The sequence below is a fragment of the Giraffa tippelskirchi genome, chromosome 5, assembly GCF_054371585.1.
Source record: "Giraffa tippelskirchi isolate mGirTip1 chromosome 5, T2T-mGirTip1v1.2.pri, whole genome shotgun sequence".
In the NCBI taxonomy this organism is placed as follows: domain Eukaryota; kingdom Metazoa; phylum Chordata; class Mammalia; order Artiodactyla; family Giraffidae; genus Giraffa; species Giraffa tippelskirchi.
Genome location: NC_137279.1, coordinates 91463343 through 91535431, shown reverse-complemented (window position 1 = coordinate 91535431; position 72089 = coordinate 91463343). Strand labels below are relative to the sequence as shown.

The 72089-nt window shown below is 39.4% G+C and overlaps 1 protein-coding gene across 11 annotated transcripts; it reads right to left on the bottom strand.

The window, feature by feature from the left end:
* Nucleotides 1-20277: 20277 nt before the first annotated feature.
* FCRL3 (Fc receptor like 3) lies at nucleotides 20278-67607 on the bottom strand. 11 transcript variants are annotated; one of them, XM_081494050.1, is made up of 14 exons: nucleotides 67507-67579; nucleotides 56489-56655; nucleotides 55306-55548; nucleotides 54580-54828; nucleotides 54058-54342; nucleotides 52659-52946; nucleotides 51851-52126; nucleotides 39358-39636; nucleotides 38868-38987; nucleotides 27376-27403; nucleotides 25151-25248; nucleotides 24870-24938; nucleotides 20915-20946; nucleotides 20278-20824 (listed from the first exon to the last, which is right to left on the bottom strand). In XM_081494050.1, the coding sequence occupies exons 2-14, from the start codon at nucleotides 56556-56558 to the stop codon at nucleotides 20681-20683; spliced, it is 2181 nt and encodes a 726-aa protein (XP_081350176.1). In that variant the 5' UTR covers nucleotides 56559-56655; nucleotides 67507-67579; the 3' UTR covers nucleotides 20278-20680. The 11 variants fall into 11 exon arrangements, with proteins under 11 accessions (XP_081350176.1, XP_081350177.1, XP_081350178.1 ...); XM_081494051.1 differs by having other exon boundaries at nucleotides 56635-56655; XM_081494052.1 differs by having other exon boundaries at nucleotides 56489-56580.
* Nucleotides 67608-72089: the final 4482 nt, after the last annotated feature.

Sequence of the window (72089 nt, the reverse complement as noted above, 5' to 3'; positions counted from 1 at the left end):
TCAAAGGCTTTCTCTGCATCTATTGAAATAATCATTTGGTTTTTATTTTTTAATTTGTTAATGTGGTGTATTACATTGATTGATTTGCAGATATTGAAGAATCCTTGCATCCCTGGGATTAAAAGAAATGAGGACGCACCGGGAAATGCTCCAGTATTCTTCCCTGGAAAATTCCATGGACAGAGGAGCTCGGCAAGCTAGTCTCTAGGGTCACAAAGATTTTGACATGACTGAGTGAGTAAGCATACACAAGGGGCACATAAATTACTAGTGAACACTCAATAAACCTTAGCATTTCTATTGCCATCATTTTTATTTTGACATGCTGCTAAATTCTCATTTAAGAAGATAAGGACCCACATTCCAAGAAAAGCTCACCCAGTCCCTTCTAACTCTAGAGAATGTCTGAGTGCAAAGGCCGAGGGAAGTTTTTATGAGCATCTGAGCTGAGTGCTCTGAGGAGGCTGAGCAATCCATCCCATCCAGGTTCTGCTCTGTGGTGCCCACTCACCTAGAACCAGCAGCAAGAACCATAGCAGCATGGAGTCCTGTTCCAGGAGACTCCGAGGAAGTTTCTCTTGGAAATTGACAATTGTACTTGGATCTGAGGACAGAAGCTGTCCACGGTGGCACCAATAAGCATGGCCCAGAAGACTTTAAGAAGGGGAAGCCAAGGACACTGATATTTGCTAATTACCATTTCCTCTGCCATGGGTTCTGAGGAAGTGAAATTGTTCTCTTGTTTATAGCTTTGCTTAAATATAGATCAACAATGTAGCTAAAGTAGTCGAAAGTCATCCAGAAACGTGAGACTTGGTATCTCATTATAATAACATTATATAATATTATAATCTCCCTAGTTTCTGTCTTTTGGGGGGGTTCATTTCAACTACTGCTTATTTGGGTTTGCCAGGTGGTGCTAGTGGTAAAGAATCCACCTGCCAATGCGGGAGACATAAGACCTGTGGGTTCAGTCCCTGGGTTGGGAAGATCCCCTGGAGGAGGACATGGCAACCCGCTCCAGTACTCATGCCTGGAGAATCCCTGTGGACAGAGGAGCCTGGTGGGCCACAGTCCATAGTGTCTCAAAGAATTGAACTGAAACGACTTGGCATGCATTGCTTATGTACAGTCTCATGAACTGAGTTATATAGGTGAGTCATATCTTCCTGGCTGTGTTGTGTTGAACGAAGCTGACGTAAAGAATGGCATATCTTCTATTTTCATGGTAAGATCAAAAACTAACTTGATGTTTCTCAACAGAATGCTTCTCATCTATCACTTGCTTATGCTCCATGTGGTTCCTTATAGGTAGTTTCTACTCTGCCCACAGCCTGCAAACACACTCATATGTTCTAAGGCTTATTGCCTCTCACCTTGAGCAAAAATCTCAACTTCTCCACTAAATGTTGCTATGTAAAAACACTTAAATTAGTACTGACACATATATGAAATAAATGATTGAGAAGGGAATATCTGTCTGTCTGCCCCATACCCAGTGTGCACCAAATTGTTTCCATCCACCCCCAGAGTGTATGCATTACCAAATTAGGTTTGGTTCCTCACTGCTCAAAAAACAAAACCTCAAGAAAGAAAGATGTTGGTAAAAAGAGAAGTTGCTTTTCATCAAAATGCCAGCAATCTGGTAAGACAGGGGATTCAGTGTCCCCCAAAAACCATCTCCAACGACTCTGTTGGACCATGAAAGTTTTAAAGGAAAAAGGGGAAGGGATCTCAGTTAATCACTGAGATAGGGGATCAGAGTCGTCACCATCCCCCACTGTGTGCAGGCTCATTGACTTCTTGTGATCTTCCTCTAGATGCTAGTTTGGTCACATAGTTTGTTTGCAAGATTACTGAAGAGGAAGCTAGGGAAAAGATCTGGTTTTTCTATTAATTACTTAGTCTTCATTTCTACTTTTTGATCTAGGAAAGAATCAACAAAGTGTTGTGTGATCAAATGATTTGAAAGGTGTGCTAAGCCTGGAGATGAGTAGAGCCCTGGGTAGGGGGTGGAGTGGGAGGTGGGGCCTTGGCTTGAAATTTAGTTACAATGTAGCTTCGATAAAAATAACAAGAAAAAGCATTTCTTGCTGAGGGCAGTTTCCTGCAAAGAGTTGCTTTCACATGCACTCCAGCTCCTCCACCCCCGGGTTTTCTAGTGATTCCATAGGGCTTGCAAGTTTCATGCCATATGTCCTGTTCAAGTTCCACAGGTAAGTGGTGTTCAGTGCACTGAAGCCCATGGGTGACAATGATATCACTCATGTGGCAGGAGTGCTTCCTTGCAAAGAGTACCTCTAGGGTGGGTACTCTGTTTTAGCATCTTTCCATCACTGCTAGTGTCCATCACTGTCCATCTAGCAGTGTCCATCACTGCTGGACACTTTCAAGATGCCCCTCCCAGTAGTGGAGCCTATGGCTGATTGATCTTGGGATGTCCTGGGACACAGACAAAACCTGGAAGTAGTGTGAGAGAGATACTCAGGAGAGCCATCTGTTCATGAGCAGGTGACTACCTCTCTCCTTGACCCAAACCCTCCATTTCTTTTCCTTCTCCTATTCTCATTCCAGGTCTATCACTGCCTTTGCCTTGTCAACTAAAAAAATATAGTCACAGCCTAAAAGTAGAGAGTTATTTTATTTGGTAGGAATGTTTAGTTAGGACTCTGAGCCAGGGAGCCATCATCTCAGTAGCTCTGAGAAAACTGCTCCAAGGAGGGGGGAGTGGGAATCAGGCTATACACAAGTTTGCAACAAAGGAAGCAGTCTGAACATCCAAGATCAGCTAATAAGTTAAGGAATTCAGCATTCTATGTATGGGAAGATGCAAGCCTCTGGGCTCACTGGATTCATTCCTTTCATGTGCACCTCAGCTATCTGGGGCCAAATCCTGTTTCCTTATTCACCTTAAGGAGTGGCAGGTGTGGCTGCTTCTGGCCCTGCCCAACACCCCCCCCCCCCACTCCTCAGCAATCACCATGCGGGGTGAGGGTACAGTTTTGGGAGCCTTCATTTACTTTTGGAGGCCATAAATCACTGATGGTTGTGACATTTCTTGTTTTTTGTTTGTTGATATGGCAGGAGATATTTCCATTTCATGGCAAATAGATTCCATTTCATGGCAAACAGATGGGGAAACAATGAGAGACTTATTTTGGGGGGCTCCAGAATCACTACAGATGGTGATTACAGCCATGAAATTAAAAGGCGCTTGCTCCTTAGAAGAAAAGCTATGACCAACCTAGACAGCATGTTAAAAAGCAGAGACATTACTTTGCCAACAAGGGACCATCTAGTCAAAGCTATGGTTTTCCAGTAGTCATGTATGGATGTGAGAGTTGGACTATAAAGAAAGCTGAGTGCCGAAGAATTGATGCCTTTGAATTGTGATGTTGGAGAAGACTCTTGAGAGTCCCTTGGACTGCAAGGAGATCCAACCAGTCCATCCTAAAGGAGATCAGTCCTGAATATTCATTGGAAGGGCTGAAGCTGAAGCTGAAGCTCCAATACTTTGGCCACCTGATGCAAAGAACTGACTCATTTGAAAAGACCCTAATGCTGGGAAAGATTGAAGGTAAGAGGAGAAGGGGACGGCAGAGGATGAGATGGTTGGATGGCATTACCAACTCAATGGACATGAGTTTGAGTAAGCTCTGGGACTTGGTGATGGGCACGGAACCCTGGCGTGCTGTAGTCCGTGAGGTTGCAAAGAGTCGGACACGACTGAGCAACTGAACTGAACTGAATTGATTTCCATTTCACACCTTCTAAACTGAAACTATTCATTCCTTTTTTGAAAGTAACAAATTGAATTGTCTATTAGGAAAGCCTTAGCCCACAGAAACACATAAAGTCTTGTTTATTCTTTCTAGAATTATAGAGGGTTTGGTATTTAGGAACCCAAAGGCCTGTTGTCCTCCTGGGGGTGAAGGTGGCTGTCCCCCTGTCTGTCCCCACACCCCTGCCCTGCACACACATTCACTCAAATATACTCAGCAAGTATGGACCAAGGACATTTCTTCACTTCTTGTCAATTTCTTGCTAAAAAAAAAAAAAGTCTAGGACTTCGCTAGAATATAATACATATGAAATGATTTGAACATATAATGGCAGTTGTACTGTTGACCTGGTACAAATAGGCCACCAGATACTTCTCCAGCAAAGATGGGTTTATTTGGAATCAGGGAAGAATTACAGTTCAGGGTCTGCAACCATGGTGAGTCACATGTAAGTCCCCATACAGCAAGGGAAGGAGAATGCTTCTATATATGGAAAGGAAGCTGAGAGGGCTACAGTAAACAGAGTCCAAGACTTCATTAGCTGCTGAGTCTTGCCAGAAGAAAGACTTTCTCCTTCTCTTCCGGGTCCGGCTCCACTACCGTCACAGGGTGTGAGAGCTCCCCCTGCTGGTCTCCTAGCTCTAATTGCAATTCCTGTTCATTAACTTTACAGTGGAGATCTAAGCTGGCTTCTTGAATTTGATAGCTGCTTTTTACGAGATATGAATACAATTGTGACTACCTCAGAAGTGGTCTCTATTCCTTTCTGACTCTGTGTATTGCATTGTGCAGTGGTGAGTAGTGGGAAGAAGGAAATGTTTTAAAGGCTGAAAAGGCCTTCACTATGCAGTCTTGTTGAAATTTCAAATGTAGTAACAATAATAAACAGAATCATCATCACCCCCATCATCATAAGAGCTAATACTTATTAGGCCCCCATTCAATGCCACTCATTATGCCAAATAGCTCATGTTCTCCTCCCAAAGCTATAAATTAGATGATAACATCACACCCATTTCAGGACATCGCCAGAGTCAAAGCCAAATTATTGCAACTTGCACCCCCCCTTATCACCAAAGAAGAGGCAAAATATTTGGTACATTGTTGTTTTTATTTTGGAGGCACTGTCTTTCACGTTTAAGTATGCTCCTCTGACCCAGTCACTGAGTAGCCCAAATGACTGTCAGTTCTGAGGGAGGCCCGGGGCAAGAGGCCACTCTGCAATAAGTCCAAGTTGCCATGGAAGCTGCTCAACTGTGTGAGGGGTACGATCCAGAAGATCCGATGTTGCCTGAAGTGACTGTGGCAAATAAGGATGTTGCATGGGGCATCTGAGGAGCCAGGAAAGGAGAATTACAACACAGGATCCTAAGAGTTTAGAGCAACTCTATATACCTTCTTTTGGAGATAGCTCTTCAGGCAACTCTTCTTCTTTTGAGAAGTAGCATCAGAGCTGTTACGTGGTCTTACTGGAAATCAAATGCTTAACTGTGGGACATCAAGTGACCACACAATCTGAACTTCTCCTCATGAACTTAAAGTGAAACTGTTAGTCATTCAGTCGTGTCGGACTCTTTGTGACCCCATGGACTGTAGCCCGCCAGGCTCCTCTGCCCATGGAGTTTTCCAGGGAAGAATACTGGAGTGGGTTGCCATTTCCTACTCCAGGGGATCTTCCAGACCCAGGGATCAAACCTGGATCTCCGGCACTGCAGGTAGTTTCTTTACCATCTGAGCCACCTGATGTTGTATAATCATACTGTGTATCCTTAAGAGGAAAAAAAAAAAAAAAAGACTGGATTCAAGCAGACATAAGTAGGTTGTATGAGCAGGTAGCTCAGGTTGCTATGGCAGCAACTTTTGCCTCATTTTCTCCTCCCTCTCAGTCCACACCTACAGCTTCATGTTGAGTTCCTTATAACTAGTTAACTAAAGAAGAAAAACTAGTGCTTCTTTCATGATGACTTTGTATAAAATGCTGAAGTTAATTGGAAGTGAACCACTATAGCGTTACAACCCCAACTAGGATTGTTCTTGAAAGAAAATGATGAAGGGAATCCTTCCAAGGGGCAGAACTTCAAGCATTATATACGGTCGTCTTCTCAGTCAGTCTGACTTTAAACCAAATGAATTCTGATTAATTTATCCTTACAGTTGAGGCTCAAGGAGCTCCCCTTCATGGGGCAGGAAGTGCAGCATTTAGCTAGGGAGATAGAACCAGCCCTGGAGATGAGACATAGTTACAGTTTCCAGAGTACAAGTCTGGGTAAGAAGCAAGCTGAGAGTTCTCTGTCCCAGCAATCAGGCCACACAACAAGACTCCCATTGTCCTTGAGGTTGTAAAGAAACTTACATACTAGAAGAGAAGGCAGATGTTATACAAATAAATGATTATGTAAATAAGATAATTTCAGACTGTGGGACTTTCTATGAAAGAAAAAAATAGAAATCAAAATATGTGGGCAAACAGAATGAAACAAGCAACAACAATAGCAACAAAAATAGTTGCTATTTGAATGTTTAGTAAATTTCAGACATAGTTCCAAGCCCTTTAAATATGTAAACTCATTTAATCTTCACAAAATCTTATGAGAAAATAATTAATCTCATTTTAATATGAGGAAACTGAAGAATAATAAAGTTGAGTATCTTGTCCAAGGACACAGGTCACTGGTGGAGGCATCTGCCTGGTTTCAGAGGCAGATTAATGTCGAGGGTCCCACAGCATCCCAATTTTTGACACCAGTTTGTTTCTGACCTTCCTGTTTAGTTTTCTAAAAGCAATTGTTTTTTTAAATAATAATTCCCCATTTCTATGTAAGGTCACATAAGTTGGTCCATGCTCCCTGATACCAAAAGAGTGCTGTCAATATTTTATGAATAAAAGAGCAATTTCCACTTTCAGCAGATTGAAACCTGTGTGGAGAGCAAGGCTCTTCTCTTTATCATATTAGTGTTAGTGTTACGGGGCTTTCTTTCCATCATGTATTGAAGGACAAAAAATTGTAGGTAGAAATATTTAAGGCACCTGCTTAATAGGAAGCTGAAACTAAATGACAGGGCTGGATATTGAAAGCAGAGATTGATCACAAGAATACTATTTTATTCTGGACGTGGATCATGGATTTATCTGTAAGATTCCCTTTGCTTTCAAGTTCCATCTCAGTTGCCGAACCCCTGGGAGACTGATGGCACAGATGATGTTCCATCAATAGCCCCCTGTATAACCTGCCCTTCTCTTTGAAGAGCTCTTAGTCCTTCCTTATTAGCATTTCTCAGCAGATAAGGTTACCTTTTAGGGCAGACAGACCCTGATCTCACAGAATGACAAGAAGGCGATTGGAGTACAGATGGGTATAACCACAGCGCTCCCTTGGCCTCAAGTGATGGGAGCCACACTCTGTAGCATTAGAGAGAAGGGGCTTGGATAGATATCTTGGATAGATATTTATGACTCTTCTGGTTTACTGACAAAGAGAGCTAACCTTGCCTGGAAATCATAAAGCAAGAACAGAAGTTGTAGGATTTTTTTCTTCTTCTTCTTCCTGGAACTGTCAAAGAAAAGAAACCAGACAGTTGCACAGAATTGCTCACTTTCCAATCTTTTCAATTTGCAAGCTTTTGAGAACTTTCTCAGCAACCTACTAACCACTACTTCTTCCTTTTGTGCTTACTTCCCTCTGTTCCTTTTTTACCCCTCACACCATATGTAAAGCAGTCCTGTCCTAGTTGAAGAGCTGAAGAAATAGCAGTTAAACATTAATTATTCATCAGTAGAGAAGAGGTAACTTCCTTCAATCCAAGGGAGAGAGAGAGAAGAATTTACAATTGTCAGGGAGGGTAATTTGCAAATATGATTTCATCTATTAAAAGGACAGTACAGGGAGGAAACTAAGATGCCAAAGGGATCTGTGACAGGCTATTGCATTGTAAGTTATAATCCTTGATATAAATGTGTTTTTATTCATGAACAAGTCACTGCTTTTGGTTTGCGTATTAAGAGTATGTCCCCCTGTAAGTGCATAGCACAGGCGAAAGTGGATGCTTTAATATATATTCCTCCACACTTGCTTTTGGAAAAATGAAACTGTTCTCTAGATGGAATAACCCAAGGATTATGGTTCTTTTAGGGCTTCCCAGGTGGTGTTAGTGGTAAAGAACCCACCTGCCAACGCAGGAGACATAAGAACTGTGGGTTTTATCCCTCAGTCAGGAAGATCTCCTGGAGGAGGGCATGGCAACCCACTCCAGTATTTTTGCCTGGAGAATCCCATGGACAGAAGAGCCTGGTGGGCTACAGTCCATAGGTTCACAAAGAGTCGGATATGATTGAAGCAACTTAGCATGCTTATGGTTCTTTTAAAGAGTAACCCTTAGTCCATGATTCTGAAATTGTCCCTTACTGTTAGGTTGTTTGCAGGAATCCATGGCTTTAATTATTTCTGTCTGGCATCTAATTTTCAGATTTTTGAGCATCATGACACTACTCTGCTTGAAGAATGCAACTCAAGAAGTGGTTTGTATTCTGTATTACGCATGGGTATTTCTTCTCCTCAGGCCAGGTTTTGGTTTCACGTTTAGAGAATTTAGAGAAGCTTCAGCAGATGTCCTGTCTCTTTACACATGGCTAGAAGAGGCATTTGTATAAATGAACATATCTTTATATTCTACTAGATAACTTTGGCATATTAAAATACCATGGGCAAAAGTATAAGGCAAAAGACACATCATGAATATCTACATCATACATAATAAAGGATTACTATCTATCATGAGTTCATGGGGCCTCCCAGGTGGCTCTAGTGGTAAATAACCCACCTGAAAGTAATCACATAGTTCACTAGAAAAAGAAGATTTCAATTTCTAGAAAGAAATATAAAAATATTATCACAAACTGACTACTGGTTTAAAAAAAATAGAATACCCCAAACACATGAAATGATATTCAACTTTACTAATTACTAAATAAACTGTAAGCAATCAAATATAACTTCTACTTTCATATATGTAAAAAAAAAAAAAATACACCACCCAAAGTTGGAACTCATGTACATTTCTGGAAAAATAAAATACAAATTTGTATTGGATTAAGAACTTTAATCTTTATACTCCTTTTCTTATATACTCCTTTTCTTAATCAGAATTTGTTGTGAAAAAATAATCAGAGATACAGACAGAAGTTATTACATTTGAAAATTTTTACAAAAGTAGAAAAAAATCAAATATTCCAAAATGGAAGAATGGTCATTAAAGTATATCTATATGGTGCAATACTATATAACTATTAAACTCATGTTTTAGAAGAGCATTTAAGAGCATAAAAATTGTTGAAATATGTTAAGTACTGAAGGAAAATGATATCAGAGGGAAACTTGGATCTTCAGGAAAAGTTAATAATATTGAAGCAGCAAATATCTGTAGAAAAATAGATTACAATTTTCTACCTATTTAAAATATGTGTGGCTTCTTAAAACATAAATTACAACCATTACTTCTGTGATTTTTTTACATGTATGTAAATACAGTACCTGTGACAAATATACTATAAAGAATTCAAAAGCCAAGGATATAAAGATATCTATATGGTTTCAAACTTTCTACATTTTCTATGGAGAAGTAGAAAACTAATTTCAAGTAGATCAGGAAAGATTAAGAATGTGTATTGTAATCTCTAGATCAGCCTCCAAAAATAATGCAGATATATAGCTAAAAAGATGATAAAATTACCATATTTAACATACTAAAATAAGATACTAAAAATATGCAAATAATTCAAAAGAGGGAAAGGGGGAAATAAAGGAACAAAAACAGTAGAGAAAAATTAGAAACAAAAATAAAATTAATAAATCCAACTATATCAATAATTGTATGAAATATTAGTGGTCTAAACACTAATAAAAGGAAAGAGATTATCTGAATAATTTAAAAAACAAGGCCCAACTATACATTGCTTACAAGAAACACACTTGGAATATAAATACAATAGATCAAAAGTATACAGGTAGAAAAACATATTATTCAATCAGCATAAGAGAACTGGAACGGTTACACTAATATTGGGTAAAATAGACTTCAAGACAGATTATTATTAGAGATAAAATAGAATTTCATAATGATAAACATGTTGCCAAAAATTGATGGTAAACATGGAAAAATTGGTAATTCCACAATAGTAGTAGGAAATTTTAGTATTCTTTTCTCAACTCTTGAAAGAGCGTTAGACAAAAACTCAATAAAGATGCAGAAAATTTGAATACCACTCTGAACTTCCTCAACTTAATTGATATTTATAGGAGACTTCAAAGTTGCAGAATATATATTATTTTCAAGTGTACATGGTATATTCATCTAGATAGACTATCTATCTACTGGGTCATAAAACAAGTTCCAATAGGTCTGAAATGATTGAAATTCTAGAATGTTCTCCAATAACAATGCAATTAAATTAGAAATCAGTATTGAAACCATGTACAAACCACTGTGTCCTTGTCTTTTAAAGTAAAAGGCTGACTCAAGAGTTAATGACCAGGGAATGGGAAACTGGTAAAAATTAGACTATAAATCCACCAAATAGCAGAATCACTGAACTCCCAGTTCCCTGAAAGATATAGATAAAGGCCTGACAGGCATTTTTAAGTTGTTTTTACAGGAAGCAGATACCATTCAGATGAAAACTGCTGACCACAAGAACATAGACTGATTGAAACCAGAGGGTTGACGATGCTTGAAACTTCACCTTTATGCCAACCAATCCAAGAATGGTCCATGAGCTGATCATGCCCTGCTCCTCAAACACTGTAAGACTCCTCACTAACTCCTTCTTACTAACCACTATAGGGTAGCTCCCACAACCTTGACGGCATTAGCCCACTGTGGCCCTTTTTGCCTCTCAAAGCAATAAAAGCTACCCTTTTCTACTTCACCCAAAACTCAGTCTCTGTATTTCTGTTTGGCACCAGTGAACAGGGGCCAAGTTTCAGCAACACTAGGACTAGTCAGGCGTGAAGAAAGAAACAAGACAATTGGCCAAAGGGAAACAAAGACTCAGAAGAACTGTCCTATATAAAGTGATTTAAATCACCTCTTTACTTCACTCTTCATTCAGGATGCCCACACACCTCTTCAAGTGTGTGTTTCTGCCTAGCTTCTGACTTAACTGCTTCTCTGAGTGCTCTCCCATGCATTGTGCTGTGTCTCTAATGATAAACTTTGTACCTGTTTTTACAGTTTTCACCTCCTTGAAACAATCTTGCTTTCAAGCGGGGGAAAAGAATCAGAACCACTTTGTTCCTAGGCTCTAGCCCCTGGAGGTCTAGTGGTTAGATTAGTGGTTTTCATCCAGACTACCTCGATTCAATTCCTGGGGAGGGAACTAAGATCTCTCTTCAGGACCACTCACTGTTCTCCCTCCAAGATCACTACTGCACACAAAATAAGCAGAGGAATGAAATAATAATGAAAGAATGAGTCAACACTATAGAAGGCAGAAAAAATAGTCAATAAAGAGAAAATCCGATTCTTTGAAAAGGTCAACAAAATTTAGAAACTTCTTGCTAAACAGATCAAGAAAAAAAGAAAACAGATACACCAACAATATTAGTAATGAGAGGTTAGCACTACAAATACTTCAGACAGTAAAAAGATAATAAAATGTTATATAAAATGGTATGCTAGCAAATTTGACAGTCAAATGAAATGGGCAAATTCCTTGAAAAATACGCATTGCCTAAATAGACACCAAAAGAAAAAAAAATGTGAATACTCCTTTGCGTATTAAGAACTTAAATTTCTTATATAAAAAAAAGTTTTTTCACAAAGAAAAATCCAGATTCAAGCAGCTTCTTCTGATGTATTCTATTAAATATTGTTAAGGAAAAATAATCAGTCTCACGCAAACTCTTTCAGATAGGTAGATATATAATAACAATGAAACAAAGTAGTGCAGAAGTAGACCCGTATTTACATGGTCAATTAATTGTTGACAGAGTTGACAAGGTGATCCAATGAGAAAAAGGTAGATCTTTTTCCTTCAGGAAATGATGGTGAAACAATTGTATATCTGTGTGGGAAGAAAAAGTGATATCAACTTTCACTTAATTATGCATACAAAAGTTAACCTGAAATGCATCATATTTCTAAACACAAGAGCTAAAACTATTAAATTTCTAAAAAACAATATAGAAGAAAATTTTCATAACATCCAGTTAGGCAAATTGTTTTAAAACATGATACACAAAATATGAATCATAAGGGAAAAAACTGATAAATAATTTTTATCAAATTTAAGATGATTGCTCTTTGGAAGATAGAGTTAAGAAACTGTAAAGGCAAGTCTCATATCAGGAGAAAATATTTGCTAAGCATGTATCTGACAAAAGTGTACGTATCCCAGATAAGTAAAGTAAAGAATTCAGTACCTCAGTAATAAGAAGACAAAGAACTCAAATTATAAAGAGGCAAAAGAAAGCTTATTCAGCGAATAGTCCTGGAACAACTGGATATTCACAGGAAGAAACTGAACATTTTTTCCTCATACTATACACACAAAAATTTTACTCAAAATGGCTCCTAGGCTTATATGTAAGAATTAAAACTATAACATTTCTAGAAAAAGAAATAGGAAGGAATCTTTTGATTTCAGGGAATATGTTCTTATATAAAAGAACAAAGCTTGCCAATAAAATGACAAAGTTGATAAACTGAAATTTATCAAAACAAAAAAAAATCTTCTCTTCAACAGACACCATTAAGAAAATGAAGGGCAGGCTATTGACATGGAGAAAACATTTGCAACACATAAATTAGACTGGGAAATTTAAAAAAAAAATTCTTTGAACTCAATAATAAGAAAATCCAATAAAGACAAGGTAAAATGTATGAATAGACACTTTACAAAAGAAAATCTACAAAGTATTAATAGGAAATTGAGAAGATAGTCAATATCATTGATTATTGGGGAAATCAAATCACGGTGAAATGATGCTATACAACACTACACATTGTTTCAGTTCAGTTTAGTTCAATCGCTCAGTCGTGTCTGACATTTTGTGACCCCATGGACTGCAGCATGCCAGGCCTTATGGTCCATCACCAACTCATACTCATGTCCATTGAGTCAGTGATGCCATCCAACCATCTGAATCTGTCATCCTCTTCTCCTCCCGTTCTCAATCTTTCCCAGCATCAGGGTCTTTTCAAATGAGTCAGTTCTTTGCATCAGGTGGCCCAAGTATTGGAGTTTCAGCTTCAACATCAGGCCTTCCAATGAACACTCAGGACTGCTTTGCTTAAGGATGGACTAGTTGTATCTCCTTGCAGTCCAAGGGACTTTCAAGAGTCTTCTCCAACACCACAGTTCAAAAGTATCACTTCTTCAGCACTCAGCTTTCCTTATAGTCCAACTCTCACGTCCACACATGACTACTGGAAAAACCATGGCCTTGACTAGACAGACCTTTGTTGGCAAAGTAATGTCTCTGCTTTTTAATGTGCTGTCTAGGTTGGTCATAACTTTTCTTCCAAGGAGTAAGTGTCTTTCAATTTCATGGTTGCAGTCACCATCTACAGTGATTTTGGAGCCCCCCCAAAATAAAGTCTCTCACTGTTTCCACTGTCTCCCCATCTATTTGCCATGAAGTGATGGGACCAGATGCCATGATCTTAGTTTTCTGAATGTTGAGCTTTAAGTCAACATTTTCACTCTCCTCTTTCACTTTCATTAAGGGCCTCTTCAGTTCTTCGTTTTCTGCCATAAGGGTGGTGTCATCTGCATATCTGAGGTTATTGATATTTCTCCTGGCAATCTTGATTCCAGCTTGTGCTTCATCCAGCCCAGCGTTTCTCATGATGTATTCTGCATCTAAGTTAAATAAGCAGGGTGGCAATATACAGCCTTGATGTACTCCTTTTCCTATTTGGAACCAGTCTGCCGTTCCATGCCCAGTTCTAACTGTTGCTTCCTGATCTGCATACAGATTTCTCAAGAGGCAGGTCAGGTGGTCTTGTATTCCAATCTCTTTAAGAATTTTCCACAGTTTCTCATGATCCACACAGTCAAAGGCTTTGGTGTAGTCAATAAAGCAGAAGTAGATGTTTTTTGGTGCTCTTTTGCCTTTTATGATCCAGCAGATGTTGGCAATTAGATCTCTGGTTCTTCTGCCTTTTCTAAAACCAGCTTGAACATCTGGAAGTTCATGGTTCACATATTGCTGAAGCCTGGCTTGGAGAATTTTGAGCATTACTTTACTAGCATGTGAAATGAGTGCAATTGTGCAGTAGTTTGAACATTCTTTGGCATTGCCTTTCTTTGGGATTGGAGTGAAAACTGACCTTTTACAGTCCTGTGGCCACTGCTGAGTTTTCCAAATTTGCTGGCATATTGAGTGCAGCACTTTAGCAGCAGCATCTTTTAGGATTTGAAATAGCTCAGCTAGAATTCCATCACCTACACTAGCTTTGTTTGTAGTGATGCTTCCTAAGGCCCACTTGACTTCAGTTTCCAGGATGTCTGACTCTAGGTGAGTAATCACACCATCGTGATTATCTAGGTGGTGAAGATCTTTTTTGCATAGTTCTTCTGTGTATTCTTGTTACCTCTTCTTAATATCTTCTGCTTCTGTTAAGACCATATCATTTCTGTCCTTTATTGAGCCCATCTTTGCATGAAATGTTCCCTTGGTATCTCTAATTTTCTTGAAGAGATCTCTAGTCTTTCCCATTCTATTGTTTCCCTCTATTTCTTCACACTGATCACTGAGGAAGGCTTTCTTCTCTCCTTGCTATTTTTTGGAAGTCTGCATTCAAATGGGTATATCTTTCCTTTTCTCCTTTGCTTCTCTTCTTTTCATAGCTATTTTTAAGGCCTCTCTGACTTTTTTTCATTTTTTCCATTTCATTTCTTTTTCTTGGGGATGGTGTTGATCCCTGTCTCCTGTTAATGTCACATACCTCTTTCCATATTTCATCAGGCACTTTGTCTATCAGATCTAATCCCTTAAATCTATTTCTCACTTCTACTGTATAATTGTAAGGGATTTGTTTTAGGTCATACCTGAATGGTCTAGTGGTTTTCCCTACTTTCATCAATTTAAGTCTGAATTTGGCAATAAGGAGTTCATGATCTGAGCCACAGTCAGCTCCCGGTCTTGTTTTTGCTGACTGCATAGAGCTTCTCCATTTTTGGCTGCAAAGAATATAATCAATCTGATTTTGGTGTTGACCATCTGGTGATGTCCATGAGTAGAGTCGTCTCTTGTGTTGTTGGAAGAGGGTGTTTGCTATGACTGGTGCGTTCTCTTGGCAAAACTCTATTAGCCTTTGCCCTCCTTCATTCTGTACTCCAAGGCCAAATTTGCCTGTTACTTCAGGTGTTTCTTGACTTCCTACTTTTGCATTCTAGCCCCCTATAATGAAGAGGACATCTTTTTTGAGTGTTAATTCTAGAAGGTCTTGTAGGTCTTCATAGAACCATTCAACTTCAGCTTCTTCAGCATTACTGGTCGGGGCATAGACTTGGATTATCGTGATATTGAATGATTTGCCTTGGAAATGAACAGAGATCATTCTGTTGCTTTTGAGATTGCATCCAAGTACTGCATTTTGGACTGTTTCATTGACTATAAGGGCTACTCCATTTCTTCTAAGGGATTCGTGCCCAAAGTAGTAGATATAATGGTCATCTGAGTTAAATTCACCCTTTCCAGTCCATTTAGTTCGCTGATTCCTAAAATGTCGATGTTCGCTCTTGCCATCTCCTGTTTGACCACTTCCAATTTACCTTGATTCATGGACCTAACATTCCAGGTTCCTATGCAATATTGTTCTTTACAGCATCAGACCTTGCTTCCATCACTGGTCACATCCACAAATGGGTGTTGTTTTTGCTTTGGCTCCTTCTCTTCATTCTTTCTGGAGTTATTTCTCTGCTGATGTTGGGCATGTTGGGTGCCTACCGACCTGGGGAGTTCATCTTTCAGTGTCTTATCTTTTTACCTTTTCATACTGTTCATGGGGTTCTCAAGGCAAGAATACTGAAGTGGTTTGCCATTCCCTTCTCCAGTGGATCACATTTTGTGAAAACTCTCCACCATGATCTTTCTGTCTTGGGTGGCCCTACACGGCATGGCTCATAGTTTCATTGAATTAGACAAGTCTGTGGTCCATGTGATTAGATTGGTTAGTTTTCTGTGATTGTGGTTTTCAGTCTGTCTGCCCTCTGATGGAGAAGGATAAAAGGCTTACGGAAGCTTCCTGATGGGAGAGACTGACTGAGGGGGAGACTGGGTCTTGTTCTGATGGGTGGGGCCATGCTCAGTAAATCTTTAATTCAATTTTCTGTTTATGGGTGGAGCTGTGTTCCCTCCCTGCTATTTACCTGGGGCCAAACTATGGTGGAGGTAATGAAGATAATGGTGACCTCCTTCAAAAGATTCCAGGCAAGTACTTCTATACTCAGTGCCCCCAACACTGCAGCAGGCCACCATGTACCCGCACCTCCACTGGAGACTCCTGGACACTCACAAGCAAGTCTGGGTCAATCTTGTGGGGTCACTGCTCCTTTCTCCTGGGTCCTGGTGCAACAAGGTTCTGTTTGTGCCCTCCAAGAGTCTATTTCCCAGTCCTGTGTAAGTTCTGGCAGCTCTATGGTGGGTTAATGGTGACCTCCTCCAAGAGGGCTTATGCCATACCCAAGTCTGCTGCACCCAGAGCCCCCATCCCTGTGGCAGTCCGCTGCTGACCCATACCTTCACAGGAGATGCTCAAACACAGTTCTGTCTCAGTCTCTGTGGTGTCCTTAGAGCACACTCCTTAGAGCAACCAAATCTGTGAGATCCTTAGAGCTCACTCCTTAGAGCAACCAAAATTAAAGATGAAAAATGCCAAGTATTGGCAAGGATGTCAAGCAACTGTAACTATCAAGCACTGCTTATGGGGGTGTAAAATGGTACAGCCAGTTTGGAAAAGAAAGTTGCACCCTCCTAAAATGTTAAGCATCAATCTACTATGTGACCCAGCAATTACACTCCAAAGGTTTACGAAGTAGCAGTGGAAACATATGTCCATACAAAGAACTGTACATGAATTTTCATAGCAAATGAAACAATCCCAATGTCCATTAAGAGGTAAATGGATAATCAAAAGTGGTATATCTGGATAATGGAATATTTACTTAGCAATAAAATATATACACTATGAATACGTGAAACAATGTGAATGAATCTCACAATCTTTCTGCTTGGTAAAGGAAGCCAGACACAAAAGAGTATGTACTCTATGATTCTATCTGTGAAAACCTTAGAGAGTACACTGAAATCTACAGTGACAGAAAGCATATCAGTGATTATATAAGATAAAGGTGGAGGGAAAGAACTATTGCTTAGGAGATAAGGAAACTCTGGAGGTGATGGAGATATTTGGGATCTTGATTGTGGTAGTGATTTCACCAATGCATATATTTATCAAAATTCATCAAATTGTATGCTTTAAATAGGTGCAACTTACTGTGCATAAATTATTCAATTATTTATAAACAAATTAAATATAAAGCAAGAAATTATAATAACGTCTTTAATCCTAATGCCTCAACTGTTACCTTTTGACCGAAAGTGAAAGTGTTAGTTACTCAGTGGTGTCCTACTCTTTGTAACCCCATAGATTGTAGCCCTCCAGGCCCCTCTGTCCATGGGATTCTCTGGGCAAGAATACTGGAGTGGATAGCCATTCCCTTCTCCAGAAGACCTTCCCAACCCAAGGATTGAAATTGGGTCTCCTGCATTGCAAGTAGATTCTTTACTGACTAGTTGGAAACAAAATTTCCCATGAATCTTCTCCCAAATATTCTTTAGACTCTCCCTGACTACTCACAGATACTCTATTTGCCCTCCATTTGAAGACTTGTACAAGGGGAGGAAGGTCTTCCATACACTTGGAACTATTCTGTGGGCTTAGATCCCCTCTGGTGTCCCTCTTTCTTGTTGGCATTTCCTGATTCTCTTCATCTTAGATATTGCTGTCCCTGATGCTGTTTGCACTTCTGGCTTGCACTCCTGGAGAATGACTCTCACTATCTATGGGAAGCTACTTCAACCATGTCTTTCTCCCTCATGGATTTTTTTCCCTATTAAGTCAATAGAGAAAATCTGCCTTTTGTCACCACTCTTAAATGGCCTTCCACAGCTGGATCTAGTGGCGTGTTCCCTTTTCCCTCTATACTTTTATTCATTCTGGAACTCAGAGTGGGGAGACATTTGGAGCAAAATTTAGGCTCAGACACAGACCTGGATTCCCTGCTCTTGTGATCCACACAGTCAAAGGCTTTGGCATAGTCAATAAAGCAGAAATAGATGTTTTTTCTGGAACTCTCTTGCTTTTGTGATGATCCAACAGATGTTGGCAATTTGAGCTCTGGCTCCTCTGCCTTGTCTAAATCCAGCTTGAACATCTGGAAGTTCACGGTTCACGTACTGCAGAAACCTGGCTTGGAGAATTTTGAGCATTAGTTTACCAGCATGTGAGAGGAGAGCAATTGTGTGGTAGTTTGACCATTCTTTGGTATTGTCTTTCTTTGGGACTGGAATGAAAATTGATCTTTTCCAGTCCTGTGGCCACTGGTGGGTTTCCCAAATTCGCTGACATATTGAGTGCACCACTTTAGCAGCATCATCTTTTAGGATTTGAAATAGCTCAACTGGAATTCCATCACCTCCACTACCTTTGTTCTTAGTGATGCTTCCTAAGGCCCTCTTGACTTCTCATTCCAGGATGAATACGAAGATCCCCTTCTCCAGGGGCTCTTCCCAAGAGATTGAACCCAGCTCTCCTGCATTACAGGAGGATTCTTTACCAGCTGAGCCACAAGCCAATGATCTTGCTAGCTGAATTCATTAGTTGAGGATAAAAGCCTCAAGTCAGATTGTATTTTGATATATCTTATACTTTCTGATGTCTAAGCTTCTGAAACCCAGGGGGAAAAATATAAAATTTGAAATACACAATACTTTTATGCTTGAGCTGTTTTCAAGTTTACAAAGTGTAGTTGTATTATTTATTTACAGTTATCAACAATGGCTGGTGTAAAATCAACAATGCCCATAAATTACGTCAGTTGAGGTGCATCAATCCTCAATGACCTTCTAGCTTCTTTCCTTAAGTTCTGATTTTTTGTTTTCAGAGATAAAAAAATTTCAGTATAACACTAGGTAATATAGACTAACAATTTCATTTATCCCTTTTCTGCCTCAGCAGGACTCATGAATAAAAGTGCTTCTGCCATTTTTTTCTGACATACTTAAAAAGATGTTTTATTCTTCATTGGTAGACACCCAAAGCCTGTCAGTCAATTGAAGAATTGATTAGGAGTCACTGAGCAATGCAAAGGCTGTCCTCCTTTGAGCCTGCTAATTACCTTCCATCTCTACATACACTGCCAGCTCAGCTCAAGAGGGCTTCTGAGTGACACCAAGCTTTTTCATCTGAGTCATGTGAATCACTGGCTCTAATGACTGCAAGATTGGCGTTGATGCTTCTGTAGCCATCAAATAGTGGATGTTGAATAATTAAACAGTAAAATTGAGCTTCTACTGGTAGGAGGAATACTTGGTCTTATGAGAGAGGAAGTATCTTGAAGAATACAAATTCTGTGTGGACTAGGATGTACAAACACTGTCGCACACCGGCATCTATCTTATCTATGTATCTAACCAGCTATTATCTATCTATCATGATTATCATCCTCAATCATTTATCATCTATCTATGTATAAATTTGTGCTAGTCTGCTCTGGTTGTCACAACAAAATACCACAGACTTGGTGGCTTAAACATCAAAAATCTATTTTATCATAGTTCTAGAAGCCTAAGATCAAGGTACTGGCAAACTTGGCTTCTGCTGATATCTCTGTTCCTGCCACCTCTGGCTTTATAAGTGCCTGTCTTCTTGTTTGTCTCTGCAAGGTCTTTCCTCTGTGTGCAAGAAGAAAGACAGAGAGAGCTCTGTTGTCTCTTCTTCTTGCAAAGACACCTGTCCACTTTGATTAGGGGCCACCCTTAAAGTCCCATTTAACTGTAGTTACCTCCTAAAAGGTCCTATCTCCAAGAATGGTCACACTGAACTTTGAGAGAATACAATTGGTCCATAATACTGTTTAGTCAGACAATTTGGAAGCCCTTGTCCATCAAACTGGAGAAGGAAATGGCAACCTACTCCAGTATTTTTGCCTGGAGAATCCCAGGGACAGAGGAGCCTGGTGGGCTGTCGTCTATGGGGTTGCACAGAGTCGGACAGGACTGAAGTGACTTAGCAGCAGCAGCAGCAGCCCATTAAACAGAATGGGTTGTTTTTGAAAATCTTAATGCTGATGTATATTTCATGAAGAAATAGTATATCTGTGGACAGAATGAAGCTTTTTGGTCATTTTCAGTGGGTAGCTGGAACAAAACATGTGCACCAGAACATCATTAATGACACTATCAACAAAAATGAAAAGGGAAACAAGATGTTTAGAACAAACAAACTGTTTATGTAGAGATAGTACCCTAAAAGCTTTTGATCCCTCTCAGATCAACTTTCAATGATTGCATCCTTGTGATCCTGGCTAGACTGCTTTTCCCTTCTCTTTAACAGGCCCAGGAGCTGAAGGCCTACCTGCTTTGCCTTCACAAGTATCCCCACTGTGAAAAGATTGCATAATTTACTCAAATGCTGTTCACTATGTTTCTAGAGAACACACAGACTTGGGCACAGAGGAAATTGGCAGAACTTTCACACAGTCTCACATCCCCCATTGTCCAGCCTTTTGGGATGCTGAGAACTGGAGGGAAAGAAGAAGTATGGCTGGAGATAACCGAGAGAATGACACAGGCTGCTTCACAGGGTCTCTGTGAGCCACTGTGGGTACAGAGCTAACGGTCTATGGCTGATGATATGCATGGAACATTCTCATAGTTTTCTTCAGCATCTTCAAGGTCACTGTCTCCAATGCTGGCCTGCCCTGCGGAGTCATCTGGATATGCCTTCTTCAAATCTGAATAGATGACTGTGGGCTCCTAGTGGGAAGGGAAAAAGCACAAACAGTTAGTACCAAAATATAAGTAAGGAAGAGCAGAGGGGAAAGAAAGCCAGGAAATGTGACTCACCTTATCTTCCCAATGTTTCCTTGGTGAATTTGCTGTTGAATTGGAAGAGGAAAGAAAAGTAATATATTGTAATATATTGTAACTTACAACATACTCACAATGCATTCTAAGCCAATCTTTCCTCTGCTGACTCATTTCCTGTCTCCTCTGATGAATTCTTTCAAGCCCCCACAGACCAAGTATCCTAACCTCACACACACAGAATAAAGCCTTTCCTCTGCCCTTAAAATGTCCAGAATGACTTTCCTGAAATATCTTTCTTTCTCTACTGCTCATCACAACCACAGCAGAGAAGTCCTGCTATTTCCACCTGCCCACCTCTATTCAGTGCCTCTATGGCTTCCAATAACACAAGAGATGACTCTACACACGGACATCACCAGATGGTCATTATGGAAGTCAGACTGATTATATTCTTTTCAGCTGAAGATGGAAAGCACTATACGGTCTTCAAAAATAAGACCTGGGGCTGACTGTGGCTCATATCATCAGCTGCTTACTGCAAAATTCAGGCTCAAATTGAAGGAAGTAGGGAAAACCACTAGGCCATTCATGTATGACCTAAATCAAATCCCTGTGATTACACAGTGAAGGTGAATAGACTCAAGGGACTAGATCTGGTAGACAGAGTTCCTGAAAAACTATGGAAGGAGGTTCGTAACACTGTACTGGAGGCAGTAACCAAAACCATACCCAAGAAAAAGAAATGCAAGAGGCAAGGTGATTGTCTGAGGAGGCCTTACAAATAGTTGAGAAGAGAAGAGAAATGAAAGCAAAGGAGAAAGGGACAGATATACTCAACTGAATGCAGAGTTTCAGAGAATAGCAAGGAGAGATAAGAAAGCCTTCTAAAGTGAACAATGCAAAGAAATAGAGGGAAATAAGAGAATGGAGAAGACTAGCAATCTCTTTAAGAAAATTGGAGGTATCAAGGGAACATTTTGTGCAAAGACAGGCACAATAAAGGACAAAAAATGGCGAAGACTTAACAGAAGCAGAAGAGATTAAGAAGAGGAGGCACTACAGAATACACAGAAGAACTGTACAAAAAAGCTCTTAATGCCCCAGATAACCACGATAGTATGGTCACTCACCTAGAGCCAGATATTCTGGAGTGCAAAGCCAAGTGGGCATTAGGAAAGATTACTACAAACAAAGCTAGTGGAGGTGATGAAATTCCAGCTGAGCTATTTCAAATCCTAAAAGATGATGCTGTTAAAGCACTGCACTCGATATACCAGCAAATTTGGAAAACTCAGCAGTGGCCACAGGACTGAAAAAAGTGAGTTTTCATTCCATTTCAAAGAAAGACAATGTCAAAGAATGTTCAAATTACTGTACAACTGCACTCATTTCACATGCTAGCAATATTTTGCTCAAAATCCTTCAAGCTAGACTTCAGCAGTAAGTGAACCAAGAACTTCCAGATGTACAAAACTGGATTTAGAAAAGGCAGAGGAACCAGAAATCAAATTGCCAACATACACTGGATCATAGAAAAAGCAATGGAACTTCAACAAAACATCTACTTCTGTTTCATAGACTATGCTAAAGCCTTTGACTGTGTGGATCACAACAAAGTGTGGAATATTCTTAAAGAGATGGGAATACCAGACCATATTACTTGTCTCCTGAGAGACCTGTATGCAGGACAAGAAACAACGGTTAGAACTGTACATGGAACAGTGGACTGGTTCAAAATTGGAAAAGGAATACATGAAGTTTGTATATTGTCAGTCTTCTTATTTAACTTACATGCAGAGTACATCATACAAAATGCTGGGCTGGATGACTCACAAGCTGGAATCAAGATTGCTGGGAGAAATATCAACAACCTTAGATATCCAGGTGATACCATTTAGTGGCAGAAAGTGAAAAGGAACTAATAGCCTCTTGATGGAGGTGAAAGAAGAGAGTGAAAAGGCTGGCTTAAAACTCAGCATTCAAAAATTGAAGAGCATGGCAACTGGTCCATTCACTTCATGGCAAATAGAAAGGGGAAAAGTGGAAGCAGTGACAGATTTCATTTTCTTGGGCTCCAAAATCACAGGGGATGGTGACTGCAGCTATGAAATTAAAAAATATTTGCTTCCTGGAAGAAAAGCTGTGACAAACCTAGATAAGTGTATTAAAAAGCAAAGACATCACTTTGTCAACAAAGGTCCATTTAGTCAAAGCTATGATTTTTTTCAGTAGTCATGTATAGACGTGAGAGTTGGACCATAAAGCAATTCTTCTCTGGACACTGAAGAATTGATGCTTTCAAACTGTGGTGCTGGAGAAGACTCTTGAGAGGCCTTGGACAGCAAGATCAAATCAGTCAATCCTAAAGGAAATCAACCTTGAATATTCATTGGAAGGACTGATGCTGAAGATGAAACTGAAAAACTTTGGCCACCTGATGAGAAGAGCTGACTCGTTGGAAAAGACCCCAATGCTGGGAAAGATTGAGGACAGGAGGAGAAGGGGGCGACCAAGGATGAGATGGTTGGATGGCATCACCAACTCAATGGACATGATTTTGAGCAAACTCAGGGAGATAGTGAAAGGCAGGGAAATCTGGTCTGCCTCAGTCCATGGGGTCGCAAAGAGTCGGACACAACTTAGCAACTAAGCAACAACAACAATGTCTATATTGGTCATCTGGGAGAAGGAAGTAAATATGATTCACTTCACTTTGCACAGAGAAATTGGAGGAGACTTCTCCAATGGCAGCTTGGGATTCTAAGATCACAAAGAAAATTCCCAGTAAGCCAAAGATCTGCAGAGTTAACATTGAGAAAAATCAGTGTGTGTATTTCTCTTATCCTTCCAAGAGATTATTTGGATTTCTTTCATTTACTTAACCACCCAGTAAGCATTCAGTGAATAATGACCTCCTATTAAGCATTAGTAATCTATAAGGAGGCAAAAATGACACAAACTCAGTGCATATGATCAGGAATCTTACCATTAAAGAGAAAAATAGAGATGAAAACAAATTCAACAAGTATTATAAGCACTAAGATAAAAATGCATATTAAACTATGCTGCTGCCCCAAAGAGTAATCAATCCCTCTCAGGTTTGGAGATAGGGAGGGCTGGTGGGAATCATTGTCAGTTTCAGAGTGAAAACTGAATTATGCCTTGAAATGTGACTAAGGGTTATAGGCCAACTAGAGGCAAGAACATTACAAGACAGATAAGAAGCACAAAATAGCTCAGTTTGATCAAGGAAATGCTGAGAGTTTAACATGGCTAAAGCAAGGACATAAGGCAGAGCTTAGAGGAAGGACAAAAGCATGGAGGGAGGCAAAGGTCCTACTTTAAAATGAAGAATCATTGAGGGCAGTTAATCTAGACAATGATGTGATCAGTTGTGCATCTCAGAGGGATCATGCTGGAAACATGTTGTTAGAAGCTTGGAAAGTTAAAGAGGCTCTGTTGTGTCCAACTCTTTGCAACCCCATGGACTATACATTCCATGAAATTCTCCAGGCCAGAATACTGTAGTGGGTAGCCCTTCCCTTCTCCAGGGGATCTTCCCAACCCAGGAACCCAGGGATCAAACCCAAGGTTGGAAGGAGAACAATATTGGAAATAAAGAGACCAGTTAAAAGAATTACAATTGTTTACTCATTAGATAATAAAACGCTTAATTTAGTAATAATGTTCATTCATTCACTAAAAAAAAATATTTGAGGGGGTCTATAGTTTTCTAAGCATAACACTAGATGCTATTGACATATATTACCAAAGAAATACAGTATCTGTCCTTAAAGAATTTATAGGGTAATGACAGCAGTGTAGACAAGTAAGAAGGAATAGATATGATTATAGGATTTGTAATATAAGAAGAATAGTTAATGCCTTTCATGTAGGATTCATATTTGAGATGACTCTCTTATCAAAACTCCCTTGCTGGATTTGATAAAACACTGCCACCTTACCTCTACTTATTTCAAGTTTGTCTTACCTGAATTTTCTTTTGTATGTTGGGCGCTCCAGATCTGGGAATAAACCAGTTCACCATCTTCAGGATTCACTGTGAAAGAATAGATTACAGTTGGCTGTAGTCAAGACCTCACACTACCGACTCTTCTTCCGGTCACCAAGTTTATAACCACCTTCTATCCCTGACATGGGGCCAGAAATGACATTTTAAAATTGAATACGACTGAACCATGGACTAGTGCTCAATCTCTCTTCCCTCCCTGATTCATTCCTGGAGCTCTCTGTCCCTTAGGAAGTCCTCACCATTGTTGTACACTGGCTGCAGTTCCACTGGGTCTGGTAGCTCTTGGGGATGTGTGTTGGAGGTTCTGGAAGGTTCCTTAAACTCCCTGGGGCTGTAACTGCGACAAGGGGATGAGAGAAAAAAAGAGAAATGTATTTGTGGATTATATAGAATTTCAGGAAAATCAACACGCAGGAAGAGCCCAGCATGGTTATGTAAAATATCATGGCTGCCTACTCTAAGAGTCTGCATGGCTCTTTTGAGAAAATGTCAGAAGTATGGTGCAAGATATAGCCAGGGCAACATTACAGAGAACACCAACTGAGGCAAGGTCAGAGGGCAAAGGCTACACAGTTCAAGATCCCTTTGATAGAGTAGACACTTGTATTTTCCCATTTTTACAATTGTTTTCAAAAGTTGAAATGCTTCAGCATCAATTAACAGAGGCTTCTACATTCCCTCAGAAATTGGCCTTTGTCTTTTTTTAAGGTCCCTTTCAGTTTTCTACCTCATATTATAATGATCTACCTTTCCTGTAAAATACTGTGAAAGCTCTTCAGGAAGAAGTATTTTTTTCCAATTTCATTTCATTCCACAGTTAACATTGTGCATTGAACACTGCCAGCATTCAATCATAGTCTCCTGAATAAGTGTTATGAGTGGGAAAATGAATGATAAGGGAATAAATAAATATAGCCTTAAGAAAGGTGATGTCATTAAGTGGTCAGTTCTCTGCTGGAGCACACTTAAGGAAGAAGATATATTAAGATGGATGGATAGTAAATAACATTAATTCCATGTATAAGTATTTTGTTGTTCAGTTGCTCAGTCACGTCTGACTCTTTACAACCCCATGGACTGCAGCATGCCAGGCTTCCCCACCCTTCACTATCTACCAGAATTTGCTCAAACTCATGTCTATTGAGTCGGTGATGCCATTCAACCATCTCATCCTCTGTCGTCCCCTTCCCTCCTGCCTTCAGTCTTTCTCAGCATCAGGTCTTTTCTAACGAAACAGCTCTTCACATCAGGTGGCCAAAGTATTGGAGCTTCAGCTTCAGCACCAGTCCTTCCAATGAATATTTAGGGTTGATTTCCTTTAGGATGGACTGGTTGGATCTCTTTGCAGTCCAAGGGACTCTCAAGAGTCTTCTCCAATACCATAGTTCAACAGCATCAATTCTTTGGCACTTAGTCTTCTTTATAGTCCAAGTATAAGTATGCTCATTCATAACTATGATTGAAAGTAGCCTTCCTAACCACATTTCAGTTCAGTTCAGTTCATTTCAGTCACTCAGTCATGTCTGACTCTTTGCAACGTCATGGACTGCAGCACGCCAGGCCTCCCTGTCCATAACCAACTCCCGGAGTTTACCCAAACTCATGTCCATTGAGTCGGTGATGCCATCCAACCATCTCATCCTCTGTCATCCCTTCTCCTCCTGCCCTCAATCTTTCCCAGCGTCAGGGTCTTTTCTAATGAGTCAGCTCTTTGCATCAAGTGGCCAAAGTATTGGAGTTTCAGCTTCAACATCAGGCATTCTAATGAACACTCAGGACTGATCTCCTTTAGGATGGACTGGTTGGATCTCCTTGCAGTCCAAGGGACTCTCAAGAGTCTTCTCCAACACCACAGTTCAAAAGCATCAATTCTTCGGCGCTCAGCTTTCTTTATAGTCCAACTCTTGCATCCATACATGACTACTGGAAAAACCATAGCCTTGACTAGATGGACCTTTGTTGGCAAAGTAATGTCTTTGCTTTTTAATATGCTGTCTAGGTTGGTCATAACTTTCCTTCCAAGGAGTAAGCATCTTTTAATTTCATGGCTGCAGTCACCATCTGCAGTACCACATTTATGTCATAAGAATTTGAAACTAAAAAAAAAAAATTATTGGGGTATAATCTGCAATGTTGTGTTAGTTTCAGGTGTACAGCAAAGTGAATCTGTTATAATATATACATATATTTACCCTTTTTTAGCTTCTTTTTCCATGTAGGCCATTACAGAATATTGAGTAGAGTTCCTTGTGCTATACAGTAGGTCCTTATTAGTTATCTGTCTTATTGATATATATTGTAATGTGTGTGTCAATCCTGTTCTAATTTATCCCTCCCCACCAAGCATTTGAAAATTTTAATAGGACATCCAGTAAAATACTTTTAAATGTACATATTTTCGTGTTCTATCCTGGAAACATAAATAAAATGAAAAGGCTGGCAGCACCAGAAGCAGAAACCTTACCTAGGTGATCCAGTGGTGGAAGGTCTTTCTGAAAAACAACAAAGGAACATTGATGATAAGTGATCTGTGTGGACAATGTGCTATATGTTAGAATGTCCTTTCCTAGAAATCAAATTCATTCTAGATTTCAGCTATGGCAAATCTTTGAGAAATCTGGCTCCACCCCTTAGGTCATGTTATAGAGAAGGAAGGTGGGATCTGAAGAGATGTTTGCACAGAACCACAATTGTTCTCAGTCATTCAATCAATAGAATGAACTCTACATAGTTTGTAACTGAGTAGCAGTAGAGAGACAACTTAATGTTTAACTCTAGGCCAAGTGCTAGCCCTACTCCCACTTCTCTATTCTGACTGCAGCCCCATGAGTTGGAGACAAGGAGACTGTGGCCTAGAGAGGGGTTAAAATTAATACTGAATTGTTACACAAATATGATTCAATGGGACTACAAGACTCTTGTAGTCAGACCTTCCTTTATCTATGACCTTGCAAGTCCATTTCAACAGCATTTGGTGCATATTGTTTTCTCCATATCCCTTTTTTCCTTCTCTTTCACCTAATTCCAATTTATCCTTCCTCCTCCAGAGCTTCCCCTGATGCACATAGAACCCTGCTATATTAAAATTACCATATTGCATTGTAATTATCAATTTCTGTGTTTGCCTCTAACTGCTTCAAGTGTGTTACTTGAGGGTACAAAACTCGTCTTAATTATTTTTGTATTTCCTGTGCTTAGAAGTTTGAGAATATTTAGTAAAGATTTGTTAAACAACTGAACAAATTAAACTATGTACTACAAGGACTAAAAAACAACAAGTTGACAATTACCTGAAGTGAAGTCAAGTCACTCAGTTGTGTCCAACTCTTTGCAACCCCATGGACTGTAGAACGCCAGGCTCCTCAGTCCATGGGATTTTCCAGGCAAGAACAATGGAGTGGGTTGCCATTTCCTTCTCCAGGAGATCTTCCTGACCCAGGGATTGAACCCAGGTCTCCCACATTGTAGGCAGACGCTTTACCGTCTGAGCCACCAGGGAAGACAATTACCTAATCGGTGATTAAATGTAAACATAATCTGGAAGCCTACTCCATCAGCCTTAAAAATATATCATATTTCCATCAACACTGCAATATTGAATTCTTTCTGGCCTATCCAATACAACCCTCCTCCTAAGCTTCCCATCTCTGCCCTTTGCCTTTTATCTATGACTCTATATCTGTCTTGGGCTTCCCTGTTGGCTCAGTGGGTAAAGAATCTGCCTGCAAGGCAGTAAACTTGGGTTTGATTACTGAATTGGGAAGATCTTCTGGAGGAGGAAATGGCAACTTGCCTGAAAAATCCCATGTACAAAGGAACCTGTCAGTGAGGCTCTATAACCGTTACATAGTCAATCCATAAAGGTTGCAGAGTTAGGCACGACTGGGCAATTAAGCATGCATGCACACTGTATCTATCTCACTGGGCTTAGAGGACACAGGTTATTGCCCAAAGTAGACATATTCAGGCTTGTGTGTGTGCTCAGTCACTCAGTCATGCCCAACTTTTTGAGACTCCATGGACTGTAGCCCACCAGGCTCCTCTGTCCACGGGATTTCCCAGGCAAGAATACTGGAGTGGGTTGCCACTTCCTTCTCCAGGGGATCTTCTCAACCCAGGGACCGAACCCATGTTTCCTGTGTCTCCTGCATTGGCAGGTGGATTCTTTACCACTGAACCACCTTTACATACCACAAAAAATGACTGATTAATGCCTTCAAACTCTGTTTTCGGGAACCAGGTGTCCTGAGTTAAACTAAAGGCATGTAAGTGTGATCCTGACCTGTATCTCTCTCCTCTGGAATTTTAACCTCATCAATCAACAACCAATATTCTTTCTTGTAGACAGGTTAACTAAGTTTAGGGTGCATCTGAGAGTCAGACTATCTATTCATTTGCCTGAAGGAAAACAGCCAAAACGAGGCTATTTATGATATAAGCTAATATTCACTGAAGATATTTCGGCAAGGCACTGTGCTAAGCAGTTTACATCGATTGTCTCATCGTGCCTATAATGTAGATACTATTATCATGACCATCACAGAGCTAAGGAGACTGGGGTTTGGAGGGCGTTACATTACCAGAATGCTAACCCAAGCAGTTATAGAGCTAATAAATATACCACTTCTTTTGGTAAATTGGAGGAAACAATCAGGCTTAAGGAGCAGAATTCTTCATTTTTAGAAGAATTTGGAAGGCCTGAGCTCTTCCCTGAGAAGACTGGTCAGTAATGAGAAGGAAGACTTTGCTTGGAGGGAAGTACAGTAGGCAAGATTTTGAGTTGTGATAGGCAGAGACCCTCTGATTGGTAGCCTGTCAGAATTTCTTAGTCGTGTTTGATATTTAAAACAACAATTTCCCCTAAATATGGAGGACAGAACCTCCTGGGCCTCTGCCCTCATGGACCACATAAAACAATGACTGGTAATCTTTCCTTCTCTTGTGTTATTTGGTGTTGTACAGACAGCAATCTGTTTTTCTTTTTTAGTATTATCAACTGCAATACTGAAGTTCTCGTGTCTGCATGTCTAGTATATTACTGATTAATAAATGAAATCCAGACAAGCAATGATATAGAAAAGTAACTTTTTAAAGTAGGAGGTACAACCAGCATTTCACAAGTCACCAAGATGTAATGGGGGCTTCCCTCATAGCTCAGATGGTAACGAATCTGCCTGCAATGCAGGAGATCCCAGTTCGATTCCTGGGTTGGGAAGATCCCCTGGAGAAGGGATAGGCTACCCACTCCAGTATTCTTGGGCTTCCCTTGTGGCTCAGCTGGTAAAGAATCCGCTTGCAATGCAGGAAACCTGGGTTCAATCTCTGGGTTGGGAAGATCCCCTGGGGAAGGGAAAGGCTACCCACTCGAGTATTCTGGCCTGGAGAATACCATGGACTGTACAGTCCATGGGGTGTCAGAGAGTCAGACACAACTGAGTGACTTAAAAAAAAGAAAAAAGATGTAATGGAGAGAATATGGAGTTAAGTGCTATGGAGATCCTAGTTATGCCCTAACTCTGACTCATACTAGATATACATGAAATACATGAATCTGGAAAGGTTGCTAACTTCCCAAATTCTTCATTTCTTCATCTTTAACATAGTTATAACAATAGTGGTTGAATTGCAGTCAAATGTACACTAAACTGGACACATTTAAAAAAATCACATATAATAGACTCCATACACAAAAATAAACTCAAAATAGATTAAAGATCTAAACGTAAGACCAGAAACTATAAAACTCCTAGAGGAAAACATAAGCAAAACACTCTCCGACATGAAACACAGCAGGATCCTCTATGACCCACCTCCCAGAATATTGGAAATAAAAGCAAAAGTAAACAAATGGGACCTAATTAAACTTAAAAGCTTTTGCACAACAAAGGAAACTATAAACAAGGTGAAAAGACAGCCCTCGGAATGGAAGAAAACAATAGCAAATGAAGCAACGGACAAACAATTAATCTCAAAAATATACAAGCAACTCCTGCAGCTCAATTCCAGAAAAGTAAATGACCCAGTCAAAAAGTGGGCCAAAGAACTAAACAGACATTTCTCCAAAGAAGACATACAGATGGCTAACAAACACATGAAAAGATGCTCAACATCACTCATTATCAGAGAAATGCAAATCAAAACACAAGGAGGTGCCCGTCAGAATGGCTGCTATCCAAAAGACTACAAGCAATAAATGCTGAAGAGGGTGTGGAGAAAAGGGAACCCTCTTGCACTGTTGGTGGGAATGCAAATTAGTACAGCCACTATGGAGAACAGTGTGGAGATTCCTCAAAAAACTGGGAATAGAACTGCCATATGACCCAGCAATCCCACTGTTGGGCATACACACTGAGGAAACCAGAATTGAAAGAGACACGTGTACCCCAATGTTCATCGCAGCATTGTTTATAATAGCCAGGACATGGAAGCAGCCTAGATGCCCATCAGCAGATGAATGGATAAGGAAGCTGTGGTACATATACACAATGGAATATTACTCAGCCATTAAAAAGAATACATTTGAATCAATTCTAATGAGGTGGATGAAACTAGAGCCTATTATACAGAGTGAAGTAAGCCAGAAGGAAAAACACCAATACAGTATACGAACACATATATATGGTATTTAGTCAATCGGTAAAGATAACCCTGTATGCGAGACATCAAAAGATTCCAAATGAATGGTAGATTTTATGATGAGTACTATCAGGGTTTGACTCCTTGCATTGGTCATAGTAAATGCCCTCTTCCAACAACCAAGAGAAGATTCTACACACATACATCACCAAATGGTCAATACCGAAATCAAATTGATTATATTCTTTGCAGCTGAAGATGGAGAAGCTCTATACAGTCAGCAAAAACAAGACTGGGAGTTGACTGTGGCTCAGATAAACAACTCTTTATTGAAAAATTCAGACTTAAATTGAAGAAAGTGGGGAAAATCACTAGACCATTCAGTTCAGTTCAGCCGCTCAGTCGTGTCTCACTCTTTGCGACCCCATGAATTGCAGCACGCCAGGCCTCCCTGTCCATCACCAACTCCCAGAGTCTACCCAAACCCATGTCCATCGAGTCGGTGATGCCATCCAACCATCTCATCCTCTGTCGTCCCCTTCTCCTCCTGCCCCCAATCCTTCCCAGCATCAGGGTCTTTTCCAATGAGTCGGCTCTTCGCATCAGGTGGCCAAAGTATTGGAGTTTCAGCTTCAACATCAGTCCTTCCAATGAACACCCAGGACTGATCTACTCTAGGATGGACTGGATGGATCTTCTTGCAGTCCAAGGGACTCTCAAGAGTCTTCTCCAACACCACAGTTCAAAAGCATCAATACTTCAGCGCTCAGCTTTCTTCACCGTCCAACTCTCACATCCATACATGACTACAGGAAAAACCATAGCCTTGACTAGACAGACTTTGTTGGTAAAGTAATGTCTCTGCTTTTAAATATGCTGTCTAGGTTGGTCATAACTTTCCTTCCAAGGAGTAAGCGTCTTTTAATTTCATTGCTGCAATCACCATCTGCAGTGATTTTGGAGCTCAAAAAAATAAAGTCTGACACTGTTTCCACTGTTTCCCCATCTATTCGCCATGAAATGATGGGACCAGATGCCATGATCTTATGTTTCTGAATGATGAGCTTTAAGCTAACTTTTTCACTCTCCTCTTTCACTTTCATCAAGAGGCTCTTTAGTTCTTCTTCACTTTCTGCCATAAAGGTGGTGTCATCTGCATATCTGAGGTTATTGATATTTCTCAAAGCAATCTTGATTCCAGCTTGTGTTTCTTCCAGCCCAGGGTTTCTCATGATGTTCTCTGCATATAAGTTAAATAGGTAGGGTGACAATATACAGCCTTGACGTACTCTTTTTCCTATTTGGAACCAGTCTGTTGTTCCATGTCCAGTTCTAACTGTTGCTTCCTGACCTGCATACAGGTTTCTCAAGAGACAGGTCAGATGGTCTGATATTCCCATTTCTTTCAGAATTTTCCACAGTTTATTGTGATCCACACAGTCAAAGGCTTTGGCATAGTCAATAAAGCAGAAATAGATGTTTTTCTTGAACTCTCTTTCTTTTTTGATGATACAACAGATGTTGGCAATTTGAGCTCTGGTTCCTCTACCTTTTCTAAAATCATCTTGAACATCTGGAATTTCATAGTTCACGTATTGTTGAAGCCTGGCTTGGAGAATTTTGAGCATTACTTTACTAGCGCGTGAGATGAGTGCAATTGTGCGGTAGTTCGAGCATTCCTTGGCATTGTCTTTCTTTGGGATCGGAATGAAAACTGACATTTTCCAGTCCTGTGGCCACTACTGAGCTTTCCAAATTTGCTGGCATATTCAGTGCAGCACTTTCACGGCATTATCTAAAACAAATCCCTTACAATTATACAGTGGAAATGACAAATAGATTCAAGGGATTAGATCTGATAGACGGAGTGCCTGAAGAACTATGGACGTGGAGGTTTGTGATATGGTACAGGAGGCAGTGGTCAAGACCATCCCCAAGAAAAAGAAATGCAAAAAGGCAAAACGGTTGTCTAAGGAGGCCTTACAAATAGCTGAGAAAAGAAGAGAAGTGAAAGGTAAAGGAGAAAAGGAAGGATACACCCATTTGAATGCAGGCTTCCAAAGAATAGCAAGGAGAGATAAGAAAAGCCTTCCTCAGTGATCAGTGCAAGAAAATAGAGGAAAACAATAGAATGGGAAAGACTAGAGATCTCTTCAAGAAAATTAGAGATACCAAGGGAAGATTTCATGCAAAGATGGGCACAATAAAGAACAGAAATTGTATGGACCTAACAGAAGCAGAAGATACTAAGAAGAACTGGCAAGAATACACAGAAGGACTATACAAAAAAGATCTTATTGATCCAGATAATCACGATGGTGTGATCACTGGACTAGCTCCAGACATCCTGGAATGTGAATTCAAGTGGGCCTTAGGAAGCATCACTATGAACAAAGCTAGTGGAGGTGATAGAATTCCAGCTGAGCTATTTCAAATCCTAAAAGATGCTGCTGCTAAAGTGCTGCACTCAATATGCCAGCAAATCTGGAAAATTCAGCAGTGGCCACAGGACTGGAGACTGTCAGTTTTCATTCCAATCCCAAAGAAGGGCAATGCCAAAGAATGTTCAAACTATCACACAATTGCACTCATCTCACAGGCTAGCAAAGTAATGTGCAAAATTCTCCAAGCCAGGCTTCAACAGTATGTGAACCGGGAACTTCAGATATTCAAGCTGGATTTAGAAAAGGCAGGGGAACCAGAGCTCAAATTGCCAACATCTGTTGGATCATCAAAAAAGCAAAAGAGTTCCAGAAAAACATCTACTTCTACTTTATTGACTATGCCAAAGCCTTTGACTGAGTGGGTCACAACAAACTGTGGAAAATTCTGAAAGAGATGGGAATACCAGACCTGAGAAATCAGTATGCAGGTCAAGAAGCAACAGTAAGAACTGGACATGGAACAGCAGACTGGTTCCAAATTGGGAGAGGAGTACGCCAAGGCTGTATATTGTCACCCTGCTTACTTAACTTATATGCAGAGTACATCATGTGAAATGCTGAGCTGGATGAAGCACAAGCTGGAATCAAGACTGCCAGGAGAAATAGCAATAACCTCAGATACACAGATGATAGAACCCTTATGGCAGAAAGTGAAGAAGAACTGAAGAACCTCCTGATGAAAGTGAAAAGGGAGAGTGAAAAAGTTGGCTTAAAGCTCAACATTCAGAAAACTAAGATCATGGCATCCGGTCCCATCACTTCATGGTGAATAGATGGGGAAAAAGTGGAAACAGTGAGATGCTCTACTTTTTTGAGCTCCAAAATCACTGCAGATGGTGACTGCAGCCATGAAATTAAAAGACGCTTGCTCCTTGGAAGAAAAGCTATAATCTAGACATCATATTAAAAAGCAGAGACATTACTTTGCCAACAAAGGTCCATCTAGTCAAAGCTATGGTTTTTCCAGTAATCATGTATGGATGTGAGAGATAGACTATAAAGAAAGCTGAACACCAAAGAATTGATACTTTTGAATTGTGTGTTGGAGAAGACTCTTGAGAGTCCCTTGGACTGCAAGATCAAACCAGTCCATCCTAAAGGAAATCAGTTCTGAATATTCATTGGAAGGACTGATGCTGAAGCTGAAACTCCAATAATTTGGCCACCTGATGCAGAGAACTGACTCATTTGTATAGACCCTGATGCTAGGAAAGATTGAGGGCAGGAGGAGAAGGGGATGACAGAGGATGAGATGGTTGGATGGCATCATCGACTCAATGGACATGAGTTTGAGTAAGTTCTGGAGTTGGTGATGGACAGGGAAGCCTGGCATGCTGCAATCCATGGGGTCACAGAGTCAGACATGACTGAGCAACTGAATTGAACTGAACTGATCAGGGTTAGTGCTACACAAAAGTTGTATACATAATATTATTTGAAAAAAATGTTAATTAGCTGTAAATATCTGTCACAAAATGATGTGAAATGATGGTATTTTTCATGCAAAGAAGCAGAAGGATGAAGGACCATTGATTGACCTGAAAGTAGAAGTAAGAAGAAATGCTTAACCACCATCATTAAGATGGTTTTCATTAAATTGAGATCCAATTATTTGTTTATTTGCTTGATTTTCAGTATGAGCCCTAAAAAAAGGAAAACAGAATCATTTGGCCTGATAGAAAAGGAGAGTTTGTGTTACGTCACAAAGAAAGACAGAAAGTAAAGGATTAGTAGTTTCAAATACAAAGTCTTGAAACCTTATAAGCACCCAAAGCACTGAATAAAACAGTCCATACATTCCAAGATTTCTGATCCACGAAAAGCATTCAGAGAGAAAAATTAAAGCAATCACATAAGAACAAAGTCAAGGATGATGGCAGATTTCCTGTCAGAAATCATGCATACAGGAAGACAGTACAGCAACATCTTTTAAATATTGAAAGAAAAAATTTTTTTTCAACTTAGGATTCTATGACAGTAAAATTATTTCTCACAAGTGAATGCAAAACAAAGACTTTTATAGTCATACAGAAGCTGAGATAATTAATCACTAGCAGACCCATCCTACAAGAAGTCTTTTAAGCAGAAAAAAAATCATATCAGATGAAAATGTGGATACACATAAAGGAATGAAGAACATTGATGTGTTAACTATATGAGTAAATGTATAATATTTTTAAATTATATGTAAGCTTCTTTAAAAAATAACTGATTGTTTACAAAAGTAGTAACAATGTACCAGGGAGGGGAGAAATGGAGTACACAATGATAGTATTCTTATACTATACATGCAGTGATACAGTGTCACTTGTAAGTAGACTGATAAGTTAAATATGTATACCATATACCTTAAAATAACCACTAAAATAACAAAGCAAAGAGTTATATAGCTAATAAACCAACAAAGGAAATAAAACTGAATCATAAAAATACCCCAAAGAGGGTAGACAAAAAAAGGAAATGGAAAACAAAGAACAGATAAGACAAGTAGAGAGCAAATAGGAAAATAATAGACATAGGAACTTAATTGTATCAACAATTATAGTAATGTAAATGGCCAAAGTTTTTTTAAGTTAGAAAGTAGAAAGAGACTGCCATATTAGATAAAAAAAACAGAATTAACTATATGCTATCTATAAAAATATGCTTTAAATATAGAAGCACAAATATGTTAAAATTTTAAAGAGTGGAAAAAAGAAATATCAAGCTAACATTAATTATATGCATATGTGCTCAGTTGTGTCCAACTCTTTGTGACCTCATGGACTGTAGCCCTCCAGACTCCTCTGTTCATGGGATTCTCCAGGCAACAATACTGGAGCAAGTTGCCATTTCCTTCTCCAGGGGACCTTCCCAACACAGGGATCAAACCCACATCTCTTACATCTCCTGTTTTGGCAGGCAGATTCTTTACCACTGAGCCACCTAGGAAGCCCAACATTAATTATATAACTTTTTATTCCTGGTAGTATGATTTACCTTGAAATATTATTTGATATCAATCTATTAATATAGGCTCCTCTTTCCATGGGGTTCTATAGGCCAGAATACTGGAGTGGATAGCCATTCCTTTCTCCAGGGAGTCTTCCCAACCCGGGGATCAAACCTGGGTCTCTTGCATTACAGGCATATTCTTTACTATCTGAGCCACCAGGGAAGCCCTATAGTTAATACATTATTAATTAATTTTTTATTAATATCAAATAATGTTTCAGGGTTAAATGATACAACCAGGAATAAAAAGGTCATAAAGTCATAAAGGATAATGTGGTCATTTCATCAAAAACACATAACAGTGATAAACATTTGTGCACCTAATAATAGAGTTTCAAGATACACGAAGCAAATCTGATAGAATTGCAAGAAGAAATGAAAAAAACCCACAATTATTGTTGAAGATTTTAATATCCTTCTCTCAATAATCAATAAAGTAAGAGAAAAATCAGTACAGATATCGAAGACTTCAGCAACACTATCAATCAAATTCACCAACAAACTCATACTACAAGAAATATTAAAAAGAAATCCTTTAGACAGAGAGAAAATGATACCATGTGGATGTATATATATACAAAGAGGAATGAAGGATTCTGGAGCTCGTAACTAAACAGATATTACCTTGACATCCAGCCAGAAAAAGAAATGATAAGAAAAAAAGCTACCAAACCAATATCCCTTATGATAGGTGTAAACATTCTTAACAAAATTTTAGCAAATCAAATTCAAAAATTATAACCAAGTGAGGTTAACCCCAGAAATGCAAAGCTGTTTCAACATTCAACATTCAAATTACAAAATCTGTATCAGTAGACTAGAAAATAAAATCATGATTTTCTCAATGTAGAAAAAGCATCTGTCATTGTTCTATAAAAACTGTCAGTAAATTACAATTAGTAGGGATTTCTTCAGCCTAATAAACAGTAGCCACAAGAAATCTACAGCTAAGATTATCATATGTAAAAGGTGAAAGTTCGAATACTTTCCCCTCCCTAAGCTCAAGAACAAGACAAAGACGTCTGTTCTCTTAACACTTCTGTTCAACATTGTACAGGAAGTTCTAGCCAGTACATTAAGGAAAAAGAAATAAAAGGAATCCAGATTGGAAAGGAAGGCATAAAATTATCTTTATTCACAGATGACTTGATCATCTATGTAGAAAATCTTCTGAAATTGACAAAATTAATACTAGAACTAATAAGTGTGTTTAGCAAAGTTGTAGGATATGAGACCAATATACAAAAATCAATTGAATTTCTATATAACTAGCAACAAGGGGCTTTCTTGATGGCTCAGATGGTAAAGAATCTGCCTGCAATGTGGGAGACCCGTTCAATCCCTGAGATGGGAAGATACCCTGGAGAAGGAACTGGTAATCCATTCTAGTATTCTTGCCTGGAGAATCCCATGGACAGAGGAGCCTGGTGGGCTAGAGTCCATAGAGTTGCAGAGTTGGACTTGGCTGAGCAACTAACACACACATACTAGCATCAAACAATCAGAAACTGAAATTTTAATTTCATTCTCAGAATATCTTAATTTTATCTAAATATCACTGTATTTAAATGGTATTTAAATATATATGAGTTTATGGATTGTACCTATGGCTATTGTTTATTTCTGTTGTTGTTACACATGAAGGACTTTCTCTTTCATTCTTTTCATTTTCAGTAAGCTTTGGACTGAAGTTGAAACAGTAAATATCTAACTTTTTAATTTTTAATGGAAACAAAACTCTACTCTCTGATTTAAAACTCAAATGAAACACATGGAATAACAACTTCATTAAGAAATTTGTTCTGCCTTTTTATCTCTGCCAATCTGTGTGATCAGTACTTGGAAAAGAATAATCAACCTTTGTAGGATGCACTACATAAGTTGAAATAATAATAACAATGGCAAAAGTCACAACATCAAAGAGTAAGATATAGCCACTTACCTGAATTACTTTGGGTCCTGAAGTGACGCACCAGAGCAGCAGTAGCAGCAAGGCCAAGGATGCTCAGTAGCCCTGCGGTGACTCCCTCAGTGATAAGGATTATTTTGTTACTGGGTGGTCCTAAGTGAAGAGACCTGTACTTGAGTTCAGTGCCAAAAATGTTTCATCCAGACAAAAACTGTGTAGGTGGGGGACTAGCTATATATTAGGACAGGTTTTTGCCAGGTTCTGATTTCTCAATTGGAATCATTTCCAGTATAATTTGTAATTTTCAGAATAATAGCACAAAGAGAGTGATTGCCAGAATCTAACATTAAAATTTATTTCTTTTCCCTCCCCTGTCCCCACGAAGTCAGTACCAATCTCCAGAAGCCCCAAGCCTTGGTTTCACGTTAATAACTCTTTGACATTGGGAGGATTTGTACAGTCTATTTGAGAAATATTTTAATGACTATAAAAGTAACCTGTAGCCCAGGTACCACCAACCTACCTATGATGCTGAATATCACCATTTCACTGTGCTGTACCCCTAGGCCATTGTCAGCCCCACAAGAGAAGTTTCCGGAATGCTCTGCCATCAGAGTGAGGTTGAAGGATGCTCCTCCTCCAAAGGGGGCCTCTCTGCTCCCCAGCGTGACATTCTTGTAATAAAACCAGTACAGGATCGGGGGAGAGCCTCTTTGGGCCTCACAGTGAAGTTCTAACACATCTCCCACCACAGCCTGGGCCCCAGCAGAATTGAAGGTTAAGACAGGATGAGACACTGGAACTGAAAGAGGCAACATAGCTTATGAGCAGTCTTGGTTAAGTATGTACAAAATAATTTAATAAAGGAAATATCCAGCATAGTTCAGTAGTAGGAGTATGGGCTTGGAATTCAGGAAAACCTGAATTTAAATCCCATTTCTGCTCTTTATTAATGGCAGAGACAGGATTTAAACTCAGGTTCCTGGGTGGCTCAGAAGGCAAAAAATCTGCCAGCAGTGCAGGAGACCCAGGTTCAATTCCTGGGTCTGGAGAAGGGAATGGTTACCCACTTCAGTATTCTTATCTGGAGAATTCCATGGACAGAGGAACCTGGCAGGCTAGAGTCCATGGGTCTGTTTTTCCTGGCTTCCCTATTTCTATAATCACAAATTAAAAAGTCTGATAAAGGGTTGGATACAGCTGAGTGAATAACACTTTCACTGCCCTTTATTAGCCCTTTGATCTTGATGTTTTAAAACATTTTACTTTCTTCAAGTCTCAGTTTATTCCTTTGTAAAGTGGAGGGAGTAATAAGAATCGTGTATGTAAAGCACTCAATAAATGCTAGTTACTGTTGCTGATAGGAATAATTACTAAAAGCAAAGTTTGTTGCTCCATATTATTAATTCCTGAGACTAAGCTTTAAACCTAGACATCCACACCTATTTGAAGTATCCTCTACTCAGTACCTTGCTTTATATTTCTACTTAGCATTAGCACTAACATCTATCAATCTGTTATCTATGTATCTGTCTATTTATCATTGCTATATATCTGATTCCCCGAATAGAATGTAACTTTCATAAGAATGAGGACTTAACTCTTTGTTCATTTCTATATTCCCAACTGCTAGAATTTTGCCTTGACATGTAATAGTTTATCAATAATTGGTGAATAAGTGGATAAGTAAAATTTACCTATATTTGGCCCCAAAATATCCAGATACAGCAATAGCAACAAAGATTTCCATTTTAATTTGTGATTATAGAAATAAAGAAGCCAGGAAAAACAGAAAATCATTATGTTTTAAATTAATATATGGCTAAGATGGCAGAGGAATAGGACAGGGAGACCACTCTCTCCCCCACAAATTCTTCAAAAGAACATCTGAACGCTGAGCAAACTCCACAAAACAACTTCTGAACGTTGGCGGAGGACATCAGGCACCCAGAAAAGCAGCCCATTGTCTTCAAAAGAAGGTAGGACAAAATAGAAAAGATAAAAAGAGAGACAAAAGAGTTAGAGATGGAGGTGCGTCCTGAGAAGGGAGTCTTAATAGAGGAGAAGTTTCCAAACACCAGGAAACCCTCTCACCGGAGGGTCTGGGGGAAGTTTTCAAATCTCAGAGGGCAACATAACCGGGAGGAAAAATAAATAAATAAAACCCACAGATCACGTGCCTAAAGGCAACTCCCAGCACAGAAGTACCCCAGACGCTTGCATCTGCCACCAGCAAGTAGGGGCTGAAAGGAGAGGAGCAGGTGGCATTGCTTAGGGTAAGGACCGGGCCTGAATGCCCTGAGGGCAGTCTGAGGAAGCTAACATGAGATACCAATCTAAACTGTGGGATAGCCAGAGAGAGAGGGGGCAAAAAGAGAGAGAGAGAGAACTATCCTGTGAAATGCTCTAACCTAAGGTACTGCAGGCCCACTCACAGAACAAAGGACTGAGCCAATACCAGAGAAGATCGAGCCAGCTACGGACTGGCCCATCCCCCGCCGGATGTAGCCAGCAGGCGGGCGCCAGCCAGAGTCGGAAAGGGGCAAACTCGGCACCAGAGAGGGCATCCCCTACCAAACTGTGAACAGGGTTCCAGTTGCTAACCAGAGACTTCCTGAGATTCTGGATGGTTGACATCCACCAGGAGGATTGCAGCCAGAGATCAGCTCCCCAGAAGAGACACACGGCACATGGGAGACGGGCCCGGAAACCTGAGTGGCTGGGACTGGGGAGGTGATAAGATGCACTGCACCTGAGAAGAGTGCGCTTGCCAAGCATCTGGTTGCCTGAGATGGTCAGACTGGGGAACGGCACAAAACGCAGGCCCAACTGAGTCTGAGCCTTTGTGGAGCACACAAGAACCTGAACCTGAGTGGCTTAGACCTGGGAAGTGCACACAACCCAGGTCTGTTCCCTGCAGAGCAACCTGAAGTCTGAGCAGTGTAGACTGGGAAAGCAGACACGCCGTGAGCAGGGGCAAACCCAATGTGGCTGAGACACTGAGAGTATTCCCCACACCCGCCAGTGATATTTGTTGGCAATGTTCCTCCTCCCCCACAGCAAGACTGAACAAGTAAGCCTAAATAAGAGACCACCTTCGCCCCCTTGTGTCAGGTCAGAAATTAGACACTGAAGACACCTGCAAACAGAAGAAGCCAAATAAACAGAGGCAATCGCGTTGGAAGTGACAGGTGCAACAGACTAAAATCCGTGTAGTTAACACCGAGTACATTAGAAGGGACCTATAGTTCCTGAGAAGTATAAGCTGGAACAAGGAACTATCTGAAACTGAACTAACCCCACACTGCCCACAAAAGCTCTAGAGAAATTCCTAGATATAATTTTCCTATTATAATTTTTTTTAATTTTTTTAATTTTTTCTTTTTTAAAGTCCTCTATTACTCCTTTAATTTTCATTTTTATAAACTACTATTATCTTGCAAAAAAACAAAAGACCATATTTTTAAAGCAAATTTCATATGTATTCTTATACCTTTTGTGATTTTTTTTTAATATTGTATTTTTGACACTCTAACCTCTACTCTAGATTTTTAATCTCTGCTTTATAGTGTTTGTTATCAATTTTGAACATTTAAGAATCCAATCTTCAGTACCAATTTTTACTTAGGAGTGTGATTACTGGCTTGATTACTCTTCCCCTCTTTTGACTCTCCTTTTTCTCCCCCAGGTCACCTCTATCTCCTCCCTCCCCCTTCTCTTCTCAACCCAACTCTGTGACTCTTTGTGGGTGTTGCAGGCTGTGGAGAACATTTAAGGGACAGAGCACTGCCTAGATCTATCTCTCTCCATTTGATTCCCCCTTTTCTCCTCCTGGTCACCTCTATCTCCTTCTTCCCTCTTCTCTTCTCTATATAACTCTGTGAACCTCTCTGAGGGTTCCAGACTGTGGAGAGCACATAGGGAATTGTTTACTGGCTAAATTGCTCTCTCCCCTTTTGATTCCCCTTCTTCTCCTCCTGGTCACCTCTATCTCCCTCTCCCTCTTCTTTTCTCCATGTAACTCTGTAAACCTCTCTGGGTGTCCCTCACTGTGGAAAATCTTTTCACCATTTACCTAGAAGTTTTATTATCAGTGCTGTATGGATGGAGAAGTCTTGAGGCTACTGCAAGAATAACACTGAAAACCAGAGGCAGGAGGCTTAAGCCCAAAACCTGAGAACACCAGAGAACTCCTGACTCCAGGGAACATTAATTAATAAGAGAACATCCAAAAGCCTCCATACATACACTGAAACCAAGCACCACCGAAGAGCCAACAAGTTCCAGAGGAAGGCATACCACACAAATTCTCCAGCAACGCAGGTACATATCTCTGAGCTTCAATATACAGGCTGCTCAAAGTCACACCAAACCCATAGACATCTCAAAACTCAACTGGACACTTCATTGCACTCCAGAGAGAAGAAATCCAGCTAGACCCACCAGGACACCGAAACAAGCTTCCCTAACCAGGAAACCTTGACAAGCCAATCATCCAATCCTACCCACAGGGAGGAACATCTACAATAAAGAGGAACCACAAACTGCCAGGATACAGAAAGGCCACCCCAAACACAGCAATCTAAAGAAGATGAAAAGGCAGAGAAATACTCAGCAGGTAAAGGAACATGATAAATGCCCACCAAACCAAAAAAAAGAGGAAGAGATAGGGAGTCTACCTGAAAAAGAATTTAGAATAATGATAATCAAAATGATCTAAAATATTGAAAACAAAATGGCATTACAGATAAATAGCCTGGAGACAAGGATTGAGAAGATGTAAGGAATGTTTAACAAGGACTTAGAAGAAATAAAAAAGAGGCAATTAATAATGAATAATGCAATAAGTGAGAATAAAAATACTCTGGAGGGAATCAACAGTAGAATAAAAGAGACAGAAGACAGGATAAGTGAAGTAGAAGATAGAAAGGTAGAAATAAATGAAGCAGAGAGGAAAAAAGAAAAACGAATTAAAACAAATGAGGAAAACCTCAGGGACCTCTGGGACAATGTGAAACGCACAAACATTCGAATCATAAGAGTCCCAGAAGAAGAAGACAAAAGGAAAGGCCATGAGAAAATACTCAAGGAGATAATAGTTGAAAACTTCCCTAAAATGGGGAAGGAAATAGTCACACAAGTCCAAGAAACCCAGAGAGTCCCAAACAGGATAAACCCCAGGTGAAACACCCCAAGACAAATGTCAATCAAATTGACAAAGATCAAACACAAAGAACAAATATTAAAAGCAACAAGGGAAAAACAACAAATAACACACAAGGGGATTCCCATGAGGATAACAGCTGATCTTTCAACAGAAACTCTTCAGGCCACAAAGGAATGGCAGGACATACTTAAAGTGATGAAAGAAAAAAACCTACAACCCAGATTACTGTACCCAGCAAGGATCTCATTCAGATATGAAGGAGAATTCAAAAGCTTTACAGACAAGCGAAAGCTGAGAGAATTCAGCACCACCAAACCAGCTCTTCAACAAATGCTAAAGGATCATCTCTAGACAGGAAACACAAAAAGGGTGTAGAAACATGAACTGAAAACAACAAAGTAAATGGCAACGGGACCATACTTATCAATAATTACCTTAAATGTAAATGGGTTGAATACCCCAACCAAAAGACAAAGACTGGCTGAATGGATACAAAAACAAGACCTCTATATATGCTATCTACAAGAGACCCACCAAAACACAAGGGACACATACAGACTGAAAGTGAAGGGCTGGAAAAAAATATTTCACGCAAACGGAGACCAAAAGAAAGCAGCAGTTGCAATAATCATTTCAGATAAAATAGGCTTTAAAATAAAGGCTGTGAAAAGAGATAAAGACGGACATTACATAATGATCAAAGGATCAATCCAAGAAGAAGATATAACAATTATAAATATATATGCACCCAACATAGGAGCACCGCAATATGTAAAGCAAATGCTAACAAGTATGAAAGGGAAAATTAACAATAACACAATAATAGTGGGAGACTTTAATACCCCACTCACACCTACGGATAGATCAACTAAACAGAAAATTAACAAGGAAACACAAACTTTAAATGATACAATAGACCATCTAGATTTAACTGATATTTACAGGACATTTCACCCCAAAACAATGAATTTCATCTTTTTCTCAAGCGCACACAGAACCTTCTCCAGGATAGATCACATCCTGGGCCATAAATCTAGCCTTGGTAAATTAAAAAAATTGAAATCATTCCAAGCATCTTCTCTGACCACAATGCAGTAATATTAGACTTCAATTACAGGGGAAAAAAATATTAAAAATTGCAACATATGGAGGCTAAACAACACGCTTCTGAATAACCAAAAAATCACAGAAGAAATCAAAAAAGAAATCAAAATATGCATACAAATGAATAAAAATGAAAACACAACAACCCAAAACCTATGGGACAATGTAAAAGCAGTGCTAAGGGGAAGATTCATAGCAATACAGGCTCACATCAAGAAACAAGAAAAAAGGCAAATAAATAACCTAACTCTACACCTAAAGCAACCAGAGAAGGAAGAAATGAAGAACCCCAGGGTTAGTAGAAGGAAAGAAATCTTAACAATTAGGGCAGAAATAAATGCAAAAGAGACAAAAGAGACCATAGCAAAAATCAGCAAAACTAAAAGCTGGTTTTTCGAGAAGATAAACAAAATTGACAAGCCATTAGCCAGACTTATCAAGAAACAAAGGGAGAAGAATCAAATCAACAAAATTAGAAAGGAAAATGGAGAGATCACAACAGACTCCACAGAAATACAAAGGATCATAAGAGACTTTTATCAGCAACTATATGCAAATAAAATGGACAACTTGGAAGAAATGGATAAATTCTTAGAAAAGTACAACTTTCCAAAACTGAACCAGGAAGAAATAGAAAATCTCAACAGACCCATCACAAGCACAGAAATTGAAACTGTAATCAGAAATCTTCCAACAAAAGAAAGCCCAGGACGAGATGGCTCCACAGCTGAATTCTACCAAAAATTTAGAGGAAAGCTAACACCTATCCTACTCAAACTCTTCCAGAAAATTGCAGAGGAAGGTAAACTTCCAAACTCATTCTACGAGGCCACCATCACCCTAATACCAAAACCTGACAAAGATGCCACACAAAAAGAAAACTACAGGCCAATATCACTGATGAACATAGATGCAAAAATCTTTAACAAAATCCTAGCAATCAGAATCCAACAACATATTAAAAAGATAATACAACATGACCAAGTGGGCTTTATCCCAGGGATGCAAGGATTCTTCAATATTCGCAAATCAAACAATGTGATACACCACATTAACAAACTGAAAAATAAAAACCATATGATTATTTCAATAGATGCAGAGAAAGCCTTTGACAAAACTCAACATCCATTCATGATAAAAACCCTCCAAAAAGCAGGAATAGAAGGAACATACCTCAACATAATAAAAGCTATATATGACAAACCCACAGCAAACACTATCCTAAATGGTGAAAAATTGAAAGTATTTTCCCTAAAATCAGAAACAAGACAAGGGTGCCCACTCTCACCACTACTATGCAACATAGTTTTGGAAGTTTTGGCCACAGCAATCAGAGCAGAAAAAGAAATAAGAAGAATCCAGATTGGAAAAGAAGAAGCAAAACTCTCACTGTTTGCAGATGACATGATCCTCTACATAGAAAACCCTAAAGACTCCACCAGAAAATTACTAGAGCTAATCAATGAATATAGTAAAGCTGCAGGATATAAAATTAACACACAGAAATCCCTTGCACTCCTATACACTAACAACGAGAAAACAGAAAGAGAAATTAAGGAAACCATTCCATTCACCATCGCAATGAAAAGAATAAAATACTTAGGAATATATCTACCTAAGAAACAAAAGACCTATATATAGAAAACTATAAAACACTGGTGAAAGAAATCAAAGAGGACACAACTAGATGGAGAAATATACCGTGTTCATGGATCGGAAGAATCAATATAGTGAAAATGAGTATACTGCCCAAAGCAATCTATAGATTCAATGCAATCCCTATCAAGCTACCAACAGTATTTTTCACAGAACTAGAACAAATAATTTCACAATTTATATGGAAATGCAAAAAACGTTGAATAGCCAAAGCAATCTTGAGAAAGAAGAATGGAACTGGAGGAATCAACCTGCCTGACTTCAGGCTCTACTACAAAGCCACAGTCATCAAGACAGTATGGTACTGGCACGATGACAGCCATATAAATCAGTGAAACAAAATAGAAAGCCCAGAGATAAATCCACGCACCTATGGACACCTTATCTTTGACAAAGGAGGCAGGAATATACAAAGGAGAAAACACAATCTCTTTAACAAGTGGTGCTGGGAAAACTGGTCAACCACTTGTAAAAGAATGAAACTAGAACACTTTCTAACACCACACACAAAATTAAACTCAAAGTGGATTAAAGATCTAAATGTAAGACCAGAAACTATAAAACTCCTAGAGGAAAACATAGGCAAAACACCCTCCAACATAAACCACAGCAGGATCCTCTATGACCCATCTCCCAGAATATTGGAAATAAAAGCAAAAGTAAACAAATTGGACCTAATTAGAATTAAAAATTTTTCACAACAAAGGAAACTATAAGCAAGGTGAAAACACAGCCTTCAGAAGGGGAGAAAATAATAGCAAATGAAGCAACGGACAAAGAATTAATCTAAAAAATATACAAGCAACTCCTGCAGCTCAATTCCAGAAAAATAAACGACCCAATCAAAAAGTGGGCCAAAGAACTAAACAGACATTTCTCCAAAGAAGACATACAGATGGCTAACAAACACGTGAAAAGATGCTCAACATCACTCATTATCAGAGAAATGCAAATCAAAACCACAGTGAGGTACCATTTCACGCCCATCAGAATGGCTGCTAGCCAAAAGACTACAAGCAATAAATGCTGGAGAGGGTGTGGAGAAAAGGGAACCCTCTTACATTGTTGGTGGGAGTGCAAACTAGGACAGCCACTATGGAGAACAGTGTGAAGATTCCTCAGAAAACTGGGAATAGAACTGCCATATGACCCAGCAATCCCACTGCTGGACATACACACCGAGGAAACCAGAATTGAAAGAGACACGTGTACCCCAATGTTCATGGCAGCACTGTTTACAATAGCCAGGACATGGAAGCAGCCTAGATGCCCATCAGCAGACGAATGGATAAAGAAGCTGTGGTACATATACACAATGGAATATTACTCAGCCATTAAAAAGAATACATTCGAATCAGTTCTAATGAGGTGGATGAAACTGGAGCCTATTATACAGAGTGAAGTAAGCAAGAAAGAAAAATACCGATACAGTATATGTTGTATACACATATATGTTGAATTTAGTAAATCAGTAAAGATAACCCTGTATGCGAAACAACAAAAGAGACACAGATATATAGAACAGTATATAGATATACAAAAGAGACACAGATATATAGAACAGTATACACATATATGTTGAATTTAGTAAATCAGTAAAGATAACCCTGTATGCGAAACAACAAAAGAGACACAGATATATAGAACAGTATTATGGACTCTATGGGAGAGGGCGAGGGCAGGATGATATGGGAGAATGGCACTGAAGCTTATAAATTATCATATGTGAAACGAATCCGCAGTCCAGTTTCAATGCATGATACAGGGTGCTCGGGGCTGGTGCACAATGATAACTCGGAGGGAGGGGATGGGAAGGGAGGATGGGAGGGGGGTTCTGGAAGGGGAAAACATGTACACCCATGGTGGATTCATGTCAATGTATGGCAAAACAAACAGTATAAAGAAAAAAAAATAGATAAACTAATTTAAAAAAAAAAGAAATGCTACAAGTATATGAGGAGAGAGAAGTTAGATAATTTAAAAATGAGGGCATTCCTCAGAAGCTATATGACTCTTTTAGGAAAGGCAACATTAGAGTAAGGGGTATCCCAGGAGAAGACAGGGAAAGGGGAAGTGTCTCAGTTATATTTAAACAAATAATAGCTGAGAACTTCCCAAACCTGGGAAAGAAATTGGATAGACAAATTCATGAACCTAACATCTAGTTACCTCAATGCAAAAAGACCTTGCATAAGACATATTATGTTAAAATTGTCAAAAGAAAGGATTTTTAAGGAAGCCAGGAGGAAAAAAGGATGGTACCTACATGAGAATCCCCATGAGCCTATGATCAGGTTTCTCAACAGAAACTCTACAGGACAAGAGGGAATAGAGTGACATTCTCAAAATGCTGAAAAATAAAATGTGTCACTCAATACTATTTTTTCTAGCAAAGTTATTATTCAGATGTGAAGGGAAAACAAAGATCTTCCCAAACAAATGAAAGCTGAGGAAATTCATCAACACTGGTTCTGCTTACAATAAATGTTTAAAGAAGCTCTCTACTAATAACAAAAAGGTAAAAATACACAATGCTTTGAGGAAAGTTATATATAGAATCAGAAAATTGCAACTCAGAATAGGCTTTAAATACTTTATTATAGCATAAAGGTAAATGGAGGAAGGAAAAAAAAAAACTGTTCCTACTTCAACTTGGTAGCAATATCACAACATAAAAAGAGATAATTTGAGACAACAAAAACATAAAAGGGGAAGAGGGAAAGAATGGAACTCACATAGGTAAATGAAAATAAAACTGTATTGCTTCAGTGTCCAACTCTTTGTGACCCTATGGACTGTAGCCCACCAAGGCTCCTCTGTCCATGGGATTCTCCAGGACAGAATACAGAAAATAGACTACTTTATCTATGAGAGGTTTTATGCAAACCTCAAGATAACCACATAACATAAATCTAAAGCAGAGATACAAAACAAAACCAAAAAAAAAAAAGAGGAAATTGAGAAAAGTATCATAGAAAGCCACAAAACCAAGATTACATGCAAAACCTTAAGAGGAAAAAAAAGGAGATATAGAGCAACCATAAAGTAAAAGAGATTTTTCTCCTTTATCAATAATCACCTTAAATGTAAATGGATTGAATTCACCAATCAAAAGACATAGAGTGGCTAGACAGAGTAATAGAAGATGATACTCCATGCATATGGCAACGAGAATAAAGTGGGTGTAGCCACACTCATATTAAATGAAATAAGCCTCAAACCAGGGAAGGTAACAAAGGACAAAAATGGATATTATGTGATGGTAAAAGGGACAATTCACTAAGAAGATAAAACAGTAATAAACACATATGTAGCTAACATGTGTGTGTTAGTTGCTTAGTCATGTCTGACTCTTTGCAACCCCATAGACCATAGCCCACCAGACCCCTCCATCCATGGGATTTTCCAGACAAGAACACTGGAGTGGGTTGCCATTTCCTTCTCCAAAAGAAACTATAGAAAGAAAGAAAGTGAATTCTCTCAATCATGTCCAACTCTTTGCGACCCCATGGACTGTAGCCTGCCAGGCTCCTCCATCCATGGAATTTTCCAGGCAAGAGTACTGGAGTGGGTTACCATTTCCTTCTCCATAGCTAACATAGCAGCACCCAAAAATACAAAGCAATTATTGACAGACCTAAAGGGAGAAATGGAGAGCAACACAATAATAGTAGGGAACTACAACACCTCACCTACATTAGTGAATAGATCATACAGACAAAAAGTCAACAAGGAAATAGCAGCCTTAAAAGAAACATTAGACCAGGTAGTCTTGATAAATTTATATAGAACATTCCATTCAAATGCAGTAAAATACACATACTTAGTTGCTCATGAAACTTTCTCAAGGATTGACCATGTATTGGAACACAAAACAAATCTCAATGACTTTAAGATTGAAATCATATCAACCATCTTTCTTGATTACAATGGTATGAAATTGGAGATCAACAGCAGAAAGAAATCTGGAAAATCACAAATATGTGAAGACTAAACAACATGCTGAGGAACAACTATCGGGTCAAACAAGACAGCAAAGGAGAAATGAAAAAATGAAGACAAATGAAAATGAAATATGACATAAAAAAATCTAACTTTGCACATAAAGGAACTGGAAAAAGAACAAATGAAGCCCAGAGTCAGTATGAGAATGGAAATGATAAAGATTAGAAGAGAAGTGAAATATACACTAAAAGCAAAATACAAAAGATTGACAAAAACTAAGACCTGCTTCTTTCAAAAGATAGATAAAAATTGACAAAACTTTTGCAAGATTCACTAAGAAAAATGAGACAAAGCTTTGATAAAATCAGAAGCAAAAGAGGAGCTACAACAATGAATGCCCCAAAATACAGAGGATTATAAAAGAATATGATGAACAGTTATGTGCCAACAAATTGGGCAACCAAGAATAAATGGAAAAATTCTTAGAATCATACAACCTTTCAAGACTGAATCATAAAAAGTGAAATATGAATGACCAATCACTAGTAAAGAGAAAAACAGTAATCAAAAACTCCCAAGAATTAAAAAGCACAGGATCAGATGACTTCACAGATCAAATTCTACCAAATAGTCAAAGGTGATTTAAATCCTATTCTTCTCAAAATATTTTTTAAAAAACTGAAGAGAAAGGAATACTTCCTGACATTTTACAAAGCCAGCATTCTGATACCAAAACCAGACAAAGAAAATTATAGGCCATTATCTCAGGTAACATAGATACAAAAAATCCTCAACAAACTATTAGTAAACCAAACACAACAATACTTTAAAAGGATCATACACTATGATCAAGTGGGACTTATTCCATGTATGCAAGGATGGTTCAACATTTGCAAACCAGTCAACATGATATGCCATATTAATAAAGTGAAGAATACAAAACATATGATCATCTCAATAAAAGTAGGAAAAATATTAGGAATGGCCTAAGTTCCTGAATGTATAGTCAGAAGAAAGAATCCCAGGACTCTCAGGTAGAGGCAGAAAAACAAGGAGTCTGATGGAATGTCACACCAGCAAGTAGCCCAAAGGAGAAGACATACTCTGTTCTTGTCTGTAACTGCTGTAGGCATATCCTACTCACCTGTGACACTGAGAATCACCCTGTCACTGTGCTGGACCTCCAGGCTATTGTCAGCCTCACAGGAGTAGTTTCCAGAATGTTCTGCAGTCAGAGAAAATTTGAAGACTGCTCTTCCAGAGGGAACTGAGCTGCTTCCAAGGGTGACATTCTCATGATAAAATCGGTACAAGATAGGGGGAGAGCCCCTTTGGGACTCACAGAGAAGCTCCACCACATCCCCCACCACAGCCTGTGTCCTAGGAGATCTGAGGGTGAGGACAGGGCGAGATACTGGAACTGAAAGATACAAAAGAGTTGTCAGAGGACTCTGATGCTGTGTCAGACTCATAACCACACCCAAGAAGCCTGGTAGTGGTTTAGTCGCTAAGTTGTGTCTAACTCTTATGACCCTGTGGACTGTAGCCTGCCAGGCTCCTTTATCCGTGGAATTTTTCAGGCAGTAATACTGGAGAGCATTGCCATTTCCTTCTCCAGGGGATCTTCCCAACCCAGGGATCAAACCCTGGTCTCCTGCATTGCAGGCAGATTCTTTACCAATTGAGCTACCAGGGAAGCCTAAATATAGATATATCGCTTGAACCATGAAGAGTAATCTTAGATAATTTTGCTTTCATCACTACTACTGTTTTCAGTTCACTTCACAAGACATAAGATATCTTCAACTCTTGTCATTTTTGCCATTCATTGGTTAGCTTCTAAGTCTTTACACCTTTATTCCTTTGCCTCCTTCCAAACAGCTTCATGGCTAATTGACAAGCTAAACCCTGGCTTGTGAATTGATGCTGAATAGAAGGAATCAAGAACTTACTTCTCAGTGTGACTCTGATCAGTTTACTGAGGATGGGACCGTGAATGTTGTCAGCTGCACAGTAGTATCTCCCAGCATCGCTCTCCTTCACAGTGAGTATTTGCAGCTCTGCTGACAAGGAGCGCTGGGTCTTTGTTCCCAAACTTCTTACTGTGCCCTCTCTGTGCCAGGAGAATGTGACAGTCCCTGTACCCTTGGCTACTGAGCAGATAAGGAGCAGATTTTCTCCTTCAATAAGCTGCCCCTCAGGGGGCTGGATCTCTAGATTTACATCAGACACAGGGATTCCTGGGAGGACACAAGATGACACATGAAGATTCTCATGGCAGAAACTTCAGGATCAAGGAAAAGGCTGGTTCCGCCATGAATAAGTCAATAGTAGCAGGCACAATAAACAAGGGGCCAAAGTGAGCAACAGGGAATTAATTGTGTATGTTATTATAAAGGTAGCAAATACCCCTCCCACCACACACAGCAGTTCCCATCCTTGGAGAATACGGGGACAGGTTCTTGATCTTAAACCTAATATTGATAGCAGTCACATTTGATGGACATTTATACTTAAGGAATCTGGTGCACCAATGACCACAAAATAAGAGTGATCTTACTTCTGTTCAAAAGAAACAGAACCCTGAGAATATTACTTCTATCCTGAAACTCAAACCTCTCTCCTATCCTTTAAGACTCTTCTCCAGTCTCACCTCCATCTTCCCACATTTTTTTCTGGTTACGCCAGTTCATGTTTAACTTCCTCTTTTATTTTGGAATATGTTTAGGTCAACAAATGGAAGAAGCATAGGGACCTCTAAAGACTGCATGTGGTCATCTGTGCTTCTAATTATCTGTGACTCTTGAGAGAACATATGCTGTATGGCTCTGTCACCCCCAAAGGGTTGCTGCTGCTGCTGCTAAGTCGCTTCAGTCGTGTCCGACTCTGTGCGACCCCACAGACGGCAGCCCACCAGGCTCCGCTGTCCCTGGGATTCTCCAGGCAGGAATACTGGAGTGGGTTGCCATTTCCTTCTCCAGTGCATGAAAGGGAAAAGTGAAAGTGAAGTCGCTCAGTCGTGTCTGACTCTTAGCGACCCCATGGGCTGTAGCCTACCAGGCTCCTCCGTCCATGGGATTTTCCAGGCAAGAGTACTGGAGTGGGGTGCCATTGCCTTCTCCGCCCAAAGGGTTGGGGACCCAGCAATTGATCAACAATTGCTATTAACTGAGTTAGATGGAAGAGACTGTTCTAGGGACATTAGGCCAGTGTTGAACCTGAAGTGAGAAGGATATCAGGATAACAAAAACCTCCTCTCGGTTATGTTCACTGTCCCAGGGAGCAGGAAATGTCATTGCTCTGCTCTCATCTCCCCAGCTCTGACTCTGGAACAACTCCATAAATACTCACTCTGCACATATAACTGGGATCTCAAGCTTCTTTTTCTGATAGGTGGAATCACTGTTTCTGCCTGGCACCAGTAAGACTCTGAGTCTTCACTCCACACAGCAGGTAATTCGAGCTCTGGAGAGCTGCTCCTGCATAACCCCAAAGCCTTGTCTTCTCTGAAGAAGCAGAATTGAAGCTGAATGTCTGACTTCTGTGGAGGGAGCCACGTCTCACATTTCAGGGTCACCGGGCTCCCCTCTGTGGGTGAGGAGGGGCTGGCTGTCAGCATAGGAGGGGGAAACAGCTCTAGAGAGAAGAATAAACACAGTTCTCAGGGTAGCACAGCTCAGGGATCCTGGAAAGATGCATATGAGCACTGAGCATCAGCAGTAGAACACAGGGACCCAAGCAGGTGGAATCACCTCCCGTCTCCCTCCTAGGACAGGAGGTGTTTCATGAAATCCCCATTGACGAGCCACTCCCTAAATCGTCATACGTAGTTTCCCTGCTGAGTCCTATTACCCACAGGAGGGCAGCCATTACCTTGAACTTGAATCGTTAGATGTTTTGAATTTACTTTCTTGCATCCCCAAAAACTTTTCATACAAGCAGTACAATGATATTTGTCATCATTCCTGGAGACTGACTTTAGACTGAAGGTTGATTGATAGCTACTAATTTGTTTTTCATTTCTGTAAAAACTTATTTCTTTTGCTTCTTCTCTCGCCTGGCATCTGAGAACAACATCATCTCCTTCAAAGACAGAGTGTGGAGCCTGAAGGATCAGCTGGTCTGCAAAGAGTAGAGGAATATACTCAGTTTATTCTCTGATACTTCTTTCTTCAAAATCTCATTTCTGCCCATGAACAAAGAGCTACAACCCTGTACACCTGAAAATATCTTCCATCAACATTCCTACATGGTGCCCAAATCCAGTTCTCTCTTATCCTAGGATAATGAACTCATTTCCAGAAAATGTCCTTAAGAAATCCCCATGCATATTGTTAAAAGAGAAATTTTATACCTTATCTTTCTTCAGACTTAAATCCCTATTACCTGGTGATTTCTGACTTATACTTCTCTGGATGGAAAAGATGGACAAGACAGCATCCTGTTGATGCCCTATGTCCTTAATTTCCCCACTGGGGTCAGTACATCAAATATTCTCATGCCTATTTACAATCTTACCTCAGCTGCATGCGTTTGCCCAGCCCTTAGACATGCTTCCCAGGGGGTTTGTTTCAGAGACCACCCCCTTTCCTTTCTCACCAAATGAAAAATCCACATGTACGGAGTCACTGAGAGAAGATCTTCCGGTCTTGCATTTGTAATATCCAGTCTTGTCTATTTGGATCTCTTCAGATTTTTTGTTCAACAATTTCTCATTATAATACCAAGATATGTCTCCTTGGGTTGGAGAAAGGGAATCCCTGCATGTGAGAGTCACTTTGTCTTTGTGGAAGTTTGTGGACCATGGAGGGTTCAGGAGAAGGAAAGCTTTTGGAGTTATTCCTAAAGAGGAAATAGGAAGACGAAGGCAGGTGAAGGTGAATGGGAGGTGGGTGGAACATAGGGAAAGGCCCAGCTGCAACTAAGAGTTTTTCTGGGCTAATTCCTATTAGGGATAGGATTGGAAATGGAGTGATACCTTCATTTGGAGATATTAACTTGGAGAAATACCTCATACAGAATCTGTTCATCTTTTTTTTTTTTCCATTTTTGCCTAGTGGTAGTGGGTGGGTAGGTTCCTGGAATGGGCTCAGAAAAGTTCAGGAGATATGATTTATAGATAGGTGAAGACTGAGCTATAGTTGAGGGCCTCTGTAAGTGGGCTGATTCTGAAAGCTCTTGTCCTACACATTCTTGTCAAGTAAAAGTGAACCTGGGGTGCATATACCTCAGAAGCAGTTTCTAGACTGAAAAACCAGTTCCTCCTTGGTTGTTAATATTTAATGAGAAAGATTTTTTTCACTTACAATTCTTTTAAGCCTTGCTTAATTTTAGATTCTATGGGGAGGGCATCATTTTTCTACTCTCCACCTAAGGTGAACATAATCAGCAATTGATACACGACACACACAAAAAAGATTAAACAAAGGGGCATGGACTGCTTGCATAATTATATTTGTGTATCTAATTGCAAATGACCAATGGGACCAGAAATTGAAACAGTTCAGTGACATGAGTTTCTTCTGGAGATATATAAAGATTTGGCCATAGCATTTTCCTCTGTGAATAGGAGCTATTTCTGTGTTCTTTGATAGTGGCACCAGCTTGGACATACAGAGGGAGGGGTCTTAGAGAATAGAGGAGATCAGATCCGAGGTTCTTTAAACATCAGTTTCCTGCCTCTGTCATTCTTTCTGCAAACATTTTCTTTCCTTCTACACCATGGCATTCAGTAATAGGGAAAGAACTGAAGACAGGAGATATCAGAAGACGGTTTGCTCACCCATTGTCGCAACAAGTATGACCTCAGAGTAGCAACACCACTGATGTTGGCACATTACCACAGGCTTCATTTATGGGGACAGGTAGTGCTGACTGGGAGGACCAATGCCCAGAGACCGGGAGGAAGAGAGAAAAGGGAAAACTGACCTGATTGATCTCTTCCAGGAGCTGTGAGGGAGCCAAGATTTAAAGATTAGCACAGAGCAAAATTTTTCAAAAACCTTTTCACTTAGACAATCTGAGAAATGTTTCAATAACACAGCCACCACCACTCTTTTAGTTTTTCCTTCCCATTTCTTTGCCCCCATTCTATGATTCCCATAGTCTTCAAACAAACAAACAAACAAAAACAGCCTGTAATTTGTTTTATAAACATGAATGACTTGTATCCACAACCCTGGCTCATCTCTTAGCAGCTTCATAGTTCATTCCTTCCCTCTATTCCCTAGCCTGAACTCAGTAATGTAGAGAAGGGCTTGTAGAAATGGCTTATTCTCCTCTCATTTCTTGGGCATTGTTCCTCCTCATTTTTCGATCTCTGGTTAAATTATGGCTTCAAGTCTCAAGAAGGGAGCCATATTTCTTAGTAGATCTTCCCTTACTCACCTAAATTTTGAAACTAATTATTTATGTGAGGGATATAGAGTGGGTTTGACAAAAGAAACAGCCAACCTTCCTATAAAATGAAAAAAAAATTGGTTGAGGAACCAAGGGTAATATACTTGATTTGCTATGTTGGTTGTATTTAGAGTCTTTTAGTTCCTGCGACCCACCTCTGCTCATTTTCCACCTCTTGTGTAAAGAAAAAAATGTTGCCTGCCATTCCAGTTAGTACAAGGATCAAGCTATTAGCCACCACAGTTGCCCACAGACTCTGTACTTTGCAGGGAATTCAGGATAAAGAAAGACAGGAAACATTCTGTGGTTTGGGTATATTGGCTCCTTAGATAGTTAAGATACATATCTAACGGACATTTTCAAATGACCCCAGATTCTTACATCTTCCCATACATAGTTCAGTTCAGTTCAGTCGCTCAGTCGTGTCCGACTCTTTACGACCCCATGAACCGCAACACGCCAGTCCTCTCTGTCCATCACCAACTCCCAGAGTCCACCCACACCCATGTCCATTGAATTGATGATGCCATCCAGCCAACTCATCCTCTGTCGTCCCCTTCTCCTCCTGCCCTCAATCTTTCCCAGCATCAGGGTCTTTTCCAGTGAGTCAGCTCTTTGCATCAGGTGGCCAAACTATTGGAGTTTCAGTTCCAATGAACACCCACGACTGATCTCCTTTAGGATGGACTGGTTGGATCTCCTTGCAGTCCAAGGGACTCTCAAGAGTCTTCTCCAACACCACAGTTCAAAAGCATCAATTCTTCGGCCCTCAGCTTTCCTTATAGTCCAACTCTCACATCCATACATGACTACTGGAAAAACCATAGCCTTGACTAGATGGACCTTTGTTGGCAAAGTAATGTCTCTGCTTTTTAACATGCTGTCTAGGTTGGTCATAACTTTCCTTCCAAGGAGCAAGCGTCTTTAATTTCATGGCTGCAATCATCATCTGAAGTGATTTTGGAGCCCAGAAACATAAAGTCTGACACTGTTTCCACTGTTTCCCCATCTATTTGCCATGAAGTGATGGGACTGGATACCAAGATCTTAGTTTTCTGAACGTTGAGCTTTAAGCCAACTTTTTCACTCTCCTCTTTCACTTTCATCAAGAGGCTCTTTAGTTCTTCTTCACTTTATGCCATAAGGGTGGTGTCATCTGCATATCTGAGGTTATTGATATTTCTCCTGGCAATCTTGATCCCAACTTGTGCTTCATCCAGCCCAGCGTTTCTCATGATGTGCTCTGCATATACGGTAAATAAGCAGGTGACAATATACAGCCTTGATGTACTCCTTTTCCTATTTGGAACCCGTCTGTTGTTCCATGTCCAGTTCTAACTGTTGCTTCCTGACCTGCATACAGGTTTCTCAAGAGGCAGGTCAGGTGGCCTGGTATTCCCATCTCTTTCAGGATTTTCCACAGTTTATTGTGATCCACACAGTCAAAGGCTTTGGCATAGTCAATAAAGCAGAAATAGATGTTTTTCTGGTACTCTCTTGCTTTTTCGATGATCCAGCAGATGTTGGCAATTTGATCTCTGGTTCCTCTGCCTTTTCTAAAACAAGCTTGAACATCTGGAAGTTCACGGTTCACGTATTGCTGAAGCCTGGCTTGGAGAATTTTAAGCATTATTTTACTAGCGTGTGAGATGAGTGCAATTGTGCAGTAGTTTGCACATTCTTTGGCATTGCCTTTCTTTGGGATTGGAATGAAAAGTGACCTTTTCCAGTCCTGTGGCCACTGCTGAGTTTTCCATATTTGTGGCATATTGAGTGCAGCACTTTCACAGCATCACCTTTCAGGATTTGAAATAGCTCAATTGGCATTCCATCACCTCCACTAGCTTTGTTCATAGTGATGCTTCCTAAGGCCCAGTTGACTTCACATTCTAGGATGTCTGGCTCTAGGTGAGTGATCACACCATCGTGATTGTCTGGGTCATGAAGAACTTTTTTGTATAGTTCTTCTGTGTATTCTTGCCACCTCTTCTTAATATCTTCTGTTTCTGTTAGGTCCCTACAATCTCTGTCCTTTATTGAGCCCATCTTTGCATGAAATGTTCCCTTGGTATCTCTAATTTGCTTGAAAAGATCTCTAGTCTTTCCCATTCTATTGTTTTCCTCTATTTCTTTGCACTGATCACTGAGGAAGGCTTTCTTATCTCTCCTTGCTGTTCTTTGGAACTCTGCATTCAAATGGATATATCTTTCCTTTTATCCTTTGTTTTTCACCTCTCTTCTTTTCACAGCTATTTGTAAGGCCTCCTCAGTCAGCCATTTTGCTTTTTTGCATTTCTTTTTCTTGGGGATGGTCTTGATTCCTGTCTCCTGTACAATGTCACGAACCTCCATCCATAGTTCATCAGGTGTTCTGTCTATCAGATCTAGTCTTTTAAATCTATTTGTCACTTCTACTGTATGGTCATAAGGGATTTGATTTAGGTAATACCTGAATTGTCTAGTGGTTTTCTCCACTTTCTTCAATTTCAGTCTGAATTTGGCAATAAGGAGTTCATGATCTGATCCACAGTCAGCTCCATACATAGAAAAGCACTAAAATCATTGACTTTTCTCTTCTATGTGATTAGCAGTAACCTTTTGATGCTTGACTACATGTTTTTCCCACCAAAAAAGTTCATGTGCATGTCCTGGCTCCTGCCTTGCTTCTTCTGACTGGTTCCTCAGAGCTATCTGAGAGGCTACCTTTTGGACTATAGTCCTCAGTAAGGTTGCAAATAAAACTTAACTCGAATTTTACATTGTGAGCTTCTCTTTCATTCAATGGTATTGATGATCACAAAGGAACCCAGAGCAGACTTCATTCCTTTGCCTGAACTCTACAAAGATCTGGAACCCTGATACCAGCAAGGACTCTTGTGCCCATTCTTCTCCTCTGTGAACTTAGACAAATTTGGATGAGTCCCTCCTGGTTCTCGGATCTCCCAATTATTGGTTGATGATCCTGAGTTTTATAATGTGATATACGACAGGGATCTAGTCTCCACCTCCCCCAACCCCAGTTTAAAGATACTGGGGGAGCCTGGTTGAAAGACATGAGGATTTACTCAGTTGAAAGACACTGAGCAGTCTAGACTGGGTGAAATGAGGGGCATCAGAAAGTCAGCCTCCAACTAACACTCAAGCCTTGTTTATGTACCTATGGAACTTATTCTTATAGGTACTTGCTTAATTGGGAATCAAAGGAAATCTTGTCCTAAAGTGGCCAAGATAGGATTCTCTTGACATTTCAAGACTGATTAGAAGAAAATCAGCCTGATAAAACATCTTTTCAAAATTCTGACCTTGTAGGAACAAAGCCCTTCCAGGAGGAACTTGCATTTCTTTCCCTGTGACTTTGAGATGTAAATGTTACATCTGAACTTCTTAGGCATTTTATTCTGTTTTGAGAGCCAAGTCTCTGCCATGGGAAGGTACACATATGGTGTACATTTGGCAGGCAATTGAATCAACTGGGATTTCAAGCAGCCATTTTGTCTGGCTATGCCAGCTCTTGGGAAAATTTGTTATAAAGAATCCTAGCCCATAAAGGGCCTTTGTCATTTCAGTCTTTGCTGTGTCTACCTGTACAACAAAGGCATTAATTTCTTAGACTATTTTGGGGAATAACTTTCTGTATCTTATGAAGGCTGCATCCTTTGCATCCTCTTGTGGGAATGTCTCTTGTGTCTTATTGGTTTGATTCAGTATTTAGATACTAATCAGGGCTTCTCTGGTGGCTCTAGTGGTAAAGAACAAACCTACCAATGCAGGAGATGCAAGAGATGAGGATTCAATCCCTAGGTTGGGAAGATCCTCTGGAGGAGGGCATGGCAACTCACTCCAGTATTCTTGCCTGAAAAATCCCATGGACAGAGGAACCTGGCAGGCTACAGTCTAGAGAGGTCACAAAGAGTCGGACACAACTGAAGCAACTTAGCATGCTCACATGATACTATTCATCAATGGCCAGACGATGGATTCTTTAAATAGGAGAAACTTCTAAACTGGTAAATTTTTAGAGAGTTCTAAAATTAAAGAGCTGTTCTATTGTTGCCTATGAAAAATAATACACATATGTAACAGTTAATTTTAAAAACTCCTTTAGTTTAAACAAACAAACAAAAACTGGGGAAGCTTTATTTGTGGTCTCAGCTTCCCTTCAATGAGCCTTAAAGATGCTAATAAAAAATTAGCTTAATTAATGTAAATTAGGTAGATTAACAGAGAAATAAGAAACTGAGGGGAAAGTCAAGAGACTTCTTTCTAACAAGGCGGAAATTTTAAAAGGGCTTATCTCAACAGAATGGAAATCTTTAGATGGTTATTAGGAAATGAGATAAATAAAATATATGCTGATGGGATTAAAACAAAGGTTTTGAGACAACACTACCTGGGGTTGGATAGACCAAAGGGACACCCACCCCTCGTTGGTCCCTGCAACATTGTAGTTCACTCCACTTATCCCTGTTTTAAAACAAAATTTAAAGGCTGGAAGAAAGTTACGGTGACATACCTGACTAACATTTACTTGGGACAACAGTGAGATCAATTAATCAAGTTAAGACTGACAAAAGGGCCTGTGTCCCTGGGCTTGACCCCTCACTGGGGACCCCAAAAACTTTTTACACACAAATGGATTAAATGGCCAGGGTGATAAAAAGGAAAGTTTTGGGACTCCTTTTAAGACCAAGACTTGTTGATGAGGTCCTGATGGAGGGAGGCTAAAGTTAAAGGTATAGGAGTTATAAAACTGAGATGAAATCTTATAAAAACTGGAGTATTTGAATGAGCTTTCAAAAAGATGGCTACATCTCTTTCGCCTAATTGTAGTGTGGGATAGACATTACATCTCTGAGCAATGCTTCCCTTGCCTCGTGTTATAAGATGGGGCATATACATCTGCCCTTTGGACAGTATTAGTTAAACATACTAAAAGAAACCAATAGAGTTACCTGAGCCCACACAGTATAAAGTAAAAACTGGGGCTAATATTCAGGGACTAATAAAAGCAATAATTTTTTTTTTCCTCTAGGATAAATTGCTCTGTTTAACTTGTCAACTCACAAAGAGTGTCCTTATTGAATATCTTGTATACACTTTTGAAGACGTAATAAATTGAATCCTAAAGTTCTGGAATATAGAACTCTTGACTTCCAGTTTAGCTGAATATCATCTTGTTGATATATAAAAAAAAAAGTAAATTAAAAAAAATACAGCTGGGCAAATCAACTTTTTAAAATCATTTAGGCAGCAGACCAGTTCTTTGGGGAATTAAAAGCAACTGTCTTTGTCCCTCAAATGGATACAAATCAAAAAATACAACTCACAGTGACCTGAGACTGAGCCTAATTAACTCAATCAGGTTGAATCTGAAGCTGAAGAGGGAATAAAAGGAAAAAAGAGACCTTTTAAAACTCAAACTGCTGGCACTCTCGCCTCCTGAGATGGCCCACACTCTGTAGAGTGTCTTTCTTTCAGGACTGCCTTCCTTGCCTTTTCAGATAGACTACGTTCTGTCTGTGGAATGTGTGTCTCTCTAAATAAATCCACTTTTTACCTGTCTAAAACCAAAGCAAACAAAATAACTCAAGCTGCTGGAAAGTTTCTCTCACCCAAAATCTAATTAATGGCCTTCTTAAGGATTTATCAAGGGCAGATACAAATCTCAAAGGCTTTTCAACAAATAGTAAAAAGCCTTCATCATCTGGGCAAATAATTTTTACAACAATTGTTATTTATAAATTAGTACATTTATATTGTAATACCACATGACAAAGTTTTAAAAGGAAGCTATGCAATCTCAGTTATGTCTATTACACATCTGTGAGAATGTCCGGTTAGAACTGGACATGGAACAACAGACTGGTTTCAAATCGGGTGTACATCAAGGCTGTATATTGTCACCCTGCTTATTTAACTTGTATGCATAATGCATCATGCGAAATGCCAGGCTGGATGAAGCACAGGCTGGAATCAAGATTGCTGGAAGAAATATCAATAACATCAATACTCAGACAACACCACCCTTACGGCAGAAAATGAAGAACTAAAGAGCCTCTTGAGGAAAGTGAAAGAGGAGAGTGAAATAGTTGGCTTAAAATTCAACATTCAGAAAACTAAGATCATAGATCTAGTCCCATCACTTCATGGCAAATAGATAGGGAAACAATAGAAACAGTGAGAGACTTTATTTTGGGGGGCTCCAAAATCACTGTATATGGTAACTGCAGCCATGAAATTAAAAGACGCTTGCTCCCTGGAAGTAAAGCTATGATCAACCTAGAAAGCGTATTAGAAAGCAGAGACATTTCTTTACCAACAAAGGTCACTCTAGTCAAAGCTATGGTTTTTCCAGTAGTTGTGTATGGATGTGAGAGTTAGACTATAAAGAAAGCTGAACACCAAAGAATTGATGCTTTTGAACTATAGTGTTGGAGAAGACTCTTGAGAGTCCCTTGGACTGCAAGGAGATTCAACCAGTCTATCCTAAAGGAAACAAGTCTTGACTATTCACTGGAAGGACTGATGCTGAAGCTGAAGCTCCAATACTTTGGCCACCTGATATGAAGGACTGACACCTTGGAAAAGACCCTGATGCTGCAAAAATTGAAGGCAGGAGGAGAAGGGGACAACAGAGGATGAGATGGTTGGATGGCATCACCGACTCAATGGACATGAGTTTGAGCAAGCTCCGGGAGTTGGTGAAGGACAGGGAAGCCTGGCGTACAGCACTCCATGGGGTCGCAAAGAGTCAGACACGACTGAGCGACTGAACTAAGTATGTTATACAGATGATATATCTTTACCTTCAGATAATATTATCAAAATTAAATTTATAACAGATCTCTATTTAATTGGCTTAAAAGTAGATACAAAATTAAATATTTTAAAATGTTTTAGAAACTTACCCAAGTGAATTTAAAATTCACACACTCTGGGAAATATTCAATATTAAATTAATATTTGGTATTACATTCAAGTTTGTTAGTTTAATTAATACAGACTTGTCTTACTTTTATTACACTTAGGGTTATTAAAATTCAAATAAGATCATATTATCTCTGTTATAAAATTTATCAGCAAGAAAAATAGGTTGGGATGATGGCCTACTTGGTCTCTTGTCTCATAAAGTTTTCATGGGTAAGCTAAACAGAATTGTTGAAAACAGATTAATTTAATAGATACAAATGGGGTTAAGAACATTGAGGTGAACACTTAAGAAATAATTGTGTTTTATTGTACATCTACTTGAAAATATTTTTTCCAGATTTTTGATATCTTAAAACTTTAGAATTTTTCTAAGTGAATTCAAATGATGAAAATTTATTAAATATCAGATTGTTTGCAAATAAAATAATGAAATATTAATTACTAAATATAGGCTTCATTTTACAGAGAAACTAAAGATACTTGGAACTATTAATAAAAATTTTGGTGCCACACTAAAAAATATCCTATAAAAAGCACAAAATTTTAGAATCATAAATAATATTTATGTTTTCCAATCTACAGAATGCTAATGTAAAAGACAATTCATCATTTCTTACTTCTTAGCGTTTACTAGAAATTAAGGTACTTAAACAGAGAAGGCAATGGCACCCCACTCCCGTACTCTTGCCTGGAAAATCCCATGGACGGAGGAGCCTGGTAGGCTACAGTCCATGGGGTCGCTGAGAGTCGGATACGACTGAGCGACTTCACTTCCACTTTTCCCTTTCATGCACTGGAGAAGGAGATGGCAACCCACTCCAGTGTTCTTGCCTGGAGAATCCCAGGGACGGCGGAGCCTGGTGGGCTGCCGTCTATGGGGTCGCACAGAGTCGAACACAACTGAAGCGACACAGCAGCAGCAGCAGCAGCAACTTAAAAGTTAAGGAACTTAAAAGTTAAGAATTCTAATTTATATATAATCTAAAGTACTAAAATTATTAAGGGCAATATCTTTGTGTAAAAGGAAAAGGACATAAAGAATGGAAATTAATTTTGTATGGGAAAAAATGATCATTTTATTCTGGAGAGAAAGAAAGAAAGAAAAATCCCAGAGCAAAATCTGAAAGCAAAAGAGAAAGTTATAGGTTTGTGGGAAAGGAGCTTCAAAAGAGTTTTGTGCATGGTCAGGACTGGCTAAGATTAAAATAAAATTTGAGTAAATAAATTTAAATATTAAAAGTAAGCTGGTACAAAGCTAGAATTTTTTCTTTTTTTTATGTTCAGAGAACAAAGTTTTTTTGGAATATTGATCTGCTTTTGTTAATGGATTGTAAAATTTCTTTACCTTTTAAGTAATTTGTTGTAACTTTCTGTCTGTATTTGCCTTTAAAATCTTTTATTATCACTTTAGTTGGGTGAATAAGTATTGTTTCACAGTGACCTATGGTCCTACTTAACCATATATTTTAAAAACCTTTTAATATCTTTGATGAACTTCCCAAGTCAAATTCCAAATGAAATTCTTTAGACTTCTAGCTAACTTTGAGATGTTTCATAGTAAAGAGAGATATTAAACTAATTAGGTTTGTTGGGTATGTTAAATTATTAATACATGGGAAATATTGTCAAATAAGTGGTGATAAAGCTTCTTAGGTTTATTATATGGATATATGTCATTAACATAGAGATTCCAAAAATTATATGAAATTTCTAAAATTTTTATATATCCTGGTATAATGTTATTAGTCATCATTCTAACTATTATCTCAAAATGTTACATGTCGCAAAATATTGTATATTCTTTGTCAGTTACATTGTAATCAGATATTTAACCATGCCATTTAAAATCTGTTGTTTTTTATAGACAGTCATTGTTTTACTGATGGTTTTACAAACTGAAGATCTTTAAGAAGATTCACAAAAAGGACTTTTTAACAAATAAATTTTCTGATGACTTTTAGATCATACCACTGAACTGAGTAAGAAGTTAGAAAATGAAAAAAAAATTATGATTTCATCCAGATCAATAAGAATCAATTTATTGGAATGAAATAGCTAATAAATATAATTTTTTTAAAAAAATTTGACTGCCATGTACCATGTGGGATCTTAGTTCCCTAACCAGGGATCGAACCTGCACCCTTTGCATTGGAAGTGTGGACTCCTAATCACTGGACTGCCAGGGAAGTCCCTATAATTTATATTTTTTTCTGAAGTATTGCTGACTTTTAATCCTTATTTTTCCAGAAAACCTTTCCTTTAACACTGTGACTTACAACCAATTGATAATGTATACCTTTGTAAACAAATATGAAACATTTATCTTTTTCTCTCTACCTGATCCTCCAGAATTTGGCTTTTCCAGCTGGCCCCCCTCTGGACTTTATGGCTTATTGTGATCCAGGTTACACCTAGTTATACGAATCATTTTAATCTGTTCTCTCTTTGTTGTTTTCAAACTATGCTTTGTACCTCTTTATGCTCTAGTCTGACCCTATTAATGTCCCTAGCTCTATTACTTATATTCTGTCTATTTTGTAAAATTGTTGTGTCTTGAATTACCTAATGTGTATAATGAAGCCTCCAACAAAATTAATGATGGCTAAAAGTCTTGAAGCAATGATTACATGTATAACTCTATACAGAATAATTGTAATTGTGCAACTCTAGACATGGGGAAAATAACAAGGGAAAAACATTTCCTGGATCATAACAGACTAGAAAGATAGATGATCCAGAAAACTTTAAGTTACTAACAGGGCCTAATCTAGATATAGTATATGAATGGCCTATCATGGAGATCTTTGCCTTAATTAGGAATAAGCGTTCTTAGCACCATGGGATAAATTTATCATGAAACGCTTCCCAAACCTTGGTCAAATTTATTACCAACAAAGGGCGCTGTAAGGAAAAAATGTTGCTTGCTATTCCAGTTCTACAAGGATCAAGCCATTAGCTGCTGCAGTTGCCCACTGGTAGTAGGCTCCAAGGACAATTCAGGATGGGAAAAAAAAAACAGAAAACATTCTGTGCTTTGGATTTACTCATCCTTAGATAGTTAAGATGCATACTAAGAAAAAAAAATCAAATGACTCGACTTTTTCATCTTCCCATACATTGAAACGCATTTCAATTGCTAACTTGAGATACCATTCTTTGTGATTAGCAGTGACATTTTGATGCTTGACTATGTGTTTTTCCCAGCAAAAAAGTTTATATATATCCTGGCTTCTGCTTTACTTCTTCAGAGCAGTTCCTCAGATCTACCTGAGATTCTGTCTCCTGGTTGATGGTCCTCAGTAAGGTTCCCAAATAAACCTTAATTCACATTTACATTGTACATTTTCCTTTTGGTTGACACTTGCTGTATGTCTCTGAACCTTGAGTGGAAGCAGAGGCAGAAGCTCCTTGGTTTTTCCCTGGCTGATATTAGGAACAGAGGCCCCTGTCCAGTCCAACCCATCTACTCACCCAGGATCAGCAGCAGCAGCAGCCACAGAAGCATGGGGAACTGGTGTGGCTGAGGGCAGGGCAAATCTGTGTCACCAAAGCTGGGCTTATTTCCCATCCACAAAGAAGACAGAAGGGAGGTACTCAGAAGAAATCTGCAAGAATTAGAAAAGGGGAAGTGAAAAAATCATATTTCACACTGGGTTCTGAAAAATTAACATAGCTACCTTCTTAAATGTTGTTTGTATTTCAACCCCAGCAGCTGTGCATTTTCAGATGTTGACAGTCATCTTTCAACAGCTCAGCTCTCTTAGGAGAATTGTCTCCAAGGTTGTGCTGGCTTCTTTAGTCATGCTATGGATTTGCTAGTATTTAAATAACTTTTTTTCCCCCCATTTTTTAAAATGGAAAACCCTTCATTACCTTGAATACATATAACTTCTGGTTCTGCATAAGGCTCCTAATATAGATTGTGATATCCCACTATGATTTGTAGTGTGAGTCACAAAAAAGTCAAAGTGTCAAAGCAGACATGAAAACCTTTTGACCTAATGCGCATTAGAATGAAGGTTTTGAAGAGGAAATTTTTTTTTTAATTCACAGACTAGCTAAAGGGTCTGTCCCTAATTCCTCCCAGATCTGTGCAAATTAGGAGATAAATGAACAAGCATTAAATAGGAAACGGTTTGTGCCCACCTCAGGTGATGGCACCCCACTCCAGTACTCTTGCCTGGAAAATCCCATGGACAGAGGAGCCTGATGGGCTACAGTCCATAGGGTCTCAAAGAGTCAGACACAACTGAAGGGACTTAGCACTCGCACGCCAAGCCTATATAACCAGTGGTGTGGCTGGGCAGAAACTTGTGGTTCTGATTATGATCTCAAGACACACTGTTGACTTAAAAAAGAAAAAAACGCAATGTGAAAATTGTGAGTTAAGCTTTATTTGGGGGCAAAATAAGGACTGCAGTCCAGGAGACAGCATGTCAGATAGCTCTGAGAAACTTCTCCAAAGAGGCAGTGGGGAAAGGTCAGTATATATGTGATTTTGGTGAAGGGGGAACATCTACATTCAAGCACATATTTTTCCAGAAGGTTTCTACTAGTCTCATGAAGCTTTCGGCTAGTTGTAAGGAATAGTCATTGTCATGTGCTTTTCTAGATATGAGCAGATACAAGAATTCGGCTCATAAAATCGGCTCCTGAAAATATCTAACTGTCTGAAGACCTGTCCAGCCAGTCCCACCCTCATTGAGCACAGAGTGCCTTATTTCTGATCTCCACCCTGAACTCCTTTCAGAGGGTGTTGAAAATTGGCAGCTACAGCAGCACATGATTTGATCCTGGAAGAGGTAGATGGCAAGTGCCAATTTGTAGTTGACAACCCTCAGCAGTAAGCAGAAGAAACTTTGAAAAAGAGAAGTTTATTACTCACAGATCTGGGAGAGCACATGGCACGCCTGAGGCTATGCTATGAGGTCAAAGGCCTGGGGTTTTGCTTTTATTGACGGGGAGGGGGGAGCCTAGTGTTTCTGAGGGCTCAGTCTTTATTGGTGAATTTAAAACTTAAAAGCCAGAATTTAAATCACAAGAAGGGGTGGGGGGGAAGCAAGCTCAAATTGTCAGTTATGAAAATCAACCAATGTCTCTAAAACTAAGAAGTCTAGGATTGGGGGATGGGCTTTCATGCTGCCTTTTTATCCAGTGGCTGGAAACATGTTTATTCAAAGTAGTTCTTTGAAGTGGATGCCTCAGCAAACAAAGCTTAAGTTAGGCTTTTGACTTACAAAGGAAAGACCAGGTGTTAGGCCTCATACTACAGAACTTCTGTTTTTAAAGCCAGAGCCCCAGGGAGGCCTTCTCTAACCTTTCAAAGAGGTCTCAGCTGCTTATTTTCTATTTCAGGCCTCTGTATCCTTTTTTCACAGCATTTATCATAATTTGTAATTATTTCCTCTGTTATCTTGCTTGCTTTTATGCCTTTTTCTCAGCTAATATTTAAGGACCCCTCCTTATCTTACCCAACATTGTATCCCCTGTGCCTCTACCAATTCTCTCTTGCAGGGAGGCATTTAATTATTTTTTAAAGAAACTATGAAAAACTCTAGACCAGGATTTCTTGACACTTATTTCATTAGCACATCCCAAAGGGCCTATTTAGATTTTTTTTTTCCTAACCACTTCCCTATGGTATGAAGCAATAGCACAGATACCCTGTGTATCTTTATGTATTTATTATATATGCTTTATACATAAAAAATAAGATTTTTTTTTCACCTCTACAAGGACCAATTTTTGCTACCTTGAGGTTGATATCACCTCTGCTGGGAAAGCATGCTCTACACATAGAGACAGACCATTCTCAGTAGGATAGAAAGTTATGACCATTCAAAGACATTTTTATGTTAGAAACAGAGAAATCTCTGATCAAGTTTCCCTTCTTTGAGGAGGCCATCCTGAGGCTACAAGGGAAAGAAGTCCTCTTTAAACAAATGTCTTTCTATTCTTTCCTCCCATGACAGTTACTAAATTTTGTTTTTCTGTATGTATTCATGTGATTGCATTGTTGAGGCAGTCCAAGTGCAGGTTGGAAAAGAATTTCCAGGCACAGAGTACTGAAGAAAGGAGTAAGTTTATTAAGAATAAAGAACAGAGTAAAGTGGGCACTGTGAGCACAGTGGGCTGACCTCCTGACAGACCAGGGAGAGCAGACAGTTTTTGTGGGTTAATAGCCGATTCTTATGACCTCAGGACAAAGAAAATTCCTGCTGGAAGGTTGGCATTAGGTGATTGGTTGGGAGACTGTAGGGTGTTTCCTGGAGTGGACATGTTTGCCTAACTAGGAGTCAGGAAGCTTGCTATTGATAATCAAGGGCTTGTGGCAACGGTTACAGTGGGTCTCAGTCAGCTTCAGAGATGACCTTGGGCTCTGCTTCTGTGGCCTTGGTACAAGGCATCTCACCTGTGGCCTGGGGCAGGACTCAACATGTATGATGTTCTTTTCTCTCCTTAAACTATTGTATCACAGGAGCTGAAAAGAGTCTGGTGTGTTCTCCACCATGCTTTCTTTATTTTCTTCTTCCCTTCTCTTCTTTCCTCCTTCCTTTCTTCCTCCCTTCCTTTCTTTTTCTATTATAGAAGGAACGCTTTACATGATATGTATCTTCTTAATGAATTTTTAATTATATGACACGTTGTTTTTGACAATGGATGCAACAGTTATGCAACAGGGCTCTAGAGCTTGGTTACTGGTAATAATTTTTGGCTAGTAGAGTATGAGTGAGGATCAGTATGATATATCATTTGGAGAATTTTTTAGATTCTTGGACTTAAAACTAATATACTACAAAGAGATATAGTTATGCTGAAAATGCTAAAAACACAACACCTTTATGAAAGTGTTGGTAAATAAAAGATGCATGCTTTTATACTTCTAGTAAGCAAGTCAAGAAGCAACAGTTAGAACCTGGAACACCAGACTGGTTCCAAACAAGGAAAGGAGTATATCAAGGCTGTATATTGTCATCCTGCGTATTTAACTTATATGCAGAGTACATCATCTGAAATGCTGGGCTTGGTGAATCACAAGCTGGAATCAAGATTGCTGAGAGAAATATCAATAACCTCAGATATGCAGATGACACCACCCTTACGGTAGAAAGCAAAGAGGAACTAAAGAGCCTTTTGATGAGTGTGAAAGAAGACAGTAAAAAAGCTGGCTTAAAACCCAACATTCAAAAAATGAGGATCATGCCATCTGGCCCCATCATTTCATGGCAAATAGATGGGGAAACAATAGAAACAGTGACAGACTTTATTTTCTTGGGCTCCAAAATCACTGCAGATGGTGACAGAAGCCATGAAATTAAAAGATGCTTGATCCTTGGGAGAAAAGCTATGACCAACCTAGACAGCATATTAAAAAGCAGAGATATTACTTTGCTGACAAAGGGCCATCTAGTCAAAGCTATGGTTTTTCCAGTAGTCATGTACGGATGTGAGAGTTGGACCACAAAGAAAGCCGAGTGCCGAAGAATTGATGCTTTTGAACTGTGGTATAGCAGAAGACTCTTGAGAGTCCCTTGGACTGCAAGGAAATCAAACCAGTCCATCCTAAGGGAAATCAGGCCTGAATATTCATTGGAAGTACTGATGTTGAAACTGAAACTCCAATACTTTGGCCACCTGATGTGAAGAACAGACTCATTGGAAAAGACCCTGATTCTGGGAAAAATTGAAGGCACAAGGAGAAGGGTACAACAGAGGATGAGATGGTTGGATGGCATCACTGACGTGATGCACATAAGTTTGAGCAAGCTCCAGGTGTTGGTGATGGACAGGGAAGCTGTGCTACAGTCCAAGGGATCACAAAGAGTCAGACATGACTGAGCAACTGAACTGAACTGAATGATAGAAGAAATTGAAACAATCTTTTTTCTAAAAATTGCTAGAAATGCTGGGCAAAAAAAAAAAAAAAATTATTTTAAGGCTATGTAAAGGTATGACTCATTGGAAAAGACCCTAATGTTGGGTAGGATTGAGGTCAGGAGGAGAAGGGGACGACAGAGGATGAGATGGTTGGATGGCATCACTGACTTGATGGA

Coding starts and splice junctions, on each gene's coding strand:
- FCRL3 (XM_081494049.1), bottom strand. CDS start 67,603: ATGGGAAATAAGCCCAGCTTTGGTGACACAGATTTGCCCTGCCCTCAG. Junction 52,127..52,658: donor GATCAGAGTCACACTGAGAA/GTAAGTTCTTGA, acceptor TGTATCTTTCAG/TTCCAGTATCTCGCCCTGTC. Junction 25,249..27,375: donor TCCACCACTGGATCACCTAG/GTAAGGTTTCTG, acceptor CCCTTGTCGCAG/TTACAGCCCCAGGGAGTTTA.